The sequence below is a fragment of the Ziziphus jujuba genome, chromosome 4 (genome assembly GCF_031755915.1).
Source record: "Ziziphus jujuba cultivar Dongzao chromosome 4, ASM3175591v1".
NCBI lineage: Eukaryota > Viridiplantae > Streptophyta > Magnoliopsida > Rosales > Rhamnaceae > Ziziphus > Ziziphus jujuba.
Window position 1 is genome coordinate 1966516 of NC_083382.1, and position 72089 is coordinate 2038604.

Sequence of the window (72089 nt, forward strand, 5' to 3'; positions counted from 1 at the left end):
ATCCGTAAATTCCTTCCTTTCGTAATCGTGCTTAAGTGTCCCTGTTTCCCTGTTTCTAAACTCTTGTTTGTTTCCTCAGAATCTACTACGATGAGTCGGCGGGACACACGTAGGACTCGGGAACGCTCTGCTGAGAGTTCCGGAAGTCGTTCTAGCCTTAGAAATCTGGTCTCTCAACTAACTAGAGCCTTAGGGGGTTCAAGCTCTAGTAATCGATCTGTGGATCAAGCTCGACGTTTAGGAGCCGTGGAGTTCGATGGGAGCCAAGGCCCAGCAGCAACCTTGAAGTGGCTATCCAGCATGGAGAAAATCTTGGAAGAGGGGATGCAGTGCCCCGATGAAGATATGGTGAGGATTTCTGGGTTCATGTTAGAGGGAGACGCCCGGAAGTGGTGGCAGATGGAGAAGACCCGCAGAAGGCATACGTGGGATCAGTTCAAGATTGCCTTCTCTACTGAGTTTTGTCCTCCTGCCTATCGTGAGGCAAGAAGGAGAGAGTTCGAGGAACTGCGACAGGGGAACATGACAGTGACCGAGTACGAGAGGAGATTCCGGGAACTATCAGAATTCTGCATGCACCTGATTCCTGACGATCACACGAAGAAGATGAGGTTCATAGATGGATTGAAAGAGAGCATCGGCTACACCCTTTCTGGATCAGTACATCCCACCTATCAGTCCGCCAGGGATGCAGCGCTCGAGCTAGAGAGACAGGAGGAGATACGCAGACCCTCAAGGCGCAGATCTTTCGAAGGTTCGTATAGCGGAGTACCTCAACAGGGGGCAACTAAAAGAAGCCATAGTTCAGGCTCAGACAATGATGGGTTAAGCCCACGAGGCAGATTCCAGAGGAGAGATAGTTATCGTATGCCCCAGCCAGCTCGCCATTCGATCAGTGTGGATACAAGCTCGTACCAGCAGTCACGCATTGGTTCTCCGCGGATTTGTCCACTTTGTAGGGGGAATCATTCTGGGCAGTGTCAGATGGATGGTTTATGCTTTCGGTGTGGGCAGCCAGGCCACATAAGGAGGGATTGCCCTTATGGTAGCCGCAGTGTGCTAGGAGCAGGTCGACGGACACAGCATACGGGAGTATTTCCAGGACAGAGTTCCCAGGGGAGTCAGCCAGTAGGAGTTTCTTCGGGATCAGTCCAGCCGTCTGCAGGATCGAGTCGAGGTAGAGGAAGGAGACCCCAGCAAACAAGTCAAGGCCGGGTCTTTGCTATGACGCAGCAGGGAGCCAGGACTACGCCCGACGATTTCACAGGTACTTTGACGATTTTTGGTAATGACACGTGTGTACTTATAGACCCGGGAGCAACACATTCGTTCATCTCAAAAGAGTCTGTCGTTCGGGTCGGTATGACCCCTACTCCTTTAGAATGTCTGCTAGAAATAGCCACTCCTGTAGGAGAATCCTTGTGGCCTAGCCAGTTAATCAAGGAATGTTTCTTTTGCATCGAAGATCAAGTGATGGAAGCGGATCTGATCCTGTTGGATCTATTCGGACTTGAAGTAAGTTTGGGCATGGATTGGTTGGTAAGGAACCACTTAGTCGAGGAAGCGACGTAGGAGCCCGAAGCGCAAGTGCGTGATCAGAACCCTTATCTGTTCTAGTGACGCGCGGAAATTTCGAGGACGAAATTTTTGTAAGGGGGGAAGGCTGTAACACCCCGTCCCAAATCGCACCGGAATCCGTGCACGTTGACCGAGGTTGACCGTTGACCGTTGACCGAAGGGGTCAAAAGTTGACTTTTTGACTCGGTGGGAATTGCGAGATGACTAGGATACCGTGGCGAAGTGCACGATGCCACGAGTTCGTAGACTGGTAGCACGTCGAAAACGGAGCTACGGTTTGAAAGTTATGGACGAAACAAGTTGCGGTCCAAACTGTCCAAGGGGTGCCGGAGTTGACTTTTTGTTTATGGGGAATTGAGCTTTGACTCATGCATGGTTGTGAAGTGCTCGTCGATACGAATTCACAGACTAGCGGCACGCTCAAAACGGACATCCGGTTAAAAAGTTATGGACGTTTGAAGTTTACCGGATACCGTATTATTTTAATATTTTTTTTTTTTTTGGGTCAGTGAACAGTGAAATGTCACGTGTCAGCTTCTGATTGGTCCACGTGGCATGAACAGTGTCATGCAGGGTTTTAATTTTGAAAAACTCTCGGGGAAGAGAGAGAAAGAGAGAGAAGAGAGAGAAAGAGAGAGAGGAGAGAGAAAGAGAGAGAGAGAGCCACCGCCGGCCACCGGAGTTTTCCACTGTTCCGGCCGAGTTACTGTACATGCACCGGACAGAAAGCTTGCCCACCTCATTTCCGGCAAAACCTCCAAGTTTCACGGCGAACGGCCGCCGGACGCGCCCGGATCGGACGTCCGAAGTTTGGCGGCGATTTTTCCCCTCCACCGCCGGCCACCGCGAATCGGCACTGTTCCGGCCACTTTCCGGCCACACGTGCCTGACAGCCTTGATCCTCTCCTCAAGTCCGGCCTACCCACCAAAAATCACGGCCATCGGACCACCGACGCGCCGGGATCGGAGCGTTTTCCGGCGAGGGGTCGAAAATCTTCAAACGGTGATTTCTCCGCCGTCCGACCTCCGTTTTGCTCACCGTCGGTCCCGTTGGATTTCTCTCCTCACGATCTACAAATCTGCAAAATTTCACAGCAAACGGCCACCGTCGGAAAATACTGTTCCGGTGACGGTTGCCGGTGACGTGGCGGCCCGCCGGAAAATACTGTTCCGGCGAGTACCCGAAAATTCCGGCCAGCTCCAGTCCGCAGTGTTCGACCTCCTGAACCCAAATCCGACTTCCGTTTCCGCCAATTCGCGACGGTTTGGGAGAATTGCGGAGCCGAAACTCGAAAAGCTTTCCGGCGAGATTCCGACCCCGTCGGGTTCGATCACCGGAAAGTAAGACCGAATCCGTGATCCTCATCACGCGAGCTTCGATTCGGTATATAACTCGTAACCCTTAGATTTCGCTTGGTGTTCGCTCCCCGGGTATCCATTTGGGAATTACCCGAATAAAATATTAATATTTTTGGTTTGTGCACTGTGGTTGTTTAGGTGCACGCGCGAGTAGTGGAGTGGATCCCGAGGAGGATCTTAGTTGATTTGCGCTCTCCAGGTGAGTGACCCACCTTCAAAAATTATTTTGGGCAATTAATTAAATTTAAATGGTATTTAATTACGCTCATGTGGTGTGGTTTAATTATGGTTTTAATGCGGTTTAATTTAATTTATTTGTTATGCATGAGCAAGGTATGTTTCGGTATTAATTTTACGTGGTTTCAAATGTGATTTCTCGGGCATAATTGGGTTAAATATTTTGTGAAAATATTTGGTTAAATTTTATAAATTATGCCCGCGGTATTTTTATGGTTGCATTTCGTATTTCGAGAAATTGTGGTTTGTTGTTATCGCTGTTTCGTACCGGGTGATTGGATAAAATATGTGGGATGGTGTTTTGTGAAATTTTGGTATACTTCCCACGGTGGTTTTTGGAAAAATGGTACGGTTGGTTGTTTATGTTTATTTTTAGACGCACTCATACAGTATTGGTGTTCTGGTGTATGGTGTATGGACACGTGGTTTAGCACGCGGTTATTATATGGTTTAGCGTGCGGTTATTACTTCACCCGTGAGTTGCCATTGGACCGTGGGCAGGCAAGGTTATTGTTGCGCACAGCCGCCCCCCTCCTTGGCCGGGTGATGGTTTTTAGCAGTCGGTACTGTCGGGACGCCGAAGTGACCACTGCAGGTTTCTCTCTTTAACCTCCCGCCAGTCGGTGCTCGGGACGCTGGGTATCGGAGGGCATCACCGGTATATGGTGTGGTGCGTCAGGTGTAATTGTCGGTGTAATTGCAAATAATGGTTTAAACCCCAAAGGTGTTCAAAATTTATTTATTATAATTTATTATATTTTTATTATATATTTGGGGTATGTATTTATTTAATTGTTGTTGTTAAATTATTTAATCCCTTGGTTTTTGGGAGGTATGCACATTGGGTTTTGCGAAAAGGTTTTAAAAAGGGAACATTTCAAACGGAGCGATTGGTGAGAGTTTTGAGGGAAATCATTATTTTCCAAAGGTTATTATTATTTATTATTAATTGTTGGTATTTGTTCCACTCCTTAATTGTTATTATTTTATTATTATTATTAAAAGGTGTTCAGTAGTTCGGGTTACTCACGGAGATGATTAGCATCTCACACTCTTAAATTCCGTTCCCTTAGGTGCAAGTGGTGGTAGACGTTCTTCCGGAGCGAACCAAGTTTTCCGCTGCTGTTGTGTTTCGAGAAGTTTCTTTGTACTCTTTCATTTCAGTGTATTATTTCTTTCCAGCCTTGTTGTATTTCTGTTGTTTAGCACTTCTTAAAGCTCTGTATACTATTGGAATACTTCTGTTTTATTTATGCACTGGACTGTTGTTGCTTTGAGAAGTGCTGGAATTTGTGGAATCAGTTTGTAGTTGTGGGAGGAATAATGGGATGTTTTTAGAAGTGTGTTTTCAGTGCAGGTAATTTGTGGTAAGTAAATCCCTTAGGGGAGGCTCTGCCGGATTTTCCGTTGGAGGGTTCGGTAGGGTTTCCCTGGGATCAGGGCTGTCTAGGGTTCCGGGGAAGGAATTCTGGACGGGTCCTGACAGTTGGTATCAGAGCATAGGTTCTTGTAATCCTAAAGGACTGTGCATTGCTGTACAGCCCATCCGTAAATTCCTTCCTTTCGTAATCGTGCTTAAGTGTCCCTGTTTCCCTGTTTCTAAACTCTTGTTTGTTTCCTCAGAATCTACTACGATGAGTCGGCGGGACACACGTAGGACTCGGGAACGCTCTGCTGAGAGTTCCGGAAGTCGTTCTAGCCTTAGAAATCTGGTCTCTCAACTAACTAGAGCCTTAGGGGGTTCAAGCTCTAGTAATCGATCTGTGGATCAAGCTCGACGTTTAGGAGCCGTGGAGTTCGATGGGAGCCAAGGCCCAGCAGCAACCTTGAAGTGGCTATCCAGCATGGAGAAAATCTTGGAAGAGGGGATGCAGTGCCCCGATGAAGATATGGTGAGGATTTCTGGGTTCATGTTAGAGGGAGACGCCCGGAAGTGGTGGCAGATGGAGAAGACCCGCAGAAGGCATACGTGGGATCAGTTCAAGATTGCCTTCTCTACTGAGTTTTGTCCTCCTGCCTATCGTGAGGCAAGAAGGAGAGAGTTCGAGGAACTGCGACAGGGGAACATGACAGTGACCGAGTACGAGAGGAGATTCCGGGAACTATCAGAATTCTGCATGCACCTGATTCCTGACGATCACACGAAGAAGATGAGGTTCATAGATGGATTGAAAGAGAGCATCGGCTACACCCTTTCTGGATCAGTACATCCCACCTATCAGTCCGCCAGGGATGCAGCGCTCGAGCTAGAGAGACAGGAGGAGATACGCAGACCCTCAAGGCGCAGATCTTTCGAAGGTTCGTATAGCGGAGTACCTCAACAGGGGGCAACTAAAAGAAGCCATAGTTCAGGCTCAGACAATGATGGGTTAAGCCCACGAGGCAGATTCCAGAGGAGAGATAGTTATCGTATGCCCCAGCCAGCTCGCCATTCGATCAGTGTGGATACAAGCTCGTACCAGCAGTCACGCATTGGTTCTCCGCGGATTTGTCCACTTTGTAGGGGGAATCATTCTGGGCAGTGTCAGATGGATGGTTTATGCTTTCGGTGTGGGCAGCCAGGCCACATAAGGAGGGATTGCCCTTATGGTAGCGGCAGTGTGCTAGGAGCAGGTCGACGGACACAGCATACGGGAGTATTTCCAGGACAGAGTTCCCAGGGGAGTCAGCCAGTAGGAGTTTCTTCGGGATCAGTCCAGCCGTCTGCAGGATCGAGTCGAGGTAGAGGAAGGAGACCCCAGCAGACAAGTCAAGGCCGGGTCTTTGCTATGACGCAGCAGGGAGCCAGGACTACGCCCGACGATTTCACAGGTACTTTGACGATTTTTGGTAATGACACGTGTGTACTTATAGACCCGGGAGCAACACATTCGTTCATCTCAAAAGAGTCTGTCGTTCGGGTCGGTATGACCCCTACTCCTTTAGAATGTCTGCTAGAAATAGCCACTCCTGTAGGAGAATCCTTGTGGCCTAGCCAGTTAATCAAGGAATGTTTCTTCTGCATCGAAGATCAAGTGATGGAAGCGGATCTGATCCTGTTGGATCTATTCGGACTTGAAGTAAGTTTGGGCATGGATTGGTTGGTAAGGAACCACTTAGTCGAGGAAGCGACGTAGGAGCCCGAAGCGCAAGTGCGTGATCAGAACCCTTATCTGTTCTAGTGACGCGCGGAAATTTCGAGGACGAAATTTTTGTAAGGGGGGAAGGCTGTAACACCCCGTCCCAAATCGCACCGGAATCCGTGCACGTTGACCGAGGTTGACCGTTGACCGTTGACCGAAGGGGTCAAAAGTTGACTTTTTGACTCGGTGGGAATTGCGAGATGACTAGGATACCGTGGCGAAGTGCACGATGCCACGAGTTCGTAGACTGGTAGCACGTCGAAAACGGAGCTACGGTTTGAAAGTTATGGACGAAACAAGTTGCGGTCCAAACTGTCCAAGGGGTGCCGGAGTTGACTTTTTGTTTATGGGGAATTGAGCTTTGACTCATGCATGGTTGTGAAGTGCTCGTCGATACGAATTCACAGACTAGCGGCACGCTCAAAACGGACATCCGGTTAAAAAGTTATGGACGTTTGAAGTTTACCGGATACCGTATTATTTTAATATTTTTTTTTTTTTGGGTCAGTGAACAGTGAAATGTCACGTGTCAGCTTCTGATTGGTCCACGTGGCATGAACAGTGTCACGCAGGGTTTTAATTTTGAAAAACTCTCGGGGAAGAGAGAGAAAGAGAGAGAAGAGAGAGAAAGAGAGAGAGGAGAGAGAAAGAGAGAGAGAGAGCCACCGCCGGCCACCGGAGTTTTCCACTGTTCCGGCCGAGTTACTGTACATGCGCCGGACAGAAAGCTTGCCCACCTCATTTCCGGCAAAACCTCCAAGTTTCACGGCGAACGGCCGCCGGACGCGCCCGGATCGGACGTCCGAAGTTTGGCGGCGATTTTTCCCCTCCACCGCCGGCCACCGCGAATCGGCACTGTTCCGGCCACTTTCCGGCCACACGTGCCTGACAGCCTTGATCCTCTCCTCAAGTCCGGCCTACCCACCAAAAATCACGGCCATCGGACCACCGACGCGCCGGGATCGGAGCGTTTTCCGGCGAGGGGTCGAAAATCTTCAAACGGTGATTTCTCCGCCGTCCGACCTCCGTTTTGCTCACCGTCGGTCCCGTTGGATTTCTCTCCTCACGATCTACAAATCTGCAAAATTTCACAGCAAACGGCCACCGTCGGAAAATACTGTTCCGGTGACGGTTGCCGGTGACGTGGCGGCCCGCCGGAAAATACTGTTCCGGCGAGTACCCGAAAATTCCGGCCAGCTCCAGTCCGCAGTGTTCGACCTCCTGAACCCAAATCCGACTTCCGTTTCCGCCAATTCGCGACGCTTTGAGAGAATTGCGGAGCCGAAACTCGAAAAGCTTTCCGGCGAGATTCCGACCCCGTCGGGTTCGATCACCGGAAAGTAAGACCGAATCCGTGATCCTCATCACGCGAGCTTCGATTCGGTATATAACTCGTAACCCTTAGATTTCGCTTGGTGTTCGCTCCCCGGGTATCCATTTGGGAATTACCCGAATAAAATATTAATATTTTTGGTTTGTGCACTGTGGTTGTTTAGGTGCACGCGCGAGTAGTGGAGTGGATCCCGAGGAGGATCTTAGTTGATTTGCGCTCTCCAGGTGAGTGACCCACCTTCAAAAATTATTTTGGGCAATTAATTAAATTTAAATGGTATTTAATTACGCTCATGTGGTGTGGTTTAATTATGGTTTTAATGCGGTTTAATTTAATTTATTTGTTATGCATGAGCAAGGTATGTTTCGGTATTAATTTTACGTGGTTTCAAATGTGATTTCTCGGGCATAATTGGGTTAAATATTTTGTGAAAATATTTGGTTAAATTTTATAAATTATGCCCGCGGTATTTTTATGGTTGCATTTCGTATTTCGAGAAATTGTGGTTTGTTGTTATCGCTGTTTCGTACCGGGTGATTGGATAAAATATGTGGGATGGTGTTTTGTGAAATTTTGGTATACTTCCCACGGTGGTTTTTGGAAAAATGGTACGGTTGGTTGTTTATGTTTATTTTTAGACGCACTCATACAGTATTGGTGTTCTGGTGTATGGTGTATGGACACGTGGTTTAGCACGCGGTTATTATATGGTTTAGCGTGCGGTTATTACTTCACCCGTGAGTTGCCATTGGACCGTGGGCAGGCAAGGTTATTGTTGCGCACAGCCGCCCCCCTCCTTGGCCGGGTGATGGTTTTTAGCAGTCGGTACTGTCGGGACGCCGAAGTGACCACTGCAGGTTTCTCTCTTTAACCTCCCGCCAGTCGGTGCTCGGGACGCTGGGTATCGGAGGGCATCACCGGTATATGGTGTGGTGCGTCAGGTGTAATTGTCGGTGTAATTGCAAATAATGGTTTAAACCCCAAAGGTGTTCAAAATTTATTTATTATAATTTATTATATTTTTATTATATATTTGGGGTATGTATTTATTTAATTGTTGTTGTTAAATTATTTAATCCCTTGGTTTTTGGGAGGTATGCACATTGGGTTTTGCGAAAAGGTTTTAAAAAGGGAACATTTCAAACGGAGCGATTGGTGAGAGTTTTGAGGGAAATCATTATTTTCCAAAGGTTATTATTATTTATTATTAATTGTTGGTATTTGTTCCACTCCTTAATTGTTATTATTTTATTATTATTATTAAAAGGTGTTCAGTAGTTCGGGTTACTCACGGAGATGATTAGCATCTCACACTCTTAAATTCCGTTCCCTTAGGTGCAAGTGGTGGTAGACGTTCTTCCGGAGCGAACCAAGTTTTCCGCTGCTGTTGTGTTTCGAGAAGTTTCTTTGTACTCTTTCATTTCAGTGTATTATTTCTTTCCAGCCTTGTTGTATTTCTGTTGTTTAGCACTTCTTAAAGCTCTGTATACTATTGGAATACTTCTGTTTTATTTATGCACTGGACTGTTGTTGCTTTGAGAAGTGCTGGAATTTGTGGAATCAGTTTGTAGTTGTGGGAGGAATAATGGGATGTTTTTAGAAGTGTGTTTTCAGTGCAGGTAATTTGTGGTAAGTAAATCCCTTAGGGGAGGCTCTGCCGGATTTTCCGTTGGAGGGTTCGGTAGGGTTTCCCTGGGATCAGGGCTGTCTAGGGTTCCGGGGAAGGAATTCTGGACGGGTCCTGACAGTTGGTATCAGAGCATAGGTTCTTGTAATCCTAAAGGACTGTGCATTGCTGTACAGCCCATCCGTAAATTCCTTCCTTTCGTAATCGTGCTTAAGTGTCCCTGTTTCCCTGTTTCTAAACTCTTGTTTGTTTCCTCAGAATCTACTACGATGAGTCGGCGGGACACACGTAGGACTCGGGAACGCTCTGCTGAGAGTTCCGGAAGTCGTTCTAGCCTTAGAAATCTGGTCTCTCAACTAACTAGAGCCTTAGGGGGTTCAAGCTCTAGTAATCGATCTGTGGATCAAGCTCGACGTTTAGGAGCCGTGGAGTTCGATGGGAGCCAAGGCCCAGCAGCAACCTTGAAGTGGCTATCCAGCATGGAGAAAATCTTGGAAGAGGGGATGCAGTGCCCCGATGAAGATATGGTGAGGATTTCTGGGTTCATGTTAGAGGGAGACGCCCGGAAGTGGTGGCAGATGGAGAAGACCCGCAGAAGGCATACGTGGGATCAGTTCAAGATTGCCTTCTCTACTGAGTTTTGTCCTCCTGCCTATCGTGAGGCAAGAAGGAGAGAGTTCGAGGAACTGCGACAGGGGAACATGACAGTGACCGAGTACGAGAGGAGATTCCGGGAACTATCAGAATTCTGCATGCACCTGATTCCTGACGATCACACGAAGAAGATGAGGTTCATAGATGGATTGAAAGAGAGCATCGGCTACACCCTTTCTGGATCAGTACATCCCACCTATCAGTCCGCCAGGGATGCAGCGCTCGAGCTAGAGAGACAGGAGGAGATACGCAGACCCTCAAGGCGCAGATCTTTCGAAGGTTCGTATAGCGGAGTACCTCAACAGGGGGCAACTAAAAGAAGCCATAGTTCAGGCTCAGACAATGATGGGTTAAGCCCACGAGGCAGATTCCAGAGGAGAGATAGTTATCGTATGCCCCAGCCAGCTCGCCATTCGATCAGTGTGGATACAAGCTCGTACCAGCAGTCACGCATTGGTTCTCCGCGGATTTGTCCACTTTGTAGGGGGAATCATTCTGGGCAGTGTCAGATGGATGGTTTATGCTTTCGGTGTGGGCAGCCAGGCCACATAAGGAGGGATTGCCCTTATGGTAGCAGCAGTGTGCTAGGAGCAGGTCGACGGACACAGCATACGGGAGTATTTCCAGGACAGAGTTCCCAGGGGAGTCAGCCAGTAGGAGTTTCTTCGGGATCAGTCCAGCCGTCTGCAGGATCGAGTCGAGGTAGAGGAAGGAGACCCCAGCAGACAAGTCAAGGCCGGGTCTTTGCTATGACGCAGCAGGGAGCCAGGACTACGCCCGACGATTTCACAGGTACTTTGACGATTTTTGGTAATGACACGTGTGTACTTATAGACCCGGGAGCAACACATTCGTTCATCTCAAAAGAGTCTGTCGTTCGGGTCGGTATGACCCCTACTCCTTTAGAATGTCTGCTAGAAATAGCCACTCCTGTAGGAGAATCCTTGTGGCCTAGCCAGTTAATCAAGGAATGTTTCTTCTGCATCGAAGATCAAGTGATGGAAGCGGATCTGATCCTGTTGGATCTATTCGGACTTGAAGTAAGTTTGGGCATGGATTGGTTGGTAAGGAACCACTTAGTCGAGGAAGCGACGTAGGAGCCCGAAGCGCAAGTGCGTGATCAGAACCCTTATCTGTTCTAGTGACGCGCGGAAATTTCGAGGACGAAATTTTTGTAAGGGGGGAAGGCTGTAACACCCCGTCCCAAATCGCACCGGAATCCGTGCACGTTGACCGAGGTTGACCGTTGACCGTTGACCGAAGGGGTCAAAAGTTGACTTTTTGACTCGGTGGGAATTGCGAGATGACTAGGATACCGTGGCGAAGTGCACGATGCCACGAGTTCGTAGACTGGTAGCACGTCGAAAACGGAGCTACGGTTTGAAAGTTATGGACGAAACAAGTTGCGGTCCAAACTGTCCAAGGGGTGCCGGAGTTGACTTTTTGTTTATGGGGAATTGAGCTTTGACTCATGCATGGTTGTGAAGTGCTCGTCGATACGAATTCACAGACTAGCGGCACGCTCAAAACGGACATCCGGTTAAAAAGTTATGGACGTTTGAAGTTTACCGGATACCGTATTATTTTAATATTTTTTTTTTTTTTGGGTCAGTGAACAGTGAAATGTCACGTGTCAGCTTCTGATTGGTCCACGTGGCATGAACAGTGTCACGCAGGGTTTTAATTTTGAAAAACTCTCGGGGAAGAGAGAGAAAGAGAGAGAAGAGAGAGAAAGAGAGAGAGGAGAGAGAAAGAGAGAGAGAGAGCCACCGCCGGCCACCGGAGTTTTCCACTGTTCCGGCCGAGTTACTGTACATGCGCCGGACAGAAAGCTTGCCCACCTCATTTCCGGCAAAACCTCCAAGTTTCACGGCGAACGGCCGCCGGACGCGCCCGGATCGGACGTCCGAAGTTTGGCGGCGATTTTTCCCCTCCACCGCCGGCCACCGCGAATCGGCACTGTTCCGGCCACTTTCCGGCCACACGTGCCTGACAGCCTTGATCCTCTCCTCAAGTCCGGCCTACCCACCAAAAATCACGGCCATCGGACCACCGACGCGCCGGGATCGGAGCGTTTTCCGGCGAGGGGTCGAAAATCTTCAAACGGTGATTTCTCCGCCGTCCGACCTCCGTTTTGCTCACCGTCGGTCCCGTTGGATTTCTCTCCTCACGATCTACAAATCTGCAAAATTTCACAGCAAACGGCCACCGTCGGAAAATACTGTTCCGGTGACGGTTGCCGGTGACGTGGCGGCCCGCCGGAAAATACTGTTCCGGCGAGTACCCGAAAATTCCGGCCAGCTCCAGTCCGCAGTGTTCGACCTCCTGAACCCAAATCCGACTTCCGTTTCCGCCAATTCGCGACGGTTTGGGAGAATTGCGGAGCCGAAACTCGAAAAGCTTTCCGGCGAGATTCCGACCCCGTCGGGTTCGATCACCGGAAAGTAAGACCGAATCCGTGATCCTCATCACGCGAGCTTCGATTCGGTATATAACTCGTAACCCTTAGATTTCGCTTGGTGTTCGCTCCCCGGGTATCCATTTGGGAATTACCCGAATAAAATATTAATATTTTTGGTTTGTGCACTGTGGTTGTTTAGGTGCACGCGCGAGTAGTGGAGTGGATCCCGAGGAGGATCTTAGTTGATTTGCGCTCTCCAGGTGAGTGACCCACCTTCAAAAATTATTTTGGGCAATTAATTAAATTTAAATGGTATTTAATTACGCTCATGTGGTGTGGTTTAATTATGGTTTTAATGCGGTTTAATTTAATTTATTTGTTATGCATGAGCAAGGTATGTTTCGGTATTAATTTTACGTGGTTTCAAATGTGATTTCTCGGGCATAATTGGGTTAAATATTTTGTGAAAATATTTGGTTAAATTTTATAAATTATGCCCGCGGTATTTTTATGGTTGCATTTCGTATTTCGAGAAATTGTGGTTTGTTGTTATCGCTGTTTCGTACCGGGTGATTGGATAAAATATGTGGGATGGTGTTTTGTGAAATTTTGGTATACTTCCCACGGTGGTTTTTGGAAAAATGGTACGGTTGGTTGTTTATGTTTATTTTTAGACGCACTCATACAGTATTGGTGTTCTGGTGTATGGTGTATGGACACGTGGTTTAGCACGCGGTTATTATATGGTTTAGCGTGCGGTTATTACTTCACCCGTGAGTTGCCATTGGACCGTGGGCAGGCAAGGTTATTGTTGCGCACAGCCGCCCCCCTCCTTGGCCGGGTGATGGTTTTTAGCAGTCGGTACTGTCGGGACGCCGAAGTGACCACTGCAGGTTTCTCTCTTTAACCTCCCGCCAGTCGGTGCTCGGGACGCTGGGTATCGGAGGGCATCACCGGTATATGGTGTGGTGCGTCAGGTGTAATTGTCGGTGTAATTGCAAATAATGGTTTAAACCCCAAAGGTGTTCAAAATTTATTTATTATAATTTATTATATTTTTATTATATATTTGGGGTATGTATTTATTTAATTGTTGTTGTTAAATTATTTAATCCCTTGGTTTTTGGGAGGTATGCACATTGGGTTTTGCGAAAAGGTTTTAAAAAGGGAACATTTCAAACGGAGCGATTGGTGAGAGTTTTGAGGGAAATCATTATTTTCCAAAGGTTATTATTATTTATTATTAATTGTTGGTATTTGTTCCACTCCTTAATTGTTATTATTTTATTATTATTATTAAAAGGTGTTCAGTAGTTCGGGTTACTCACGGAGATGATTAGCATCTCACACTCTTAAATTCCGTTCCCTTAGGTGCAAGTGGTGGTAGACGTTCTTCCGGAGCGAACCAAGTTTTCCGCTGCTGTTGTGTTTCGAGAAGTTTCTTTGTACTCTTTCATTTCAGTGTATTATTTCTTTCCAGCCTTGTTGTATTTCTGTTGTTTAGCACTTCTTAAAGCTCTGTATACTATTGGAATACTTCTGTTTTATTTATGCACTGGACTGTTGTTGCTTTGAGAAGTGCTGGAATTTGTGGAATCAGTTTGTAGTTGTGGGAGGAATAATGGGATGTTTTTAGAAGTGTGTTTTCAGTGCAGGTAATTTGTGGTAAGTAAATCCCTTAGGGGAGGCTCTGCCGGATTTTCCGTTGGAGGGTTCGGTAGGGTTTCCCTGGGATCAGGGCTGTCTAGGGTTCCGGGGAAGGAATTCTGGACGGGTCCTGACAGTTGGTATCAGAGCATAGGTTCTTGTAATCCTAAAGGACTGTGCATTGCTGTACAGCCCATCCGTAAATTCCTTCCTTTCGTAATCGTGCTTAAGTGTCCCTGTTTCCCTGTTTCTAAACTCTTGTTTGTTTCCTCAGAATCTACTACGATGAGTCGGCGGGACACACGTAGGACTCGGGAACGCTCTGCTGAGAGTTCCGGAAGTCGTTCTAGCCTTAGAAATCTGGTCTCTCAACTAACTAGAGCCTTAGGGGGTTCAAGCTCTAGTAATCGATCTGTGGATCAAGCTCGACGTTTAGGAGCCGTGGAGTTCGATGGGAGCCAAGGCCCAGCAGCAACCTTGAAGTGGCTATCCAGCATGGAGAAAATCTTGGAAGAGGGGATGCAGTGCCCCGATGAAGATATGGTGAGGATTTCTGGGTTCATGTTAGAGGGAGACGCCCGGAAGTGGTGGCAGATGGAGAAGACCCGCAGAAGGCATACGTGGGATCAGTTCAAGATTGCCTTCTCTACTGAGTTTTGTCCTCCTGCCTATCGTGAGGCAAGAAGGAGAGAGTTCGAGGAACTGCGACAGGGGAACATGACAGTGACCGAGTACGAGAGGAGATTCCGGGAACTATCAGAATTCTGCATGCACCTGATTCCTGACGATCACACGAAGAAGATGAGGTTCATAGATGGATTGAAAGAGAGCATCGGCTACACCCTTTCTGGATCAGTACATCCCACCTATCAGTCCGCCAGGGATGCAGCGCTCGAGCTAGAGAGACAGGAGGAGATACGCAGACCCTCAAGGCGCAGATCTTTCGAAGGTTCGTATAGCGGAGTACCTCAACAGGGGGCAACTAAAAGAAGCCATAGTTCAGGCTCAGACAATGATGGGTTAAGCCCACGAGGCAGATTCCAGAGGAGAGATAGTTATCGTATGCCCCAGCCAGCTCGCCATTCGATCAGTGTGGATACAAGCTCGTACCAGCAGTCACGCATTGGTTCTCCGCGGATTTGTCCACTTTGTAGGGGGAATCATTCTGGGCAGTGTCAGATGGATGGTTTATGCTTTCGGTGTGGGCAGCCAGGCCACATAAGGAGGGATTGCCCTTATGGTAGCAGCAGTGTGCTAGGAGCAGGTCGACGGACACAGCATACGGGAGTATTTCCAGGACAGAGTTCCCAGGGGAGTCAGCCAGTAGGAGTTTCTTCGGGATCAGTCCAGCCGTCTGCAGGATCGAGTCGAGGTAGAGGAAGGAGACCCCAGCAGACAAGTCAAGGCCGGGTCTTTGCTATGACGCAGCAGGGAGCCAGGACTACGCCCGACGATTTCACAGGTACTTTGACGATTTTTGGTAATGACACGTGTGTACTTATAGACCCGGGAGCAACACATTCGTTCATCTCAAAAGAGTCTGTCGTTCGGGTCGGTATGACCCCTACTCCTTTAGAATGTCTGCTAGAAATAGCCACTCCTGTAGGAGAATCCTTGTGGCCTAGCCAGTTAATCAAGGAATGTTTCTTCTGCATCGAAGATCAAGTGATGGAAGCGGATCTGATCCTGTTGGATCTATTCGGACTTGAAGTAAGTTTGGGCATGGATTGGTTGGTAAGGAACCACTTAGTCGAGGAAGCGACGTAGGAGCCCGAAGCGCAAGTGCGTGATCAGAACCCTTATCTGTTCTAGTGACGCGCGGAAATTTCGAGGACGAAATTTTTGTAAGGGGGGAAGGCTGTAACACCCCGTCCCAAATCGCACCGGAATCCGTGCACGTTGACCGAGGTTGACCGTTGACCGTTGACCGAAGGGGTCAAAAGTTGACTTTTTGACTCGGTGGGAATTGCGAGATGACTAGGATACCGTGGCGAAGTGCACGATGCCACGAGTTCGTAGACTGGTAGCACGTCGAAAACGGAGCTACGGTTTGAAAGTTATGGACGAAACAAGTTGCGGTCCAAACTGTCCAAGGGGTGCCGGAGTTGACTTTTTGTTTATGGGGAATTGAGCTTTGACTCATGCATGGTTGTGAAGTGCTCGTCGATACGAATTCACAGACTAGCGGCACGCTCAAAACGGACATCCGGTTAAAAAGTTATGGACGTTTGAAGTTTACCGGATACCGTATTATTTTAATATTTTTTTTTTTTTTGGGTCAGTGAACAGTGAAATGTCACGTGTCAGCTTCTGATTGGTCCACGTGGCATGAACAGTGTCACGCAGGGTTTTAATTTTGAAAAACTCTCGGGGAAGAGAGAGAAAGAGAGAGAAGAGAGAGAAAGAGAGAGAGGAGAGAGAAAGAGAGAGAGAGAGCCACCGCCGGCCACCGGAGTTTTCCACTGTTCCGGCCGAGTTACTGTACATGCGCCGGACAGAAAGCTTGCCCACCTCATTTCCGGCAAAACCTCCAAGTTTCACGGCGAACGGCCGCCGGACGCGCCCGGATCGGACGTCCGAAGTTTGGCGGCGATTTTTCCCCTCCACCGCCGGCCACCGCGAATCGGCACTGTTCCGGCCACTTTCCGGCCACACGTGCCTGACAGCCTTGATCCTCTCCTCAAGTCCGGCCTACCCACCAAAAATCACGGCCATCGGACCACCGACGCGCCGGGATCGGAGCGTTTTCTGGCGAGGGGTCGAAAATCTTCAAACGGTGATTTCTCCGCCGTCCGACCTCCGTTTTGCTCACCGTCGGTCCCGTTGGATTTCTCTCCTCACGATCTACAAATCTGCAAAATTTCACAGCAAACGGCCACCGTCGGAAAATACTGTTCCGGTGACGGTTGCCGGTGACGTGGCGGCCCGCCGGAAAATACTGTTCCGGCGAGTACCCGAAAATTTCGGCCAGCTCCAGTCCGCAGTGTTCGACCTCCTGAACCCAAATCCGACTTCCGTTTCCGCCAATTCGCGACGGTTTGGGAGAATTGCGGAGCCGAAACTCGAAAAGCTTTCCGGCGAGATTCCGACCCCGTCGGGTTCGATCACCGGAAAGTAAGACCGAATCCGTGATCCTCATCACGCGAGCTTCGATTCGGTATATAACTCGTAACCCTTAGATTTCGCTTGGTGTTCGCTCCCCGGGTATCCATTTGGGAATTACCCGAATAAAATATTAATATTTTTGGTTTGTGCACTGTGGTTGTTTAGGTGCACGCGCGAGTAGTGGAGTGGATCCCGAGGAGGATCTTAGTTGATTTGCGCTCTCCAGGTGAGTGACCCACCTTCAAAAATTATTTTGGGCAATTAATTAAATTTAAATGGTATTTAATTACGCTCATGTGGTGTGGTTTAATTATGGTTTTAATGCGGTTTAATTTAATTTATTTGTTATGCATGAGCAAGGTATGTTTCGGTATTAATTTTACGTGGTTTCAAATGTGATTTCTCGGGCATAATTGGGTTAAATATTTTGTGAAAATATTTGGTTAAATTTTATAAATTATGCCCGCGGTATTTTTATGGTTGCATTTCGTATTTCGAGAAATTGTGGTTTGTTGTTATCGCTGTTTCGTACCGGGTGATTGGATAAAATATGTGGGATGGTGTTTTGTGAAATTTTGGTATACTTCCCACGGTGGTTTTTGGAAAAATGGTACGGTTGGTTGTTTATGTTTATTTTTAGACGCACTCATACAGTATTGGTGTTCTGGTGTATGGTGTATGGACACGTGGTTTAGCACGCGGTTATTATATGGTTTAGCGTGCGGTTATTACTTCACCCGTGAGTTGCCATTGGACCGTGGGCAGGCAAGGTTATTGTTGCGCACAGCCGCCCCCCTCCTTGGCCGGGTGATGGTTTTTAGCAGTCGGTACTGTCGGGACGCCGAAGTGACCACTGCAGGTTTCTCTCTTTAACCTCCCGCCAGTCGGTGCTCGGGACGCTGGGTATCGGAGGGCATCACCGGTATATGGTGTGGTGCGTCAGGTGTAATTGTCGGTGTAATTGCAAATAATGGTTTAAACCCCAAAGGTGTTCAAAATTTATTTATTATAATTTATTATATTTTTATTATATATTTGGGGTATGTATTTATTTAATTGTTGTTGTTAAATTATTTAATCCCTTGGTTTTTGGGAGGTATGCACATTGGGTTTTGCGAAAAGGTTTTAAAAAGGGAACATTTCAAACGGAGCGATTGGTGAGAGTTTTGAGGGAAATCATTATTTTCCAAAGGTTATTATTATTTATTATTAATTGTTGGTATTTGTTCCACTCCTTAATTGTTATTATTTTATTATTATTATTAAAAGGTGTTCAGTAGTTCGGGTTACTCACGGAGATGATTAGCATCTCACACTCTTAAATTCCGTTCCCTTAGGTGCAAGTGGTGGTAGACGTTCTTCCGGAGCGAACCAAGTTTTCCGCTGCTGTTGTGTTTCGAGAAGTTTCTTTGTACTCTTTCATTTCAGTGTATTATTTCTTTCCAGCCTTGTTGTATTTCTGTTGTTTAGCACTTCTTAAAGCTCTGTATACTATTGGAATACTTCTGTTTTATTTATGCACTGGACTGTTGTTGCTTTGAGAAGTGCTGGAATTTGTGGAATCAGTTTGTAGTTGTGGGAGGAATAATGGGATGTTTTTAGAAGTGTGTTTTCAGTGCAGGTAATTTGTGGTAAGTAAATCCCTTAGGGGAGGCTCTGCCGGATTTTCCGTTGGAGGGTTCGGTAGGGTTTCCCTGGGATCAGGGCTGTCTAGGGTTCCGGGGAAGGAATTCTGGACGGGTCCTGACAGTTGGTATCAGAGCATAGGTTCTTGTAATCCTAAAGGACTGTGCATTGCTGTACAGCCCATCCGTAAATTCCTTCCTTTCGTAATCGTGCTTAAGTGTCCCTGTTTCCCTGTTTCTAAACTCTTGTTTGTTTCCTCAGAATCTACTACGATGAGTCGGCGGGACACACGTAGGACTCGGGAACGCTCTGCTGAGAGTTCCGGAAGTCGTTCTAGCCTTAGAAATCTGGTCTCTCAACTAACTAGAGCCTTAGGGGGTTCAAGCTCTAGTAATCGATCTGTGGATCAAGCTCGACGTTTAGGAGCCGTGGAGTTCGATGGGAGCCAAGGCCCAGCAGCAACCTTGAAGTGGCTATCCAGCATGGAGAAAATCTTGGAAGAGGGGATGCAGTGCCCCGATGAAGATATGGTGAGGATTTCTGGGTTCATGTTAGAGGGAGACGCCCGGAAGTGGTGGCAGATGGAGAAGACCCGCAGAAGGCATACGTGGGATCAGTTCAAGATTGCCTTCTCTACTGAGTTTTGTCCTCCTGCCTATCGTGAGGCAAGAAGGAGAGAGTTCGAGGAACTGCGACAGGGGAACATGACAGTGACCGAGTACGAGAGGAGATTCCGGGAACTATCAGAATTCTGCATGCACCTGATTCCTGACGATCACACGAAGAAGATGAGGTTCATAGATGGATTGAAAGAGAGCATCGGCTACACCCTTTCTGGATCAGTACATCCCACCTATCAGTCCGCCAGGGATGCAGCGCTCGAGCTAGAGAGACAGGAGGAGATACGCAGACCCTCAAGGCGCAGATCTTTCGAAGGTTCGTATAGCGGAGTACCTCAACAGGGGGCAACTAAAAGAAGCCATAGTTCAGGCTCAGACAATGATGGGTTAAGCCCACGAGGCAGATTCCAGAGGAGAGATAGTTATCGTATGCCCCAGCCAGCTCGCCATTCGATCAGTGTGGATACAAGCTCGTACCAGCAGTCACGCATTGGTTCTCCGCGGATTTGTCCACTTTGTAGGGGGAATCATTCTGGGCAGTGTCAGATGGATGGTTTATGCTTTCGGTGTGGGCAGCCAGGCCACATAAGGAGGGATTGCCCTTATGGTAGCAGCAGTGTGCTAGGAGCAGGTCGACGGACACAGCATACGGGAGTATTTCCAGGACAGAGTTCCCAGGGGAGTCAGCCAGTAGGAGTTTCTTCGGGATCAGTCCAGCCGTCTGCAGGATCGAGTCGAGGTAGAGGAAGGAGACCCCAGCAGACAAGTCAAGGCCGGGTCTTTGCTATGACGCAGCAGGGAGCCAGGACTACGCCCGACGATTTCACAGGTACTTTGACGATTTTTGGTAATGACACGTGTGTACTTATAGACCCGGGAGCAACACATTCGTTCATCTCAAAAGAGTCTGTCGTTCGGGTCGGTATGACCCCTACTCCTTTAGAATGTCTGCTAGAAATAGCCACTCCTGTAGGAGAATCCTTGTGGCCTAGCCAGTTAATCAAGGAATGTTTCTTCTGCATCGAAGATCAAGTGATGGAAGCGGATCTGATCCTGTTGGATCTATTCGGACTTGAAGTAAGTTTGGGCATGGATTGGTTGGTAAGGAACCACTTAGTCGAGGAAGCGACGTAGGAGCCCGAAGCGCAAGTGCGTGATCAGAACCCTTATCTGTTCTAGTGACGCGCGGAAATTTCGAGGACGAAATTTTTGTAAGGGGGGAAGGCTGTAACACCCCGTCCCAAATCGCACCGGAATCCGTGCACGTTGACCGAGGTTGACCGTTGACCGTTGACCGAAGGGGTCAAAAGTTGACTTTTTGACTCGGTGGGAATTGCGAGATGACTAGGATACCGTGGCGAAGTGCACGATGCCACGAGTTCGTAGACTGGTAGCACGTCGAAAACGGAGCTACGGTTTGAAAGTTATGGACGAAACAAGTTGCGGTCCAAACTGTCCAAGGGGTGCCGGAGTTGACTTTTTGTTTATGGGGAATTGAGCTTTGACTCATGCATGGTTGTGAAGTGCTCGTCGATACGAATTCACAGACTAGCGGCACGCTCAAAACGGACATCCGGTTAAAAAGTTATGGACGTTTGAAGTTTACCGGATACCGTATTATTTTAATATTTTTTTTTTTTTTGGGTCAGTGAACAGTGAAATGTCACGTGTCAGCTTCTGATTGGTCCACGTGGCATGAACAGTGTCACGCAGGGTTTTAATTTTGAAAAACTCTCGGGGAAGAGAGAGAAAGAGAGAGAAGAGAGAGAAAGAGAGAGAGGAGAGAGAAAGAGAGAGAGAGAGCCACCGCCGGCCACCGGAGTTTTCCACTGTTCCGGCCGAGTTACTGTACATGCGCCGGACAGAAAGCTTGCCCACCTCATTTCCGGCAAAACCTCCAAGTTTCACGGCGAACGGCCGCCGGACGCGCCCGGATCGGACGTCCGAAGTTTGGCGGCGATTTTTCCCCTCCACCGCCGGCCACCGCGAATCGGCACTGTTCCGGCCACTTTCCGGCCACACGTGCCTGACAGCCTTGATCCTCTCCTCAAGTCCGGCCTACCCACCAAAAATCACGGCCATCGGACCACCGACGCGCCGGGATCGGAGCGTTTTCCGGCGAGGGGTCGAAAATCTTCAAACGGTGATTTCTCCGCCGTCCGACCTCCGTTTTGCTCACCGTCGGTCCCGTTGGATTTCTCTCCTCACGATCTACAAATCTGCAAAATTTCACAGCAAACGGCCACCGTCGGAAAATACTGTTCCGGTGACGGTTGCCGGTGACGTGGCGGCCCGCCGGAAAATACTGTTCCGGCGAGTACCCGAAAATTCCGGCCAGCTCCAGTCCGCAGTGTTCGACCTCCTGAACCCAAATCCGACTTCCGTTTCCGCCAATTCGCGACGGTTTGGGAGAATTGCGGAGCCGAAACTCGAAAAGCTTTCCGGCGAGATTCCGACCCCGTCGGGTTCGATCACCGGAAAGTAAGACCGAATCCGTGATCCTCATCACGCGAGCTTCGATTCGGTATATAACTCGTAACCCTTAGATTTCGCTTGGTGTTCGCTCCCCGGGTATCCATTTGGGAATTACCCGAATAAAATATTAATATTTTTGGTTTGTGCACTGTGGTTGTTTAGGTGCACGCGCGAGTAGTGGAGTGGATCCCGAGGAGGATCTTAGTTGATTTGCGCTCTCCAGGTGAGTGACCCACCTTCAAAAATTATTTTGGGCAATTAATTAAATTTAAATGGTATTTAATTACGCTCATGTGGTGTGGTTTAATTATGGTTTTAATGCGGTTTAATTTAATTTATTTGTTATGCATGAGCAAGGTATGTTTCGGTATTAATTTTACGTGGTTTCAAATGTGATTTCTCGGGCATAATTGGGTTAAATATTTTGTGAAAATATTTGGTTAAATTTTATAAATTATGCCCGCGGTATTTTTATGGTTGCATTTCGTATTTCGAGAAATTGTGGTTTGTTGTTATCGCTGTTTCGTACCGGGTGATTGGATAAAATATGTGGGATGGTGTTTTGTGAAATTTTGGTATACTTCCCACGGTGGTTTTTGGAAAAATGGTACGGTTGGTTGTTTATGTTTATTTTTAGACGCACTCATACAGTATTGGTGTTCTGGTGTATGGTGTATGGACACGTGGTTTAGCACGCGGTTATTATATGGTTTAGCGTGCGGTTATTACTTCACCCGTGAGTTGCCATTGGACCGTGGGCAGGCAAGGTTATTGTTGCGCACAGCCGCCCCCCTCCTTGGCCGGGTGATGGTTTTTAGCAGTCGGTACTGTCGGGACGCCGAAGTGACCACTGCAGGTTTCTCTCTTTAACCTCCCGCCAGTCGGTGCTCGGGACGCTGGGTATCGGAGGGCATCACCGGTATATGGTGTGGTGCGTCAGGTGTAATTGTCGGTGTAATTGCAAATAATGGTTTAAACCCCAAAGGTGTTCAAAATTTATTTATTATAATTTATTATATTTTTATTATATATTTGGGGTATGTATTTATTTAATTGTTGTTGTTAAATTATTTAATCCCTTGGTTTTTGGGAGGTATGCACATTGGGTTTTGCGAAAAGGTTTTAAAAAGGGAACATTTCAAACGGAGCGATTGGTGAGAGTTTTGAGGGAAATCATTATTTTCCAAAGGTTATTATTATTTATTATTAATTGTTGGTATTTGTTCCACTCCTTAATTGTTATTATTTTATTATTATTATTAAAAGGTGTTCAGTAGTTCGGGTTACTCACGGAGATGATTAGCATCTCACACTCTTAAATTCCGTTCCCTTAGGTGCAAGTGGTGGTAGACGTTCTTCCGGAGCGAACCAAGTTTTCCGCTGCTGTTGTGTTTCGAGAAGTTTCTTTGTACTCTTTCATTTCAGTGTATTATTTCTTTCCAGCCTTGTTGTATTTCTGTTGTTTAGCACTTCTTAAAGCTCTGTATACTATTGGAATACTTCTGTTTTATTTATGCACTGGACTGTTGTTGCTTTGAGAAGTGCTGGAATTTGTGGAATCAGTTTGTAGTTGTGGGAGGAATAATGGGATGTTTTTAGAAGTGTGTTTTCAGTGCAGGTAATTTGTGGTAAGTAAATCCCTTAGGGGAGGCTCTGCCGGATTTTCCGTTGGAGGGTTCGGTAGGGTTTCCCTGGGATCAGGGCTGTCTAGGGTTCCGGGGAAGGAATTCTGGACGGGTCCTGACATTTTTCATGCAATCATGAACATATATAAGTGAAATAGAGACAATTACTCAAATCATATATTCATATAAAAACAGGTGTGTGTGTGTTTTTTTATTTTATTTTATTTTATTTTATTTTTTCTATCCTCTTCTTTTTAGCAATGGAAAGAGAAATGAAAGGAAGATGTTACAACAGAGATTGTAAAAAAATGCCATTCAAAGCCTAGTATTCAATTGAGCTATGTACATTGTATAGGACACAACAAACATAGAAATAACAGCAAAGCAAATGATGCCTATTGACTATTTTTATTTTTAAATTGTTATAAAAATCACAAGAAGTAACCTACATAAACATGAAAAATAAGCACTAGTTAAAGAAATAAGAAGAAAAAGAACAAATAAATTAAAAAAGAATGTAGCTTTCCCTGAATTTAATGAGACTAACAATTTAGGATAGTCAACTTACTAAGCCACAACCTTAAAACAGCTAAAGTGGATTCTTAAGGCCCTGTTTGGTTTGTGACATATTAATTTGAAAAGTTAAGATGAAAGTGGTTTCATCAAAATATATAGATGTTTATTCACATTTTATTAGGAATTGTTAGAGAAAAATATAAATAAAATGAAATACTACCTTCTATAAGCTTAAGCTTTTGAAATCAATGGTATTTCAACATAATAGTGGAGCCAGAGATCCAAGAGGTTCTGGATTCAAAACTCACCAACTCTACCCACAAAAAAAAAAAAAATAAAATAAAAAAAAAATGTAAGGACCGAAAGAGGGGGGAGCGTTAGAGAAAAATATAAATCAAATGAAAATCCATCTCCCATAAGTTTATCCTTTTGAGATCATTGGTAATTCAACATGATATCTGTCAGGACCCGTCCAGAATTCCTTCCCCGGAACCCTAGACAGCCCTGATCCCAGGGAAACCCTACCGGACCCTCCAAAGGAAAATCCGACAGAGCCTCCCCTAAGGGATTTACTTACCACAAATTACCTGCACTGAAAACACACTTCTAAAAACATCCCCTTATTCCTCCCACAAACTACAAGTTGTTCCACAAATTGCAGCACTTCAAAAATAAAACAACAGCAGCAACCCAGTGCATAAAGAACAACCACACGTCCAATACAGTATACAGAGCATTATACAGATACATGAGGAATTTATAAAACGACAGATAAAGAAGCAATACAAGGTCGAGAGGAAAAAGGGAAGAAAAACTGCTTGAACCTTCGGCAACGAACTGAGACGTTGGGCTCGCCCCGGACAATCAACGTCTCCAACCTGGACCTAGGGGAACAGAATTTAAGAGTGTGAGATGCTAATCATCTCAGTGAGTGACCCTATCTACTATACACCTTTAATAATAATAATATAAAAATAAAGGAATTTAATTAAGCAATACCGAACAATTAAATAAATAAATAAATAAATATTTGAAGTAATAATTTCTCTCAAAACCCTCACTATTCACTCTGTTTGAAATGTTCCCCTTTTAAAACATTTTCACAAAACCCTTGTACGTACTTCCCAAAAACCAAGGAACCAAACAAATTAATAAACAACAAATAAACAAATAAATACATAAATACCCCAAATATAAATAACTGCAATAAATTATAATAAATAATTTTTTGAACACCTTTGGGGTTTTAAACTTTAATTGCAATTTACACCGACAATTACACCTGACGCACCACACCATATACCGGTGATGCCCTCCGATACCCAGCGTCCCGAGCACCGACTGGCGGGAGGTTAAAGAGAGAAACCTGCAGTGGTCACTTCGGCGTCCCGACAGTACCGACTGCTAAAACCATCAACCCGGCCAAGGAGGGGGGCGGCTGTGCACAACAATAACCTTGCCTGCCCACGGTCCAATGGCAACTCACGGGTGAAGTAATAACCGTGCGCTAAACCAGATAATAACCGCGCACTACCACGTGTCCATACACCATACACCAGAACACCAATACTGTGTGAGTGCGTCTAAAAATAAACAATAATAACCAACCGTACCGTTTTTCCAAAAACCACCGTGGGAAGTATACCATATTTTCACAAAACACCATCCCACATATTTTTATTTAAACAACCCGGTACGAAACAGCGATAACCAACAAACCACAATTTTCCTCGAAATACGAGATGCAACCATAAAAATACCGCGGGCATAATTTATAAAATATAACCAAATATTTTCGTAAAATATTTAACCCAATTATGCCCGGAAAATCAAATTTAAAACCACGTACAAATACCACCAAAATTCACTTTGCTCATGCATAATAAATTAAACAACAATATAATTCATAATTAAATCACCATAAAATAATAATCGGGAATTTCTTAATGATCCCAAAATTTCCATTTATTACCAATGGTAAATATATATATAAAATAATATTTTTCCCGATTGTATTTAAAATACACCACATGAGCACAATTTTACAGATACCAAATTAATACCACATAAATACAATTAATTACCCCGAAAATATTTTTAAAGGTGGGTCACTCACCTGGAGCACGTAATTAACCCATGATCCACCACGGGATCAATTCTACGACTCACCGGTGCTCCTAGAACAAAATTCACAGACAGTCAAATAAATTAATATTTTATTCGGGTAAATAATACCCGGTACCCGGGGGCTCAAACACAAACGTTAACCAAAATGGTCGAATGATATACCGAATCGAAGCTCGTGGAACGAGGATCACCAATCCGGTCTCCGTCGACCCCAATTCCGCCGGAGGTGGCCGGAATTTGGTCGGAAAGGTTCGGCCGGTGTTCACTTCCCCATATCTCGCAAACCGCTTCGAATTTCTGGGATTGGAGGCCATTTTTGGATTCAGAGGACCCAAAATAGGGGGATAGGAGGCTCAATTGGGAGTGGGCTGGCCGGAAAACACAAGAAAAGAGGAGAGAGAAACTTGGCCGGCCGGCGGCTTCTCCGGCCCGATCGGCGCGCGTCCGGCGGCGGCTAGCCGTGAAACTTGGCGGCCAAGCTCGCGAGGTGGCGGGCTTCCTTGGTGGCTGGCGCGTAAGGGCTATGGGTGGCCGGAATTCAAAAACACGGGAGAGAGAGAGGGACGGCCGGAGGGAAGAAAAATAACTGTGTGTGTCGTGTGTGTTTCGGGGAAGAAGAAGGGAAAAAAGAAAAAAAAGAAAAAGAAAAAGAAAAAGAAATGGTGGTGTTTTCCCACGTGGGGAAAAGAAAAGAAAAAGAAAAAGAAAAAGAAAACGAAAAAGAGAAAGAAAAAGGAAAAGAAAAAGAAATAATTAAATAATATTAATAATAATATTATTATTCAAAAATAATAATATAATTTGATTTTTTTTTTTTCACATGGTTGACATGTGGCATTTCACCATGGTGACACATGGCCACCTTCATTGAGTCACACGTGGCACCTCGTTATGCGTGTAAAAATAATATTAAAATAATACAGTATTTGAAAAACTTTACAGGTCCATAACTTTCAAACCACATGTCCAAATCGGACGTGCCGCTAGTCTACGGACTCGTATCGACGAGCACTTCACAACCATGCATGAGTCAAAGCTCAACCTTGCATGAATAAAAAGTCAACTCCGGCATCCCTTGGACAATTTGGACCTCAACTTGTTTTGCTCAAAACTTTCAAACCGTAGCTCCGTTTTCGACGTGCTACCAGTCTACAAACTCGTGCCAACGTGTACTTTGTAACGGTACCTCAGTCAACCTAGAATTCCAACCGGATCAAAAAGTCAACTTTTGACCCCTTGGTCAACGGTCAACCTCGGTCAACGTGCAAAAATTTCCGACATGGTTCGGGACGGGGTGTTACAACCTTCCCCCCTTACAAAAATTTCGTCCTCGAAATTTCTTACGTCGCTGAAGTCGGTCTTGAAAAAAAAAAAAACCATAACATAAAACAAATATGCACGCTTGTAATGGAGGTACATACGATACCTTCTACATGCTACGTAATCCATGATTCCAACTGTCGCCGACACTCTGCTACCAATACAAACCAGGGTGGTTGCCTATATTGGCCGTCCGATCCCCTGGACTCGTAGGCAACATGATCATGGGGCTAGCTCTACATGGACCACAATGGTTCGCCGTCTCCATATGGTGCAGTATAATATCAAACAATATAACATACAAATACATATACGAACATAAACAAAAAATACTTGAATAAAACACCTTTAATTTCAAATACCACGTTGAAAAGTATTTAATTTTCATAATCGATCGGAAAAATATTTTGACACCCCCGAAGATTAGAGTTATTCAAACTCGGGCAACGAATTTGCTTCGAGACAAACGGAAAGAACGCTTTAAGACGGATAAAACGAGAGATTAGACACGGATGGGATGCACAACAATGCACAGTCCCTTAGGAATACTAGAACCTAGAGCTCTGATACCAACTGTCAGGACCCGTCCAGAATTCCTTCCCCGGAACCCTAGACAGCCCTGATCCCAGGGAAACCCTACCGGACCCTCCAAAGGAAAATCCGACAGAGCCTCCCCTAAGGGATTTACTTACCACAAATTACCTGCACTGAAAACACACTTCTAAAAACATCCCCTTATTCCTCCCACAAACTACAAGTTGTTCCACAAATTGCAGCACTTCAAAAATAAAACAACAGCAGCAACCCAGTGCATAAAGAACAACCACACGTCCAATACAGTATACAGAGCATTATACAGATACATGAGGAATTTATAAAACGACAGATAAAGAAGCAATACAAGGTCAAGAGGAAAAAGGGAAGAAAAACTGCTTGAACCTTCGGCAACGAACTGAGACGTTGGGCTCGCCCCGGACAATCAACGTCTCCAACCTGGACCTAGGGGAACGGAATTTAAGAGTGTGAGATGCTAATCATCTCAGTGAGTGACCCTATCTACTATACACCTTTAATAATAATAATATAAAAATAAAGGAATTTAATTAAGCAATACCGAACAATTAAATAAATAAATAAATAAATATTTGAAGTAATAATTTCTCTCAAAACCCTCACTATTCACTCTGTTTGAAATGTTCCCCTTTTAAAACATTTTCACAAAACCCTTGTACGTACTTCCCAAAAACCAAGGAACCAAACAAATTAATAAACAACAAATAAACAAATAAATACATAAATACCCCAAATATAAATAACTGCAATAAATTATAATAAATAATTTTTTGAACACCTTTGGGGTTTTAAACTTTAATTGCAATTTACACCGACAATTACACCTGACGCACCACACCATATACCGGTGATGCCCTCCGATACCCAGCGTCCCGAGCACCGACTGGCGGGAGGTTAAAGAGAGAAACCTGCAGTGGTCACTTCGGCGTCCCGACAGTACCGACTGCTAAAACCATCAACCCGGCCAAGGAGGGGGGCGGCTGTGCACAACAATAACCTTGCCTGCCCACGGTCCAATGGCAACTCACGGGTGAAGTAATAACCGTGCGCTAAACCAGATAATAACCGCGCACTACCACGTGTCCATACACCATACACCAGAACACCAATACTGTGTGAGTGCGTCTAAAAATAAACAATAATAACCAACCGTACCGTTTTTCCAAAAACCACCGTGGGAAGTATACCATATTTTCACAAAACACCATCCCACATATTTTTATTTAAACAACCCGGTACGAAACAACGATAACCAACAAACCACAATTTTCCTCGAAATACGAGATGCAACCATAAAAATACCGCGGGCATAATTTATAAAATATAACCAAATATTTTCGTAAAATATTTAACCCAATTATGCCCGGAAAATCAAATTTAAAACCACGTACAAATACCACCAAAATTCACTTTGCTCATGCATAATAAATTAAACAACAATATAATTCATAATTAAATCACCATAAAATAATAATCGGGAATTTCTTAATGATCCCAAAATTTCCATTTATTACCAATGGTAAATATATATATAAAATAATATTTTTCCCGATTGTATTTAAAATACACCACATGAGCACAATTTTACAGATACCAAATTAATACCACATAAATACAATTAATTACCCCGAAAATATTTTTAAAGGTGGGTCACTCACCTGGAGCACGTAATTAACCCATGATCCACCACGGGATCAATTCTACGACTCACCGGTGCTCCTAGAACAAAATTCACAGACAGTCAAATAAATTAATATTTTATTCGGGTAAATAATACCCGGTACCCGGGGGCTCAAACACAAACGTTAACCAAAATGGTCGAATGATATACCGAATCGAAGCTCGTGGAACGAGGATCACCAATCCGGTCTCCGTCGACCCCAATTCCGCCGGAGGTGGCCGGAATTTGGTCGGAAAGGTTCGACCGGTGTTCACTTCCCCATATCTCGCAAACCGCTTCGAATTTCTGGGATTGGAGGCCATTTTTGGATTCAGAGGACCCAAAATAGGGGGATAGGAGGCTCAATTGGGAGTGGGCTGGCCGGAAAACACAAGAAAAGAGGAGAGAGAAACTTGGCCGGCCGGCGGCTTCTCCGGCCCGATCGGCGCGCGTCCGGCGGCGGCTGGCCGTGAAACTTGGCGGCCAAGCTCGCGAGGTGGCGGGCTTCCTTGGTGGCTGGCGCGTGAGGGCTATGGGTGGCCGGAATTCAAAAACACGGGAGAGAGAGAGGGACGGCCGGAGGGAAGAAAAATAACTGTGTGTGTCGTGTGTGTTTCGGGGAAGAAGAAGGGAAAAAAAGAAAAAAAAGAAAAAGAAAAAGAAAAAGAAATGGTGGTGTTTTCCCACGTGGGGAAAAGAAAAGAAAAAGAAAAAGAAATAATTAAATAATATTAATAATAATATTATTATTCAAAAATAATAATATAATTTGATTTTTTTTTTTTTTTTCACATGGTTGACATGTGGCATTTCACCATGGTGACACATGGCCACCTTCATTGAGTCACACGTGGCACCTCGTTATGCGTGTAAAAATAATATTAAAATAATACAGTATTTGAAAAACTTTACAGGTCCATAACTTTCAAACCACATGTCCAAATCGGACGTGCCGCTAGTCTACGGACTCGTATCGACGAGCACTTCACAACCATGCATGAGTCAAAGCTCAACCTTGCATGAATAAAAAGTCAACTCCGGCATCCCTTGGACAGTTTGGACCTCAACTTGTTTTGCTCAAAACTTTCAAACCGTAGCTCCGTTTTCGACGTGCTACCAGTCTACAAACTCGTGCCAACGTGTACTTTGTAACGGTACCTCAGTCAACCTAGAATTCCAACCGGATCAAAAAGTCAACTTTTGACCCCTTGGTCAACGGTCAACCTCGGTCAACGTGCAAAAATTTCCGACATGGTTCGGGACGGGGTGTTACAATATCAGAACCAGAAATGTAAGAGACTTTGAACTCAAAACACATATAAGGATTAAAAAAAGAAGCCCAAGTGCTAGAGAAAAATATAAATCGAATAAAAGTCCACCTTCCATAAACTTAAACTTTTGCGATCAATGGTAATTCAACTGAAATTAGTTTGACATATTTATTTAAATGGCAGTCTTACCCTCTTTTTGAACATTTCCAACTACTAATATAGACTAGAAAGAAATAATAATTCTGTGGAAACTATTTCTTAGTAAATAGATTTCTTAAAACTTTATCATGGTTAAAGTACTTGAGTTAACTATAAGATAATGACATATAGTTAAAAGAATTGGGTTTTGGGTGTCAAAATGGAATCATAATAATAAAGAAAAAATGCAAATAAGTTAGAATCCATATTAAATACCATAATTTTAACATAAGAAGAAAGAAACATGGAGATAAAGAAGATCATCACCATGATGGGCATAGGTTCTGTAGGAGTTGCGCCTCCATGTGTAGATGTGATCTCCAGGCTTTAGCTGCCTTTTATGTATCTTGTTCGAAATCAGTCTCTGGATATTGAACGGGTAATGTTTTAGTAAGTAATTTTATTACATAAATAAACAAAAGAGAGTAAATTTTATCATCTATAGTTCTTCAATTTTGTGTTTTATTTTGAAGAAATGTATATTTGTTCCCTTTGTTAGTAGTCCACTTACATATTTTACTATAAACAGTACTTATAAAATTAAAAAAAAGAAGAAAAAAACACTTATAGTAAGGTTTCATTTGGCATAGTTTTTACTTTTCCAAAAGTGCTTGCAAAAAATCTATTTTTTATTGGCTTTGGTTAAAAGCTCTTAGAAGCTTTGAAGGTATAAAATATTTTTAAAAAATTATCTAAATATTTTTAAAAGCAATTTTTAAACTTTAAAAATTAGAAGTAACTTTTCACAAGCATTATCAAACAGGATTTAAATATCACTTAATTTAAACACTTAAGTATTACTAAATTTATTCACCGAATATTTATTTTGTTTCTACATAAATAATAATAATAATAATAGTCATGCGGAAAATATTATAACGCTGAAAATATTACTTTTTGTAATATTGCTAGGTAGGAAAGTATGATACATGCTAGAATCCAGACCACTCGAGGAGTCTCGGACAGCAGTTGACGCGGCTCAGACCACGTTCGTACTGTTAATAGCAACTCAATACCGAAATAAGTCATCAGCAATACTATGAACAGGTCAATTAAGGATTGAATAGGTCTGACACCCGACGCAGCAGAAGACAATTCCTTAGCAACATGAGGCAATGTCTCTACTCGATCCACTTTAATAACATTAGGACGGGCTCCGATATCAGAGCCAAATCTATAAATACAGTATAAGCCAAAACATGTTGCTATCACACCAGTAAAAGTTGCAGCTGTGATTTGCTGCAGAAAAAGAAAGAAAGTGACCGTAACAGCCAAGAAAAATGCTGCAGCTTGCCAACTTCTGCTGAAATTTATGTTATCTATCACTAGCAAGCCCGTTTTGCAATACATTGCAAAGTCTGACAGAGGACAATACGGGGTTTGGACTGTGATGGAGAAAGGATTGGCTGACAGAGGAGTAAGCCCCTGTTACTAAACAAATAGTTATGCCATGACATCAAACAATAAGGGAAAAGATGCTACCCTAGTACCTACTCTTTTACGTCAGTCAGTCAGTTAGTGTCCCTTATGTCCATGAAATAAGGCAACAGGGGCAGCGTGTCACTGATAGGAATTTTTCTACTCCTCAAACTTATGAGTGTACATATTTATTTTACTGTGTATAACCAAATAACAGAACAGACAGAGAAAGAGATGGCCTAATGTTCATCCAAAAACTGGGCTATAAAAATAACAATGCTCCCAAAACATCTGTCAGAAAGATATTTTGTCTAATTGTGTTGCCTGTTGTCGTTTCCTGCAAAGTTGGCCAGGAACAAGCAGATAACAAATATGTAAGAATCTAAGACAGCAAAGCACCTAGAGTAATCGGCAGAGCAAAAAAAAAAAACACGAAAGAAGAACAGACAAAAGCTGTCTTTATTTTATGCGATAATTACAAAGACTTACCTTATAGTTATTAAAGTTTTTATTATTATCCTTGTGTTTTGATATTTTTTAGATACTTCTCTTTAGTTTTCTTTTTCTTTCAAATTATTATTTTATGATATATAATATATAATTTAATAAAAAAATTAATAAGTGAAAAGACAAGAATGCCTTTATAATTAAAAGACAAAGTTTTCTATATGAAATACAAATAAAATAGTGGAATCTCATTGCCAAACAATCACCATTGCCCAAAGAGCATAACCTATTTATAAAACATTTTATATCTATGGCAAACCAACCTTTTCGACTTCTTCATTCTTCTTTGGATTAAAAAGGTTGGGGAAGACAACCCATTGATGCAGACTTTTTAAGCTTTGATTGTTGGTTTTTGCTTTTTTTAAACCCAGTCACATGTGTATATATATATATATATATATATGTACACGTTTAGCAAAGGGGACAAGAACAATATAGGAAACAGTTTAAAAGAAAGAAAGCCATATATAAGAACATTAATAGAAAACAATAAAATTCATATTCATTACATCAACACACCTGATTTTTTTATTTACCGGATAAAAGATTTACAAATATTCAAAGTGCTAAAAACAAGAGTAACTATTGGATTCCTTGAGTGAGTCATATGGAACCTTCAATTAATTGAGAGAAAGAAAGTGGCAGAAAAATATTTGGGATGGATTTCTCATCAGATTACATCCAGTTCAAGCCATTGTTTATTGCACGAGTGTTGCCTTCCCATCAGATTCTCGTCTGTAGGTTTGACTGTTCGGTAACAACGTTTTAAAAACCTAAAGAAGTTTGTCTTTTACTTATTGATTTTAAAAGAAATTGTTTATTCTATGCTAAAAAATTATAGTTTGGAGGGAAAATAAATTTAGAAGAGAAGAATCTGAAAAAAAAAAAAAAAAAAATCAAAACACGAATATAATATTAAAAAACTTTCAAACTATAAAATGAGTTAATGTAATTATCTCTTTTTTTATTCAACAAAAGCATATAAAAAGTCAAATTTTGAACTCTTCACCCATTTTATCTTGACGGTATCCACTTGTTTTCATTCCAAACATAAACAAAATTAAAGTGTAAACTGTGGTAACTTTTTAATAAACCATAATATTGTCATTTCGTCTTGTTAAAAAAGAAGAAAATATCTAACAAATTTATGTTAACAAACTGTTTGAGAAATCATAAAAGCGACCTGACATAAAAATGAATAATAAGAGCTAGACCAATGGAGGTTTAAAAAAAGTATATATATCCAAATGAAGAATATAATAATACTTACATGAGCTAGACTAATGACCCTAAGAATTGTCATTGTCAAGAAGAACATGATAATATATGATGTTATAGAGAAGATGCATGGCTCTAGATTAAGCAGGATTTGGATAATTGCTTCATGTACTAACTTTTGTATTTGACAGCATTGTATAATACGTTATGTATTTCTTGATACCATGCACAGTGTAGCTGGATTATTTTCCACACCGCTTACCCATGCCTTCTTTCTTGAATTTGATCTAACTTGACAGTACCTATATATGCTCCACCCCATTTCACATACTTACAGATTTAGTCACATCTTTGAGATTAATAATATGCCAGCAAATACCATGGAACTCAACCCATCTGTGTATCTAATGATGAAACACGGATGTTTACCCATACGTTATGGATCTTTTTATTTTAAAAAGCAAAAAGTGCACTCCAGTAGTGAAGCGGGTGATTGCATATACAGCAGTATATCCATTTTTTTGATAAGTTGAGCAGGATAGATTTCATTATTGGACTGTCCCATTAGTTCAAATAAATAAAAATTACAATTTCCATCAATCGAACGCGCCCCACATACAACCAGCGGTTATAATCCAGTCGAGTAGACAATTTTTAATCCTCATAGCCAAGGTATGTTTAGGAAATCAAAATTTGCCTATCAAAATAAGGTAACAAATAAACTTGGATACTAATGTCAAATAAAGCTGTAGGGATCAACGTAAAAGCAATAAATCTCCCAAAAGCAGCTAATTCCTAAACTCCAACTCTACGAGCATCCTTACGATATCCTATATCAGACAATAGTCTGCAGATTGAGTAAAGGACATAACACAAAGCTAGCCCACCAACAAAATTACTAATACTAGTTAGCACCAATGAATATGGAAATGAAATGATAGCACAAATGGCAGCAAAAACGGATGCTATCTGTCCACTACGGCTGAGGGCAATGATCCTTGGCGATAGCAACCCTGTTTTGCAGTATATTGCAAAGTCTTCACAGTTGTTGTTGAAGAGGTTGTAGGCACCAAAGCCATCATTCTTCAGGAGGAAATAGGCACGGTGTAGGACAAGTCTTGGTGGATCCAAATAGGCAATACGAACTGTACCTCCTCGACTTTTAGCTATAAAGAAATCTAGATCAACATCATAGTCATAACGGTAGAGTTTGCCACCCTTGAGCAAATTATGCATGTTGCAAATCCTCATACGATCACCGGTTATTTGATAACCATTGCCCCACCATCGGTGGAATATAGACCAGCTGGATGTTATAGGAGCATCTTCTCGAGTTAGATGGATCACCTTTCTTTTACCCTCCTTTTACCAATATATATATTCCTGCACATACATATATATATATATTGTGAAGTTTTAATCCTCAAATTCTACTTGTAATGCTGTTGTGCTGCTGTGATATGCTACTGAGGTCTGGTGCAGAATCTGGTTTGAAGCTTCGAATGGTCAAAACGGTGCACTTCATTAATCTGGAAATAAAGAGTGAAAAAGTAGTCACTTTACTCTCATTTTAACAACTAACAAAACGGCTACGTGTTCTAATGTCATTGGTGCAGTAGTTAAGTTGAACTACATCATTTTGAAGAAACATTCTTTATAAATAGCTTTCTTCTTCACCAATAAGGCGAAGTGTGGGAAAACCAATTTCTGGAAGTTGCAGAGAGCGGGAAAATTCCTGAAAATTGAGCTTTTCTTCTGAGTGTTCTTTATTGTTGGGTTTTGTGGTTCTTGGTGAGAGTTCTAAGTGAACAAAAGTGAAGAACAAGAAGAAAAAAGGTGTAACTGGGAATTGGGTTCAAGAATGTGTATCTGTGTGGATTTACCATTGTAGTTTCAATCTGTAAACAACAGTTTATCAATAAGATAGCAGAAGCTCTCACTGGAGCAATGAGGACGTAGGCAATCTTAGCCAAACCTCGCTAAATCTTGTTATTGTTTGTGTTACTTAGTTTTATTTTTTTATTTTTTATTTTTTGGCTCTCTGATTTTCCAACAGTGGTATCAGAGCTATTGGGTATTTCCAATTCTCGATGAGTTGGATATTCTGCCTTTTTTAATTCTTGGTGATTTGGTTTTCTTCAATTCTTGGTGAGTTGGGCATTTTCAATCCTTGGTGAGTTGGGTAATTTCGGTTCTTGGAGAATTTGAAAATTTTCAATTCTGGGTGAGTTTTTGATTAACAATCTTGGAAGAGAGATTTGGTGCTGGCCAATTCAAAGGATGTCTACAAAATTGGAGATTGAAGTCTTCAATGGAAAGGAAGACTTCTTGCTCTGGCGCAAGAAGATGAGGGCTGTGCTGATCCAGATGAAGGTGGCAAGGGCAATCGATGGATCATATGCAACAGATGTCACCGAAGAAAAGAAGCTTGAAATTGATGAAATTGCAATGAGTACTATCATCCTTCATTTTTCTGACAATGTGTTGAGGTAGGTAGATGATGTGAGTACTACTTCATAGATATGGCAGAAACTTGAACAGCTTTACTTGGTGAGATCTTTACCTGACAGAATTCTTTTATTAGAACAATTTTTTGGTTTCAAAATGGATACCACTAAGGACTTAGATGCTAACCTTGATTCTTTTAATCGCTTAACACTGAGTTTTGCAAACTGTAGTGTTGTTTTTGATGATGAACATCATGCTGTGGTATTATTAAACTCCTTGCCTGAGACTTATAGAGAAGTGAAGAATGCCATTAAGTATGGCAGAGACTCTTTGTCCTTATAAACAGTAGTGAGTGCCCTCAGGTCCCAAGACTTGGAATTGAAATCTGAGTCTAAAAGGGAAGGACTTACAGTAAGAGGTAGGAGCACCACTCGAAGCTGGGGTCACAATGACCATAGGAGTAAATCTAGAGAACATCCTAGATCTAAATCTAGGACAAGAGGTAGGAGGTGTTATTACTATAAAAGAGAGGGACATTTTATTAAAAATTGTTTTAAGAAAAGGAAAGATGAAAAAGAAAAAGGCCAAGAAACAGGTGACTTGGCAGTGGCTTATACTAGTTTGGAGCCTACAGAGGTTTTGGTTGTATCTTCCAATCAAGACAAATCTGAATGGGTGTTAGATTCAGGTTGTTCCTTTTCATATGTGTCTTGATTTAAGTTGTTTCCACTCTTATTCTAAGTGTGAAGGTGGGCAAGTCTTTCTAGGAAACAACTGGTCATGTTAAGTAGTTGGCATTGGAAATGTGCTACTACAACTATTAAATGGTACCATTGAGACTCTTACTTCAGTTAGACATGTCCCTGATTTGAAGAGGAATTTAATTTCTCTTGGCATGTTAGATGAATCTGGTTTTTCTTGTAAAACTGAAAATGGTATTTTGAAAGTGACTAAGGGTTCTCTTGTTGTTATGAAAGGTGTGAAAAAGAATGGTTTGTATGTTTTGCTCGGTAAAACAGTGACTAATTTTAGTAATGCTTCTGTTAGTTCATCAACTGATAAAACTATTTTGTGGCATAATAGATTGGGTCACATTAGTGAAAAAGGTTTGTACTACTTGAATAAACAGAATGTGTTTGGTAAGAACATAGTCAGCAAGCTAGAATTTTAGGAAAATTGTATTTTGGGAAAACAACATAGGCTTAGCTTTAACTTAAGTACAAGTAGAGCTAAATCTATGTTAGAATATGTGCATGCTGATTTGTGGGGCCCTGCCAAGGCACAAACACAAAGTGGTAATAGGTATTTTTTTATCAATAATTGATGATTTTTCTCAAAAAGTTTGGATTTACTTGCTGAAAACCAAAGACGAAGCATTTACTAGGTTTAAAGAATGGAAATTGCTTGTTGAAAATCAAACCAATAAACCTGTAAAAGCCTTGAGAACCGATAATGGTCTAGAATTTTGTAATAGAAAATTTGATAATTTCTGTAAGTCTCATAGTATATTAAGACATAGAACTGTTAAGCACACACCACAACAAAATGGTATGGCTGGAAGGATAAATAGGACTTTGCTTGATAAGGTTAGATGTATGCTTGTTTCATCTGGTTTACTTAAATTGTTTTGGGATGAGGCTGTTATGACAGCTATGCAATTGGTAAATTTATCACCATCTACTGTTTTAAATTTTAAATCCCCTGAACATGTGTGGCTTGATAAGAGGCCTGATTATAGCAAGCTTAGAATTTTTGGCTGGGCTATATATGTACATCAAGCTGAGGGAAAACTTGAACCTAAGAGTATAAAATGTGTTTTCTTAGGTTGTCCTCTAGGTGTTAAAGGCTATAGACTTTGGGATAAAGAAAGTCAGGGTTATAAAGTCATTATAAGTAGAGATGTGATATTTGATGAAACTTTTATACCTTGTAAAGTTACTAATAGTGTAGGAAATGAGATGAGTAACAAGCTGGAAACAAGGAGTCTTGATTTACTTCCTGAGATGGAAAGTCAAGAGGATGAAAATCTAAGTGATAAGCCATATGATGAAGCTGTCCTTGAACCTGCAAGTGTTGATGAACCAGAAAAGCATACACCTGCCCAATTAGATGAAAAGTCAGAAGATGAACAACCAAAGCAGAAATCCTCGAGTCCAAGATAGAACAATATAGCTTCACCAGGATACTTGCTGACCCGAGATAAACCAAAAAGGCAAATGAAGCCTAATAGAAAGTACAGATATACAGATTTCATAGCTTTTGCCTAGGTGGTATTCTAAGATCTTACAGATAATGAGCCAAGAAGTTATTTGAAAGCTGTAAAATCAAAGAAAGTTGTAAATTGGAAAGAAGCTATGGTTGAAGAAATGGAATCTTTACATAAAAATGAGACTTGGAAGTTGGTACCAGCACCTGCAAACCAGAAAATTGTAGATTGCAAATGGATCTATAAAGTCAAGGAAGGAATGACAGAGTCTGAACCAGTGAGATTTAAAGCCAGATTAGTGGCTAAGGGGTTTACTCAAGTTAAAGGCATAGACTACAATGAAATTTTCTCACCGGTTGTTAAGTATACAGCCATAAGGGTCATGTTGGCTTTGGTAACTCAGTTTGATTGGGAGTTAGAATAGATGGATGTTAAGACTACGTTTCTTCATGGAGACCAAGACAGTGGTATAAAAGGTTTGATTCATTTGTGGTAAAAGTTGGTTTTGTGAGAAGTAATTTTGACAATTGTTTATATTTTAAGGACGCTATGATAGACAAAGCAGTATATCTTTTATTATATGTGGATGATATGCTACTGGCAGGTCCAAATGGTAAACTTGTACGTTTTGTGAAGAATTTACACAAGTCTAAGTTTGAAATGAAGGACCTTGGACAAGCCAAGAAAATTTTGGAAATAGAAATTGTGAGAAACAGATCGAGATATGAGATGAAGCTGCTGCAATCTTCCTACATTCAGAAAGTGGTGTCCAAATTTTCTATGGAAGGTGCAAAACCAGCAAGGGTTCCACTTGGTGGACATTTCAAGCTGTCTAGTGAGCAATGTCTAGCTGCTGAGCAAGAGAAGAAGGATATGGTGGCTGTACCATATTCAATGCAGTGGGATTTGTGATGTATGTGATGATCTGCACTAGGCCAGATTTAGCTCATGCCATTAGTGTCTTGAATAGATAAATGGCTAATCCTGGCCGAGATCATTGGGAGGCAATGAAATGGCTTCTATGATATTTGAAGCACACAATGAGTGAAGGTTTGATTTATAAAGGAAATTCAAGTGAAGTTGAGTTAATTGGGTATTTGGATTCGGACTATACTGGTGACAGGGACAGAAGGAGATCTATATCTTCTTATATGTTCACTTTGGGTGGAAATTGTATAAGTTGGAAGTTCCAGCTGCAACCTGTGGTGGCTTTATCGACAACTGAATCTGAGTATATGGCAGCAACAAAGGCTGCAAAAGAAGCTATCTGGCTTAAGGGCTTGTTAAGAGAACTTAAAGCTCTAAATCAAGAGGTTTTTTTATACTCAGATAGTCAAAGTGCTATTCACTGTGTCAAAATCCAGTTTTAATGAGAGGTCTAAACATATTCAAGTCAGGTATCAGTTTGTCCGAGATATGACAGCTCAACAGGTGATTAAGTTGAAGAAAATTCCTACTGAGCTCAATCCTTCTGATATGGGTACAAAGGTGCTTACTAGGCTGATTTGGTGATGGTTGTTTTTGCTGGGATGGTGATGAGTTTCTGCTAATTTTGAATTTGAGGATTAGGTGGAGATATGTGAAGTTTTAATCCTCAAATTCTACTTGTAATGCTGTTGTGCTGCTGTGATATGCTACTGAGGTCTGGTGCAGAATCTGGTTTAAAGCTTCGAATGGTCAAAATGGTGCACTTCATTAATCTGGAAATAAAGAGTGAAAAAGAAGTCACTTTACTCTTATTTTAACAACTAACAGAACGACAATGTGTTCTAATGTCCTTGGTGCTATCGTTAAGTTGAACTACATCATTTTGAAGAAACATTCTTTATAAGTAGCTTTCTTCTTCACCAAAAAGGCGAAGTGTGGGAAAACCAATTTCTGGAAGTTGTAGAGAGTGAGAAAATTCTTGAAAATTGAGCTTTTGTTCTGAGTGTTCTTTATTGTTGGGTTTTGTGGTTCTTGGTGAGAGTTCTAAGTGAACAAAAGTGAAGAACAAGAAGAAAAGAGGTGTAACTGGGAATTGGGTTCAAGTATGTGTATTTGTGTGGATTCATCATTGTAGTTTCAATCTGTAAACAATAGTTTATCAATAAGATAGCAGAAGCTCTCATTGAAGCAATGAGGACGTAGGCAATCTTGGCCGAACCTTGCTAAATCTTGTTGTTGTTTGTGTTACTTAGTTTTTTTTTTTTTTTTTTTTTTTGCTCTCTGATTTTCCAACATATATATATATATATATATAGAGTAAGCTCAAATTTGGACTTTATCGTAAGAATTAACATCAAAATTTTATTTTTTAGCTTTTAAATCATATGGTTGAGATTTAAAATTATATTTATTAATTATTAGATCAAAATGTTATTTTTCAGCTTCAAAATCATATGGTTGAAATTTATAATTATATTTATTAATTATTAGATTCCAATAGACAGGATAATATTATATTGTCTTGATGGGTTCTTAACTCATTGTATATCAATTTGTCATCAAGCCACTTAGACAAATTTTCTATCAAAATCTCTCTTATCAGTTTTTGAATTTTTTTAAAAGTGATTTAAATATATATTTAAGATTTATATAAATTTAGTAAAATAGGGACAAAATAAACTATGTTAGAATTTATATAGGTTCTAATATATTTTTAAATCTCAATCTTTAAAAAAATTTAAAAGCTAATAAAAAAAAGTTCTGAAAAACCCTCTGATGAAAAATCCATAAAAAACTGACCGGCTATATATATATATATATATATATGTAATGTATGCAGTGAATCCACCTCCTATAATTTTAACATATATTTAACAAATAATATTATGTAGAAATAAAAAGAAGAAGAAGATCACCATGATGGGCGTACAAGTAGCCCCTCCATGTGTAGATGTGATCACCATGCTGCAGTTGCCTCCTTTCTGTCTTGTTGGCAAGCACTCTCCGGATTTGGAACGTCCAAAATTTTAATAGTTAGATTAAAACAAAACTTAAACGATAGAATTGATTAGAAAAAAGAAAAAAAAAAAAAAAGAAAAGAAAAGTTCAATCATATGTATTATGGAGACCAGGCACAGAGAAAGTTACTCTATTGTATACAGCCCAGTATGAAAATCTGAAGCCTGCTAGGGCCCAGACCAGTGGACGAGAATTAGACCACCACATACGCAATTCCAAACAAATATAAGCACATGTCAGAGCTATCAAAATCACTTTCAAGAAAAAGCGTATGACACGTGGGAAGTCCAAATAATGAGAAGCCAATGTATCAACTTTAGCAAATCTATCAACTTCAACTTGAATAAAATTAGGATGAGCTCCGCCATCAAGAGCCAATCTACAAGCACTGGATATACCAAGACCTGCAGCTGTGAGATCAGTAAAACTAGGAGGCATGTTTTCGAGAACAGAAAAAAACACAAAAGCAACAATGCAGAAGGATGCTGCTGACTCATTCCTGCTCACGTCCATGCTAGTGAACAGTATCGGCCCTGTTTTGCAATAGATTGCAAAGTCATAACTGTTTTTTATGCAAAGGTGGTAGTTAACAAATCTATTTCTGAGAAGGAAAAAAGCACGGTGTATGACATTTTCATAATTTGGATCGGCACGGGTAATCGTACAGGTATTCCATCCAGGTTTGAGGAGGAAGAGAACTGGACTAACACCATATTCAAAGAGATAGAGATCACGATCTCCACCTGAAAGAAAACAATCTAGACAGGAAGAGACCACACCATGACTACGCGGTTGATTACCGCAGTTTTGACATGCACGACGATTTGAGCTTAATCCCCCTTGAGTGAAGTGGATCACGTTTCCATCATCGAAATATATCCCTATCAATATAATTTATTTATATATACTATTAAAAAAAAAAAAAAGAAAAGGAAAAAAAAGGAAGTTTGTGAAACCACAAAAAGACTGCCAAGCATTAAGAGGATTAATGAAGAAGAAAGAAGAAAGAAGAAGAAGATCACCGTGATGGGCTTCTTCTCTCCATCTCCATGTGCATATGTGAGACCCAGGCTCCATTTCATTCCTAGGGAATTTGTTCCAAAGCACCCGTCGCATGTTGCTCCAGTCCCCTCGCATTCTGTTCCACATCCAAACCACTTCTCTCATGTTGCAATTGGGGGGTTTCTCTTATCCTCTTCAAAATTTGTAGTGTTTTGGGAAATGGGAATTATTTGAATTCAAGTTCATCCCCCAGAAATTGAATTGGAGAAGAGAGTCAAATGAATTGGGAAAGTTTAGGTTTGTGGGAGTGATGTAACTGTATATATTAAATTAGGTGCATAGGGTCAATACTGGGTTTTGTCCGTGCCGCAGACATGATTTGTTGAGAAATTAAATAATTTATTGTAAATCCATTTCTTAACTCTTAAACAGATCAGAATAATTAAAACAACAAAAAAATACAAGAGAAATGTCTATGTGGGGATAGCCTATCGCAATGTTCACACTTCTTCTCCATGTAGAAGATTTTGGACGTTTTAAATAAGGTCTCTAATGATATATATATATATATATACACATATCTATATATATGTATATAAAAGGAATTTATAAGAGGAATTGTAAGTGATAATATTTCTGGCTATGATTTGCTTAATATAATACTATATATCTTGCATCCCGTCAAGCACGCCAAATATCATTGCTAATATTTTTCTACTAATCCACTATACATTATTATATATTTGATGCAACACCTCACAAACTAATATGTATATGTTTAATTGTTACGTATATAGGAGAGATAAAGAGAGCTAATGCTCATTCAAAGTTAGGGTATAAAAAATAACAATAATATTAAAGTTATTAAAATATTATCAAATGATATAACATATGATATATTAATATTTAATTGATTTATTTTTTTAATTTATCTATCTATTTAAAAATTTACTTTTATATTTATTTATATGAATTTACTATCAATAATTTTTTAATATGTATTATTTAATAAATCAATTTAATAAATATTTTAATAATCGTTGCAGTATTGAAAAAACAATATGCTTAAACATGCCTAATATCACAGTGATATATTTATATTTAATTCGTCTAATTTTTTTAATTAAATTTTTTTTTCTTTTATTGTTAAAGAAATCCTGCAAGCAATCTTGCACAATCATGAATGATAAGCACTAGACTAATGGGGTAAAAATGAAAGCAAGAAAAGTCCAAATTAAGCAAGAATATGATAAAGCGCTATGATGAGGCTAAAATCAACATGTTGATGTGGCTCTAGATTGAGCTAAATTAATTTGGAAAATTGCTTGATCATGAGCTAACTTAAAAACATTTTTTTTTTCAATTTCTTTTTATATTTTACTTTACAATCCTCTTTTTAAGTGGTAATACAATTTTTGTGCATTTATGTTGAGAATGCAACGTACCCTAATATATTTCAAGTCTTTCCAAATTTGTAGGGAGGGGGAATGACTTATCAATTCTCATCAATTTAGTTTGTTTTTCAAACTGTATCTTCTTTTCTCATTTCTTCTTATTTCATGGGATTTCAATGTCCTTTGTTTTCACAAATCTGAGAAAATATTTTATCTTAGACAACTACTGCAAAAATTCTAGAACTTGTCTTTAACATGTAACTAATGTATCAATGATCTTTCATTAATTAAGAACTCAACCAATAACCGTTGTCAATTTTATAAATCATAAATTTAGCTACTCATTTACTTATCTTAATCCTCACTCAAAACCTGAAATCTCTGTCCTTCCAAAATGAATCAATACAACTATCACAAAAGTTACCAACTCTCCAAAGTGCAGCCAATTTCTCAACAGAAACTTTACAAGCATTCCCACAATATTTGGTATCAGAAATAAATCTCAAGATGGAGCCAGCACGCCTTGCAATATATTGCAAAGTCCTCACAGTTGTTGAAAAGGTTGTAGGCACCAAAACCATCATGCTTTCGGAGGAAACGAGCACGGTGCAGGACATCTTCTGTTGGACTGGTAGAGGCAAGGGTACAGGTACCCCCTTGAGTTTTGGCCATAGAGAAAGCAAGATTAACACCATATTTATACAGATACAATTCCCCTCCATCAAGAAAGCTATTTATGCTGCAAGACTCCACACGACATTCCGTTGATTGACCACCACTAATAGGGTCTTCTCCTCCATCGAGGTGAATCACCTCTCCATCACCCACATATATCCCTGAATATCAAAGTTACTTGATAAGAAAAACTTATTATATACACATAAACAGAAGGCCAAATAAGCTACTCACATGAATTTTTAAACTCAATAAGGATTAACCTTTAACACAGATGAAATGAATTCTCTAGGTGTGTTATGATTGATAAAAAAAGAAAAAGAAAAATGAACACTTTGTTTGAAACACATGTTTGACACACTCTTTGGAGGAAAGAAACGGGGAAGAAGAATATCACCATGATGGGCAAATGTATACCATCGGTTCCGCCTCCATGTGAAGATGTGATCCTCAGGCTTCGGTTGCTCCTTATGTATCTTATTAGAAAGCAGCCTTGGATATTAAATTATAATATGTAAACCATTAGATCAATATTTATTAATAGTTTAATTAATTTATAAATAAATAACAATGCGAAAAACTACATTAATTAAAATTTAACTATATATATATATATATATATATTAACTCAATCATATGGAGAGCAAAGCCAGAAAATTACTATTCCAAATACTGCCCAATAGAAAAGTATGATACATGCTAGAGTCCAGATCACAGGAAGAGTTTGAGACCACAGACTTAATAGCAAACAAAAAAAGACAAAAGCAAACATTAGTATTCTTAAAAACAGGTCAATTAAGAATTCAATACGGCCCAAACCACCAGAAGCCAATATCTCATCAACCACTGGCAAACTCTCTGCTTCAATGTTGATAACATTAGGACGAGCTCCGATGTCAGAAGCCAATCTACAAACATAGTAAACGCCAAGACATCTGGCTGCCAGACCAGTAAAAGTAGCAGGGGCGAGTTGCAGTAGGGAAAGAAAGACAGCAGTAGTAACAGCCAAGAAAAATGCTGTTTGCCAACTTCTGCTGAAAAAAATGCTGTCTACTACAAGCAATCCTGTTTTGCAGTACATTGGAAAGTCTTCATCGTTGTTTCTGAAGCGGTAGTAGTCATTGTAGGCGCCATTGTTGAGAAGGAAGGCCGCACAGTCCTGAACAACTTGAGGTGGATCAGCAGAGGCAAGGGTGGAAGTATGTTCCAGGAATTTGGTGAGGAAGAGAGCTGGATTGACACCATATTCAAAGAGATAGACATCTCCACCAGAAAGAAAATCTTCTATGGATGAAGTGACCACAACATGACAATCAAAGTGGATCACGGTCTCATCACTGATATATATCCCTGGGATCTAATATAAGCAGGCAAATAATATCCCATGAATAGTGTTTATATGCTATACATACAGATTCCAATCATATGAAGAAAATAAAATAAAATAAAAAAGTCGCTTTCTTCAAAGCCGGTTTAAGGGTTAGGTGTAACTAGGTGAATGGGATCATATAGTTCCTAGGATTACGTGAAGAAAAAGGGGCAGCGCATGTGGTCATGTCTCAAAAGTGTTTCTTCCTACCTTTATTAAATTTCTAAATTACTTAATGATACCAAGCAGATGGATGTTTTTCTTATTTTTAATTTTTATTATTCTTATTTCTATTGGGGTAAAGAAAGATGGGTATTGAGCTAGTTATTGATACCATTCCTAAGTTCCTATATTCGTGATTTGTGACCTAAAGACAATTTCCATTGCAAGTCCTGTTTAGTGGTAAAAATCATTGTTTAAGAAAGCAATGATTCTAATTCAAATTTCTATCAAGATAATTTATAAAGAAATCATATTAGCGCCAATTTTTTCCGAGACAAAAACAATCAAAGAGTTCTTTTTGGTATATTTTTTTATATCTTGTTAATTGTACAGATAAGTTGAATTTTAATACAGCTGCGCGAAACCTTTTATCTTGAGCCAGAGAGAGAAAAGCTCCTCTATAGCTCTCTGTAAATTTTTTTTTTTTTTAAATAATCATGTGGAAAATGGTTGGACTAGTAGGGGAATAACAATTAAAAATAGATTATAACAAATTTTTGACTAATCAATAAACTTTTGCAATTGTGGTTTTTGACTGCATGTATAGGTTGACTATTTTTAATTTGATAGTAACTTCTGACTTCGCCTCTCTTTCTAGTTCTCTCTTTGGATTTGAATTGATCAGTATCCATACAAAGGTGAACAGTATGTTGCAACATTTAGGTATGGTATGGTAACTCGTAGATTATAAAAAAATCAATGGTAGTTATATTGAATAAAGCATCAGCTTTTACTGTTTTAAAAGAAAAATTAATAAAGTGTTTAATAACTTATATTAATAAAAATGCTATAAAATGTAAAAAGTTACAGATAAATGTTTAGTATTTTATAAAATTTAATTGCTGTGAATTTTATAATTATTAAAATGAATATAATATATATAAGTTTTTTTTTAATACAAAAATACAATAATATGTGTATAATTATGTTATGATACTTATATACTTAAAAATAATATATAATATATGATTTTTGATTTTTTTTTCCAAGTCTTAATTTTAACATAAAATACTTAACAAGCAAAATTATTTGTTTACCAAGCACCTGAGTGGTAAAAAAAATCTTTTATAATTAATTTTAGAATTATCATAATTCTTACCAAATAAACCTTGGATATATTAATAAATGTATAATTGAACAAGATGTTAAAATTTCATGACATGTGATTTTATCATTAGATTCATTACGGTTTGGAAACAAAAATTTGAAATTCCACTAAAAATATAATACTAATTTAAGGTGACCGTAAGAAAAGGCACGGCTATTTCATAATAAATACTTGCATACACTATCACTACGAAAATTTTAAGTTTATATGGTTAACATCCAAAATAGCAAATATCATTCATTAAAAATTAAAACTCAACCAATAACACCATACAAATCCTACATATAACATAAATTAATCCACAAATTTTACTTGCTTTGATTCTCTTTCAGAATAGAAAAATCTTGTCTCCAAGATACATGAATTGAGGCATTATAGGAAAACGATCACGACGTCTCCAAGATGGCAATGTCTTAAGTCGAACTTGATAAGCTTTCCCACAATGTGTAGGATCAGCAACAAATCTAAACATAGAGTAGATGAAATAAACCGTAGCTGCCACACCAATAGGATTGCTAGGTAGGAATGTAAACTTAAAAATGGTGATAGCATAAAACATGCCAAAGTAAGATTCTATCTGCCCATTCCAGCCAAGGTTAATAATTCTATTTCTTGAATGCAACCCTGTTTTGCAATATATTGCAAAGTCTTCGCAACTGTTGTTGAAAATGTTGTAGGCACCAATTCCAGAACCTGTGTTCAACTCCCGGCGGGAACGGTACATGATAGTCTCGGGCCGATCAGTAGAGCAAAGGGTACAAGTACCACCAAAAATTTTGGCTATAAAGAAAGCAAGACTAACACCATATTTATAGAGATAGACTTCATCACCATTAAGAAAACTATCTAGGCTGCAATATTCTACACGACTACTGGCGGCGGAGGTAGTGCTTATGGGAATGTCTGATGAATGGGATGAAGCTGAGATGGGTAAAATAGGGTCTACTCCACGAATGAGGTTGATCACTTCTCCGTCACTGTCACCGACATATATACCTGACCATGTCACATGAATAGCAGGCAGAATAAGTTAACACCATGGTGGCCAATTCACCATGACATATATAATTTCATAAAGTTAGTATATGTTGATATGATCACAATTGTGTAATTTTGTTACTATAAGAGAAGGAATTAGGACTATTATCATATCATAAACACGATTTGCCACGAAGTGCAAGAGATTAAACTAACCTATAAGTGAAAACCTTCCTAAAATGCTGTTAAATTGATTATCACCCTTCTAAAAGCTTAAGTTGTTTGAATATACATATATGTCAGGACCATCCAATATTCCTCACAGAAACCTAGACAAGTCCTGATCCCATGGAAATCCTACTGGACCCTCCAATGGAAAATCTGGTAGCATCTCCTCAAAAGGTTGGACTTACCACAAAATTTCTTACACAGAAAACACACTTCTAATAATATTTTTTTATTCCTCCCACCTTACTACAGTTCATTCCAAAAGTTTGCAGCATTCCAAATAAACAAGGAATCAATGCAATATTAAATAAATAAATGTCCAGTGTAGTACACAGAGCATAATACAAGATGAATGGAAAAGAAAGGAGAACTCCTCTGGAATTCAGTAACAAACCAAAACATAGAGTGCATCCCTGACAATCATCCACTAACTTGGGTCTTGAGCATGCAATTCAATCAAGATCCTCCATGGGATTGATTCCATAATTCATATGTGCTCCTCCCAGAAATTGGACCTGTGGTAGTCGGAATCTTGCCCAAAAGGTTTCGAATTTAATGTCCACAAATCTCATGATCCGTTGAAAATTAAAGGAAAAGTACCTTGGATTCGAATTCAAGAGATCAAATTTGTAACACCCCGTCCCAAATCACATTGGAATTCATGCACGTTGACCGAGGTTGACTGTTGACTGAGTGGGTCAAAAGTTGACTTTTTGTTCCAGTTGAAATTTCTAGTTGACCATGGTACCGTGGTAAAGTGCATGATGCCCCGAGTTCGTAGACTAGTAGCACGTCGAAAACAGAGCTACGGTTTGAAAGTTATGGGCAAAACAAGTCGAGGTGCAAACAGTCCAAAAGGTGCCGGGAGTTGACTTTTTGTTGTTGTGTAATTTTGTTTTGACTCTTGTATGGTTGTAAAGTACTTGTCGATACGAGTTCATAGACTAGCGGCACGCTTAAATTGGACATCTGGTTAAAAAGTTATGGACGTTTGAAGTTTGCTGGATGCCGTAATATTTTATTATATCTGGCTTAAGTGCACAGTAAAGCCACGTGTCGCCACCTGATTGGTCCACATGGATTAACAGTGTCACCCACGGTGGCTTTTATTTGGCAAAAATGCCAGGGAGGAGAGAGAGAGAGACGACCGGCTGCCGGAATCGTCCAATTTTCCAACCGACCCTTACTACATGCGCCGACCAGACGGAAGCGCCTTCCCATTTCCGGCCAAACCCCAAAATCTCACGACCGCTGGTCGCCGGACGTGCCCAGATCGAGCCGGCGAAGCTCGACGGTGATTTTTTCCCTCCACCGCCGGCCACCGCCGTTTGACCCCTTTTCGGCCACAAGCGCCAGCCACCTCTCACCACCTCCTCATTTCCGGCCAGCCCACCAAATTTCACGGCCACCGGACCTCCGACGCGCCATGATCGGAGCGTTTTCCAGTAAGGCGCCAAAAATCTTCAAACCCCAATCTCTCCGCCGTCCAGCCTCCATTTGCCTCACCGCTGGTCCCGTTGGAATCCTCTCCCCTCGATCTACAAAACCGCCAAAAATCTCAGCCAACGGCCACCGTACGCGCCACCGCCGGTGATGGTTGCCGGTGACCGCGGCGGTTCGCCGGATATCACTGTTCCAGCGAGTACCTAGTTGCACCGCCGGTCCCTGTCCACTAATTCCGAGCTCCTGAATCCAAATCCGGCATCCTTTTCCTCCAATTTGCGACAGTTTAGGAGAATTGAGGAGTCGAATCTCGAAAGCTTTCCGACGAGATTCCGGCCAACTCGGGTTCGATCTCCGGGAAGTAAGATTGAATCCGTGATCCTCATCATTCAACCTTCGATTCGGTATATCACTCGTAATTTTTAGTTGTCGTTTGTGTTCGCTCCCCGAGTACCCATTTGGGAGTTACCCGATTAAAATATTAATATATTTGGTTGGTGTACTGTGGATGTTTTAGGTGCGCGTGCGAGTAGTGGAGTTGATCCTGCGGAGGATCTTAGCTGATATACGCGCTTAAGGTGAGTGACCCACCTTTAAAAATATTTTGGGGTAATTAATTATATTTAATTGGTGTTTATTTGATATTTGAATTATGCTCATGTGGTGCAATTTAATTATTATTTTATTGTGATTTAATTTTAATTATTATGCATGAGCAAGGTATTTTCAGTAATAAATCATATGTGGTTTTAAATATTATTTTTGGGCATAATTGGTTTAAATACTTTATGAAAATATTTGTTTAAATTGGTGGTTTAATTTTATAATTATGTCCACGGTATTTTATTTGTTCAACTTCGTGTTACGAGAAAAATTATTGTTTTATTGGTTATCGATGTTTTCGTACCGGGTTTGTTAAATGGAAATATGTGGGATGGTAAATGTGAAAATTGGTATATTTCCCACGGTAATTTTGGAAAGAACAGTACGGTTGAGTTAATAATTATTTTAGACGCATTCATACAGTATTGGTGTTCTGGTGTATGTATATGTGGTTTAGCGCGCAAGTATTATGTCTCCCGTGAGTTGCCATTGGACCGTGGGTAGGCAAGTTTGATATTGGCCACAGCAGCCCCCCTCCTTGGCCGGGATGACGGTTTCAGCAGCGGTACTGTCGGGACGTCGAAGTGCCGTTTGCAAGTTTCTCTCTTTAATCTCCCCGCCAGTCGGTGCTCAGGACGCTGGGTATCGGAGGACATCACGAGTATATGGTGTGGTGCGTCAAGTGTAAATTTTCAGACAAAATTTCAAACCCCAAAAGTGTTCAAAAATTATTTATTATAATTTAGTACGTTTTAATTATATTTGGGGCATTTATTTATTTATTGTTTATTAAATTGTTTGATCCCTTGGTTTTTGGGAAATACGAATATCAGGTTTTGTGAAAATGTTTTAAAACGGGAACATTTCCAAAGGAGTGATTAGTGAGAGTTTTGAGGGAAATTATTATTTCCAACTGCTATTATTTATTTACCTATTTAATTGCCGGTATTACTTAAATTCCCTTATTTGTTATATTATTATTGTTAATATTAAAGGTATTCAGTAGCTAGGGTCGCTCACTGAGATGATTAGCATCTCAAGTTTTTAAATTCTGTTCCCTTAGGTGCAAGGGGTGGTAGACGTTCTTCCGGGACGAACCAATTCTCCGCCGCTATCGTATTTCAAGAAGTACTTTTGTACTCGTTCATTTTAGTTGTATTATTTCTTTCTTCTTTGTTTTATTTTCTATTGAATAGCACTTCATGAAGCTCTGTATACTATTCTGGACACTTATGTTTTAATTATGCACTGGATTGCTGTTATTGTTGTGAAGTGCTGTAAATTTGTGGTATCAATTTGTAGTTTTGTGGGAGATATAAGGGGATGAATATAGAAGTGTGTTTTCAGTGCAGGTAATTTTTGGTAAGTCCTACCCTTAGGGGAGGTGCTGCCGGATTTTCCGTTGGAAGGTTCGGTAGTATTTCCCTGGGATCAAGGCTTGTCTAGGGTTCCGGGGAGGAATTCTGGTCGGGTCTTGACAAAATTAGTGGGAAAAGGTAGGTGAGATCACCGAGAACTCACCATCGGTGGCGTGTCCGGTGGCAACTAACCTTGGTTTTTGGTAGAAAGATAGATCGGAGAATGGGTAAGCCAATGAGACTGACGGTGTCGAAAATCGATGGCTAATTTAGGAGAAATTGCTGGTGAAAAGAAACAGGTCACTTGCTAAAAAACGGCGGATCTGGGCCCGTTGTCAATGAGTTTGCCATGAAACTGGGGTGGTCGGCCAAAAATGAAGGGGTGATGGTGGTGGTCAGGTGCATGTACAAGGTGGGTGGCTTGAAATAGGTCGATCGGGGGTGGCCGATGGTGTCTCTCTCACCTCTTTCTCTCTCTTCTCCCTCCTCTCACATACTTATATATATTTAAATTAATTACCTAATCCTAATTGATTTTCTCAAATCAATTCTATGCTCCAAATGATATGTAGATTTCTTATTCAATAAAGTTCAAAATTACATAATATTCCTACACTAACTATAGAGGTTTCTCATGCAATCGTGAACACAAATGAAATAGAGACAGTCAATTACTCAAATTATATGTATAGATAAAAACAGGTATTTTTTTTTTATTTATTTTTGACCCACTTCTTTTTAGTAATGGAAAGAGAAATGAAAGGAAGATGTTACAATAGAGATTGTAAAAAAATGCCGTTTAGAGCCTAGTATTCAACCGAGCTATATATATTGTATAGGACACAACAAACATAGAAAATATCAGCAAAGCAAATTTTCCTATTGACAAATTTTTTTTTTTCAATTGCTATATAAATCACAAGAAGCAACCTTGCATAAACATGAAAAATAAGCACTAGTTAAAGAAATAAAAAGAAAAAGAATGAGCAAATTAACAAAGAATGTAGTTCTTTGCCAAAGTATGTAATGCTAATCTTAGTTGTCCTCTGAATTTAATGACTAACAATTTAGGATGGTCAACTTACTAAGCCATAATATTTAAACAACTAAAGTGGATTCTTAAGGCCCTATTTGGTTTGAGACAAATTAATTGGAAAAAGTTGAGACGAAAGTGGTTTCATCAAAATATATAGATGTTTCTTTATACATGTTATCGGGAATTAGTTTGACATATTTATTTAAATGGCAGTCTTACCCTCCTTTTAAACATTTCCAACTATTAACAAAGACTAGAGGAAATAATAATTCTGTGGAAACTATTTCTTAATAAATGGATTTCTTAAAACTTTATCATGTTCAAGTACTTGAGTTAGATAAAAGATAATGATATACAACTAAACGAATTGGGTTTTTAGTGTCAAAATAAAATCAAAATAATAATAAAAAAATACCATAATTATAACATAAAAAGAAAGAAATATGGAGATAAAGAAGATCACCACATGGAGCTAAAGAAGATCATTACCGTGATGGGCATTGGTACTGCAGGAGTTGTGCCTCCATGTATAGATGTGATCTCCAGGCTTCAGCTGCTTTTTATGTATCTTGTTTGAAAACAATCTCTGAATATTGAACGTTTAATGCTTTAATAAGTAAATATATTTCATAAATAAAAAAGAGAGTAAATTCATCATATATTGTTCTTCTATTATGTGTTTTATTTTGAAGAAATGTATATTTGTTCCCTTTTGTTGGTAGTCCACTTCCATATTTTACCATAAACAATACTTATATGAAAAAAAAAAAAAAAAACCTTATAGTAAGGCCTTATTTGACATTGTTTTTGCTTTTTCCAAAAGTGCTTGCTACAAATTTATTTTCTATTGGCTTTTGTTAAAAGCTCATGGAAGCTTTGGAAGCCTCAAATATTTTTGAAAAATTGTTTAAACATTTTTATAAGTAATTTTTGAGCTTTAAAAAGCCAGAAGTAGCTTCTCAAAAGTTATAACAAACAAGACTTAAGTATCACTAAATTTATTTACCAAATATTTATTTTATTTTTATAATAATAATAATAATAATGCTGAAAATATTACTCCTTGTAATATTGCTGAGTAGAAAAATATGATCCATGCTAGAATCCAGACTGCTCGAGGAGTCTCAGACCGCAGTTGAAGAGGCTGAGACCACATTAGTACACTTGATAGCAACTGAGTATTGAAATGAGCCATCAGTAGTACTATGAACAGGTCAACTAAGGATTGAAAGGGTCTGAAGCCAAAAGCAGCAGAAGACAATTTCTCATCAACATCAGGCAAGTTCTTTACTCTATCCACTTTAATAACATTAGGACGGGCTCCGATATCAGAGCCAAATCTATAAATACAGTATAAGCCAAAACATGTAGCTGCCACACCAGTGAACGTAGCAGCTGTGAGTTGCTGCAGAGAAAGAAAGAATGTGACAGTAACAGCCAAGAAAAATACTGCAGTTTGCCAGCTTCTGCTAAAATTTATGTTATCTATAACTACCAAGCCTGTTTTGCAATACATTGCAAAGTCTTTACCATTGTTTATGAAACGATAGTGGCTACTGGAGTCATTGCTAGTAAGGAAACTAAGTGCACGGTCCAGCACAACGTCAGGCTGGTCAGCAAGGGCAAGAGTTGTACCTCCTCCGAGTTTGGTGAGGATGAGAGCTGGATTAACATCATATTCAAAGAGATAGAGATGATCTGCACCAGAACGGAAACAATCTATGCAGCAACAGACCACACCATGAACACTTGATTGATCACGGTCTCTGCATTTTGGACATGTACAATGATGACCGTCTGACCTTGCTCCTGGTCGACCTTGAGTGAAGTGGATCACGTTTTCAGCATCCAAATATATTCCTGAAGTCATATATATCAGGAAAATTATTAAGTAAATTTCATGGTGGCGAAAAACTCAGATTCTTATTTGTAAGTGTTGAAATACCAGTTATCCCAAAAGCTTAAGCTTATGGACTCCCTCAAATGTAAGCCTGTCTTTTTTGGGCTTTTCTCTGGATCTTTATATTTATGTTTTTTTATTTTGGATAGAGTTGTTGATTTTTGGACTCAGTACTTCTTGGATCTTTAGCTCTGATACTATGTTGAAATATCACTGATTCCATATGCTTAAGTTTATGGAAGATGGGCTTTCATTTGATTTATATTTTTCTCTAACAGTAAGGAAGAAAAAAAAAAATAAAAAAGTCTGTGAAGCACAAAAGTACTGTCAGGCATGAATTCAAAAGAAATGGAGAAGAAGAGGAAGGTTACCATGTTCTTTTGTATTGGCTCGTGTCCATGTGTAGATGTGATCTCCAGGCTGCAGGTTTTCCTTCCTGGTTTCCTTGAGAAGCACCTTACAGATCATGTTCTGCAGTTCACTCATCTTACAACTGGGATATGTTACTCTCTGTTCTTCAAACTTGTGTTTTAGGAAATGGGAAATTGAATTCGACCACACCATGCCAGCGATGCAATGCCAATATTGAATACCCTGACAACGCAGGGATTGGACTGTAATGCAGAAAGGATTGGATTGGCTGACAGAAGGGTAAGTCCATATTTCTATATTCTTAAACAAATAATTATGACAGCAAATAATAAGGGAAAAGATGCTACCTAATATTCTATGTCAGCAAGTCAGTGTCACTTATCTCCATAAAGTTAGTCAACAAGGACAGCATATGTATATCAATGCTATTGCTACGAGTTTTCTAGTCCTCAAAATTATGAGTGTACATGTTTATTTAATTTTCTTTGAATAACCAACAATCATCTTACAGTGGGATATGTTACTCTCTCTCTCTCTCGCTCTCTCTCTGTTCTTCAAAATTTTGTTTTAGGAAATGGGAAATTGAATTCAACACCCCTAGAGATGCGGTTTGGATTGTAATGGAGAAAGGATTTTTTTTTTTTTTTTTCTTTTTGGTAAATGTAATGGAGAAAGGATTGGCTGACAGAGGGGCAAGTCCCTATTATTAAACAAATAGTTATGGCATGGCATCAAACAATAAGGGAAAAGATGCTATCCTAGTACCTATTATTTTACGTTTGTCAGTCTGTTAGCGTCCCTTATCTCCATGAAATTAGTCAACAACAGCAGCGCATCACTGATAGGAATTTTTCTACTCCTCAAACTTAATGAGTGTCTGCATATTTATTTTACTGTGTATAACCAAATAACAGAACCGACAGAGAAAGAGCAGGCCTAATGTTCATCCAAAAACTGGGCTATAAAAATAACAATGCTTCCAAAACATCTGTCATATACTAATTATACTATTATACTGAGTATACCTAAATGAGTATATACACTAATTAATATTAATAAAGGATATATAATGTATAGTTACTAAGATATAATAAAAGAAGTATAATATGAGTCTATAATATAAAAGTCTATAGACTAATATATATATATATTTTAATATATTTAATAAATATTAAAAAAAGAAAAAGAAAACCTATCTTGTTTCATTGTGTTGCCTGTTGTCGTTTCCTGCAAAATTGGAATCCAAGACAGCAAAGCACTTATAGTAATCGGCAGAGCAAAAAACACACAAAGAAAAACTGACAAAAGCTACCATGTAGTTTTAATTTTTTTATTTATTTTTTAATATTTATCCTTGTGTTTTGATATTTTTCAGATACTTCTCTTTAAGTTTTCCTTTCCTTTCAAATTATTATTTTATAATATATAATATATAATTTAATAAAAAATTAACAAGTGGAAAGACAAGAATGCCTTTTTAATTCAAAGACACCATTTCCTACATGAAACACAAATAAAATAGTGGAAACTCATTGCCAAAATATCACCATTGCCCAAAGAGCATAGCGTATTTAGTATTTATCAAAACATTTTATATCCATGGCAAACCAATCTCTTCGACTTCTTCGTTCTTCTTTAGATTAAAAAGGTTGTGGAAGACAACCCATTGATGCAGACTTTAAGCTTTGATTGTTGGTTTTTATCTTTTTTAAACCCACGGTCACATGTATATATATATATATATATATACACGTTTAGCAAGGAGGCAAGAACAAAAAGTTTAAAACAAAGAAAGCCATATATAAGAACATTAATAGAAAACAATAAAATTTATATTTGTTACATCAACACACCTGATTTTTCTTATTTACCGGATAAAAGATTTACAAATTTTCAAAGTGCTAAAAACAAGAGTAACTATTGGATTCGTTGAGTGAGTTATATGGAACCTTCAATTAATTGAGAGAAAGAAAGTGGCAGAAAAATGTTTGGGTTGGAGTTCTTATAATTGCGTTCAGTTCAAGTCTTTGTTTATTGCATGAGGGTTGCCTTTGTTGAATTAAATTAATATTTGTGGACTTGGCATAATCAATTACTCACTTACAGGGCCTATTTATGCCATTAATGGGACTGGCTTATTTTATTATTTTGTAGTAGGGCCCTTGGTCACACACTCTCTATAAGACTCTAGTTGGCCCATTGGACTGGAGGACCAACTCTCTTTATAAGCCCAATGACTTATCCATATTTTTTCTAGTATAATTATATTATCAAATTATTATTATTTTATGTGTGTCAAAATTAATGGATAAGTCTGACTTGCAGAGACTATTTAAAGGTCTAGGGCAAGCAAACAAACATATGCCATACGGTATTTTGATATTAGGGTTTTCAGAGATCTGAGAGTGGTTTGAGAGTAGTGTGTCCATAGGCACTACTTTACGTTGTTTCTATTTTGCAGGATTAAAGATCTAATTTATCAATGACTGCGTTTGGAGGTTAGTAATTTATGATCTATGAAATTTATTATGTATATTTAGATCCATAAAAAATTCTAACAATTGGTATCAGAGCACATGGTTAATATGCATAGTAAATTTCTTTGTAGTTTATTGCAGCTAGCATGTGAATATTGATCTGTGTTTTTTTTGCCATTATTATCAGTGTTCTAATATATATATATATACTCATGGTCGTTTTTGTTTGTTCTTAAAATAAAATAAAATAAAATAAAATTTTTTTTTTTTTTTTGTAAATATCGGGCTTGTTCAAAAAAAAAAAAAAAAAAAAAAAACTGGGTTTTCGGCCATGAATTTCACATACTGATTTTTTGGGTTTTGGACCAAATTAATTTGGGGAAAGAGTTTCCCAAGAATACACGAAACAAACAGCACCGATTTTGCCTAAACTTTGCTCGAATTTCTTGTGTTTCCATGGGTTTTTTGTTTGTGTTTTGGCTGAAAATAAACCTAGATTGGATGTTTATTTTGAGTTGATTTTGAATCAAATTTGTTTGTGGGAAACGTTGCCCGAGGGAAGACGAAACTAACGCCGCCAGAATCGTCGGAAAAGGTGGCCGGAACGGTGCGTTTTGGCCGGGTAAGCATCGCGGGTCGCGTGACCCGTTTGGACTGGAACCGGGTCACCCGTGACCCGGTTGGCTGAAGAAGAAGAGATAAACGACGTGTCGTTCTGGGTGGTTGCTGACGTCATCTGCTGACGTCAGCACGACACGTCGTTTGCTGACGTCAGCAGATGACGTCAGCAGGCCAAAAAAAAAAAAAAAAAAAACTTATTTATTTTTTATTGATTTATTTTTGTTTATTTATTAATTAATTTAGTGATTCAATTGTTCAATTTATTTATTTATTGTTTGTTTATTTGTTTAATTATCACATTCCAATTTTATTAAATTAAATTAAATATTTGTGATTGGAAAATTGGATTGTGTGAGCTTACCCAAAGAGGCTTTGTGCCTAGTTGGTATAGTAGTGTGGGATTTTAGGTACTCACCTGTCGTGAGACTTATTTTATCTGCATTATGTGTACCAATGTAATGTATATTGGCATAGTGGATGGGATGTTTTATATTTGCTTATTTCATGAAATTGCCAATATATTATTTTCTCCCATTTATTAACCAGGGTCTATGCGGGTAATTAAGCTACCCTGTCGGTAGTTTTAGTTGCTTTGTATGACGCCTGGAATGGCAGTGGAAGTTAATTAAATGCCATGTATTGCAGGTTCTGAGTTGCCCTGTCGGTGATTCAGTTCAATGCATTTGATTGTGGTTATTTGGTTGACTGTCCCTGGCCCGCGTAAGGGTATCTTTAGTGCTACAAAGACCCTAAGCGATATTTGTGTTTGTTTTGTGTTGAGGGGCTGGAAAATAGTAATTGAATTGTCTTAAATTTTTAAATGTCTTGTTGTTTACTATTTTTACAGCTAGTAGCACCACAAATCTTATGCCTATGACTGCCATGATGAAATTGGATGGGACAAATTATCAGAAATGGAAGAAAACCTTAGTTATGAATTTGACCTTCATGAAATTGGATTTGGCTTTGGAGATAGATCCACCAGAGATTCCGACTGATGAAAGTACTGTAGCAGCTAAGAAACTTTATGAGGATTGGAAGCACTCTAATAAGTGCTGTATGATGATGATGGAGAATTACATGGATGAGGCCATATATGCTAGTATTCCTAAAGTGGATACTGCAAAGGGACTTCTTGAGGAGATAGGAAAGAAGTTTATCAAGTTTGATATGAATGAGAAGCATCATTATTTGGACCTATTGAACAATACCAAGTATGATGGTATTAAAGGAGTAAGGGACCATATTATGCTACTTTCCTCCTATTATAATAAGCTGAAGGATCTTAAGATGGATATTGGAGACGAGTTCTTGACCTATTCTATAATGAGGAGTCTTCCATCACAGTTTGATAATATAAGGTCGAGTTTGAATACTAAGAAAGAAGGTTGTAGTTTGGAGGAATTGACTACTATCCTTGTCAAGGAAGAGGATGATATTAAATTAAGTAAGTCTAGGTCTGTTGCTATGGTTTCACATCAGGTAGATAAGTCCAAGAAGTTTTTCCAAAAGAAGGGACATGGATTCAAGCCAGGACAAGGTTTCAAGCCTGGGCAGGGTTTTAACCCCAATAGGAAGAAGTTTTCTGGTATGAAGCCTAAAGGACCTAGGGATGGTGGTTTTCAGATTAGAGAAAGGAAAGAGTACTTCAATGGAAGGTGTGGATACTGCAATAAAGTTGGGCACAAGAAGATAGACTGTTGGACCTTAAAGGGAAAGCAAGAGAAGAAAGGTAATATTTTAATGATTGAGACCAATATTATTGATGTGCCTATGAATTCTTGGTGGTTAGATACTGGAGCTACAATTCATGTTACTAATTCATTGCAGGGGATGATAAGCCGAAGGGGCCCAACCAATCTTGAGCAGCATGTTTATATGGGAGATAGCTCAAGAGTGAAGGTGGACATTGTGGGAACAATCAAGTTGAAGCTTTCCACTGGATATGCTTTGGAGTTGCAAGAAGTTTCTTATGTACCTTCAATAAGAAGAAACTTGTTATCTATTTCTGTTTTGGATAGTCAAGGTTATAGTTTTTTGTTTGGAAATAACAAAGTTGAATTATTTAAGGATGGTAAAGTTGTTGGTTTTGGAACTTTATGTGGCAATTTATATAAGCTTGATTTATTTAATAATGGTCTCAATTTCTCTGTTAATTCTATTGTTGCTTCCAAACGCCCAAGAGTTAATGACAATTCCTCAATGTTATGGCATAAACGTTTGGGACATATTTCTAGGCACAGAATGGAAAGGTTAGTGAAGGATGAGATACTTCCTAATCTTGATTTCTCTGATCTGTTGACTTGTGTTGAATGTGTGAAAGGGAAGTTAACTGCCAAGGTAAGAAAGGATAAGTTAGCTAGGTGTGGAGATGTTTTGGAGTTAATCCACACTGACATATGTGGACCTTTTACACCAATTGCTTTGGGTGGTTATAGATATTTTATTACCTTCATTGACGATTACTCTCGTTATGGACATGTTGAGCTTATTCGTGAGAAGTCAGATTCTTTAGTTGCCTTTAAAGAGTTTAAGGTAAAGATGGAGCTTCAAAAGAATAAGAAAATAAAAGCTGTAAGGTCTGATAGAGGTGGTGAGTTTTATGGTAGGTATGATGAAACTGGAAGGAACCCAGGGCCTTTCGCTATTTATTTGCGTGAGTGTGGCATAGATGCGCAATATACGATGCCTGGTACACCTCAGCAAAATGGCATAGCTGAGAGAAGGAATAGAACTTTGTTGGATATGGTGCGGTCTATGTTGGCAAATTCTAGGTTGCCAGATTATTTGTGGGGAGAGGCTTTAAGGACGGCAGCTTATATTTTGAATCAAGTTCCAAGTAAGTCCGTTCCTAAGACACCTTTTGAGTTGTGGTCAGGAAGAAAGCCTAATTTGCATCATTTTCGAATATGGGGTTGCAAAGCTGAAGTAAGGATTTATAATCCCCAAATTAAGAAGTTGGATCCTAAAACCATTAGTGGATATTTTGTTGGCTATTGTATAGGATCTAGGGGTTCAAGATTCTTTTGTCCTTCTCACACCACCAGGATCGTGGAATCAGACAGGGCCATTTATTTTGAAGATGATTTTGTGTTTGATGATAGTAATGGTCCAAGGGAATCTCAATTTAGAGAAGAAAGTGTTTTCATTCCCAGTATAGTTGTTCCTGATAGAGATATTGTTGATCCAGTAGTTGATGAACCAGTAGTTGGTCAGAATGAAATCATTGTTGAAGAGCAAGATATTCCAGCTATTGCAGATGCTAATGTACCCTTGAGGAGGTCACAAAGGACTAGGAGATCAGCTATTCCTGATGACTATGAGGTTTACTTGCAGGAGCATGAGTTTGACATAAGTGATGATTCAGATCCAGTCACTTATGAGGAAGCCATAAGCAGTTCAAATTCAAATTTTTGGTTGGATGCAATGGAAGATGAAATGAAATCCATGGCATCAAATGGAGTATGGGATTTGGTTGAGTTACCAGAGGGTAGCAAGCCTATTGGGTGCAAATGGGTCTTTAAGACTAAAAAGGACTCCAATGGTCAAGTGGAGAGGTATAAGGCTAGACTTGTAGCTAAAGGGTTTAGCCAGAAGGAAGGAATTGATTATACAGAGACTTTTTCTCCTGTATCCACAAAGGATTCTTTTAGAATCATTATGGCGATTGTGGCGCATTATGACCTGGAGTTGCATCAGATGGATGTCAGAACTGCTTTTCTGAATGGTGATTTATATGAGGATGTATATATGGTTCAACCAGTTGGTTTCCAACAAACGGGAAATGGTAATTTGGTTTGTAAGCTTAAGAAATCTATTTATGGTCTTAAGCAAGCTTCAAGACAATGGTATCTTAAGTTTGATGAGGTTGTCATCCAAAATGGCTTTAAGGAGAATGTTGTTGATAGATGCATATATATGAAGGTCAGTGGGAGCAGTTTTATATTTCTGGTGTTGTATGTTGATGACATACTTTTGGCTACTAATGACACTGACCTATTAGCTGAGACAAAGCAGATGTTGTGCAACCATTTTGATATGAAAGATCTTGGTGAGGCTTCTTTTGTTTTGGGCATCAAGATTGTTCGAGATAGGACTAATTATGTAGTGCAATTGTCTCAGAGAGCTTATATTGATAGAATTCTTAAGAGATTTGATATGCATAATTGTTATCCTGGAAGTGTACCGGTTACGAAAGGTGAAAAGTTTTCTAAGGATCAGTGCCCCAAGAATGATAGAGAAAGGATGGCAATGAAGAATGTTCGCTATTCTTCAGCAGTAGGTAGTTTGATGTATGCTCAAGTTTGTACACGGCCTGATATAGCCTTTGCTGTGGGTGTGCTTGGTAGATTTATGAGCAATCCTGGTCCTATTCATTATCAAACAGTTAAGAAGGTCTTTAGGTATCTTCAGGGTACTAAAGATCATATGTTGACATATCGTCGCACCAACTCTCTTGAAGTAGTGGGTTATAGTGATGCAGACTATAAAGGTTGTGTGGATGATAAGAAATCTACCACTGGTTATATATTTATCATGGCAGGAGGTGCTGTGTCTTGGCGGAGTGCCAAGCAGTCAGTGACAGCATCCTCGACTATGGAGGCAGAATATGTGGCGTGTTATGAGGCTACCCGTCATGCAGTTTGGCTACGGAATTTTATCCGTGATTTAGGAGTAGTTGACTCCATTGAGAGGCCTATTATGATGTATTGTGATAATACTGCAGCGGTGTCTTTCTCCAATAATTTAAAAGGTACTCCTGGTGCGAAGTACATTGATGTGAAATATTTTGTGGTAAAGGAGAAAGTTGAAGAGGGCCTCATTACTGTTGTTCACACGCCGACTTATAGCATGGTGGCAGATCCACTGACCAAGGCTTTACCGGTAGGCATATTTGAGGAGCATGTGTCCCGTATGGGATTGTTAGGCAGTTGAGACTGCTGTGGGTCAGTGGGAGTTTGTTATGTTTTCTGTAGTAATATCCATGTTGAGAATTATTTATTTCTTTGAATATTTTAATACATTGATGTATGTGGATCATTATTTATTTATGAGATGATTTATTACACATATTATTGCTCCTTATATTTACAGGCCTGTTGAGACTATTAGTCTATGTATATGTGTATGCTGATCCACAGGTGCCATGGTGAATCCCTACTACCTAGTTTGGGTATATTGTTGTATCCTGTCGATACGCAATGTGCTTGAATGAAATGGTTTTGTGTGTTGGGGGATTGCACATGGTTAGGTAAATCTCTACTACCTAGACTGAGTTTATGGCATGCAAAGTGCTCAGTTGAAATGGTAACATGTTTTGGGAGATTTACTGAGAGAATCTCTACTGCCTAGTCTAGTATATTGTTGTGCCCTGTCGGTATACTATATATTTGGATGAAATGGCATTATGGTTCGGGAGATTCTATAGTAAGTGAGTTTGGATTATATGATGATGATTATGCAGTCCAAGTGGGAGAATGTTGAATTAAATTAATATTTGTGGACTTGGCATAATCAATTACTCACTTACAGGGCCTATTTATGCCATTAATGGGACTGGCTTATTTTATTATTTTGTAGTAGGGCCCTTGGTCACACACTCTCTATAAGACTCTAGTTGGCCCATTGGACTGGAGGACCAACTCTCTTTATAAGCCCAATGACTTATCCATATTTTTTCTAGTATAATTATATTATCAAATTATTATTATTTTATGTGTGTCAAAATTAATGGATAAGTCTGACTTGCAGAGACTATTTAAAGGTCTAGGGCAAGCAAACAAACATATGCCATACGGTATTTTGATATTAGGGTTTTCAGAGATCTGAGAGTGGTTTGAGAGTAGTGTGTCCATAGGCACTACTTTACGTTGTTTCTATTTTGCAGGATTAAAGATCTAATTTATCAATGACTGCGTTTGGAGGTTAGTAATTTATGATCTATGAAATTTATTATGTATATTTAGATCCATAAAAAATTCTAACAGCCTTCCCATCAGATTCTCGTCTATAGTTTTGATCGTTTGGTGACAATGTCTTAAAAACATAAGGAAATTTGTTTTGGTAAACTTTTAATTACGTGGATGTTTTTGTCTTTTACTTATTAATTTTAAATGAAATTATTTATTCTATGTTAAAAAATTATCAGCCAGAAGCAAGAGTCGTACCGCCTCCAAGGTTGGCTAGGAAGAGAGATGGATTAACACCATATTCAAAGAGATACAGATGACCTCCAACAGAAAGGAAACAATCTATGCAGGAAGAGACCACACCATGAAAACTTGATTGATCACGGTCACCACATTTTGGACATGTACTATGATCATCTGACCTTGATCTCTCGTCGACCTTGAGGAAAGTGGATCACGTTTTCGTCATCCAAATATATCGCTGGAGTCATACATATCAGGCACAGTAAGTAAATCCCATGGTGGTGAAGCAAAAGTTCGTGAAGCACAAAGTTAAAATATGTCAGCCATGCATTCGAAAGTAATCGAGAAAGAAGAAGAAGATCAACATGGTATTTTGTATCGGCTCGTGTCAATTTGTAGATGTTGATCCCCAGGCTGCAGTTTCTCCTTCTTGATTTCGTTCAAAAGCACCCTCCAGGTCTTGTTCAAGAGTCCACCCATCTTAAAAATTATTATTTAAATCTCATTGATCAATTCGTTAATATTTAATTTTAATTGCTAAAGATTATAATTATATTTTTAATAGTATTATTTAATTATAAAATATTAATTTTTAACTTTTATATAGTTTTAAACCATAAAAATTAATTGAAAAATACTAATAAATAAAATTATTTTAATAAATCTTAAAAATTTTAAAAATGATTAATGTAATTTTTCAAATCTAAAAAGTTTAAATATAATTATCTAAGCTATTAAAAAATGCAAACAAAAACTTATATATATACATATTTACAAATCATTTAATTTATAAGTTATCCATATTTTCATGGACATAAATATGAATACTCAATGACTAAAACCATCCACTTTATCACATAAACTTATAATGGATGAAAAAACCAAATCAATGGGCTGCAAGCCCAAAAGTCAATTTTTTATTCTTTGTTGTTATGTATATATTTTTCATTACATGCCCGCAAGATATAAACTATATTATTTATTTTCTCCTTTGGTCTTGCCATTGCCGTCTGCTGATTTATTCTCTCTCGTTACCATTCGGTTTATTGTCTCACCGCCAATTTTATGACGCCATTGGAAAACAGAAATAATGTGGTTGCTTCCAAAGGCTGCCTAAAATTTTATCCATTTATTAACCTTTTTCATGGAAAAAAAACTTAAAAATATATTTAAAGAGTTAAGAGTAATATTTGCCTATTTTAATTTAAAATTATTAAAAAATTTATTGTCATGTTTCAAAAGTGTATCTTCCTACCTTATTTTATTTTTGTATTTTTTAATGATACCAAAAAGACGAGAGTACATATATATATATATATATATTTGTTTTGGTAAATAAAGGAGATGGGTCTGGTGCTAACTAACATTTGCACTTGTTATTAGTACCATTCCTATGTCCCTTTATTTATAATTTTTAACCTGAAAGATAATTTCCATACATTGCAAACTCCTGTTTAACCTAGTTGTAAAAAATCCTGGTAAAAGAATAAATTTTAAGTGAGTTTTTAGAAGTGTTAAAAGTATTATAGCATGTAATTTTAAATCATTTTTGTTTAATAAAACTGATTGTTTTTGTCCTTTATATTTATTAATTATTTATTTAAAATATTAATAGAAAAGAATTAACCTATTTTTTAGGTTCAGGGTGCCCAAAATCGCAGGACGGGCCATGTTTAGAATAAATACTTGCAAACCATGTCACTACAAAATTTTAAGTTTATATTGTTTAATATCCAAAACATCAATATCATTCATTAAAAATAAAATTCAGCCAATGACCCATATAAGTCCTACATAAATCGTAAATTAATCCATGATTTTACATGCTTTGATTCTCTTTCAGAATATCAAAATCTTGATCCAAGATTCTTGAATTGAGGCACTACCGGAAAAAGACCAAGACGTCTCCAAGTTGGTAATATCTAAAGTCCAACTTGATAAGCTTTCCGATAATGTGCAGCATCAGCAACAAATCTAAAGTTAGATCGTAGATGAAACAAACCCTAGCTGCCACTCCAATAGGATTTCTGGTCAGGAATGTAATTATGAAAATGATGATAGCACAAAACACACCAAAGAAAGATGCTATCTTGCCCATTCCTGCGAAGGTTAATAATTCTATTTCTCGAACACAACCCTGTTTCGCAATATATTGTAAGGTCTTTGCAATTGTTGTTGAAAAGGCTGGAGGCACCAGTTCTAGAACCATTGTTCAGCTCCCGGCAGGAATGGTACATGACAGTTTCGGACCGATTAGTAGAGCCAAGGGTACACGTACCACCTCGAAATTTGGCGATAAAGAAAGCAAGACTAACACCATGGTTATTAATACACTTTCATAATTATTTTGTGAAATTGTGTTTATAATATTTTATGCTCAATATTTATATCTTGATTAAGACATTTTATAATATTATACTGATCATTCACTTTATACTTTTTTGTGCATCGGTTTTATAATATTGAATTGAGGCATAAGTTTGGATTTTATGAAATTATTTTAAAAAGGAGAACATTTTAAAAAAGTGAAATGAGAGGTCTTGAAAGAAAATTTTACGGAAATAAATTTTTACTTTCCTATTTATATTATGCCACTCACTGTAATTTCTTTATCTCACGTTTTATTTGTTTTAAATTCGTTCCCCTAGGTTGAGGCAGTTAGTGGCAATCTACCTCGCGCACCGTTTGTCACTTCGTTCTTTCCACAGCAGCAGCATTATCTATCTTTCTTTATTTATACTTATCTTTATGGACTTATTTATTATTTATTTATTCTTCTAAACTTTGCAAATACTCTTAGATGCTCTGATCTAAATATTGGACACAGTAGAGTCCATATTATATATATATATATGTGTGTGTGTGTAGTTATGGCTTGTAATACGATAGGTTGGTTGTAGACCATAGTTGTGAACTTTTATGTTGTTTTAGTTTTATATTTATATGTTGAGATATTGTTGATAATGCATGTATTTATTTATCCACGTTTTAAGTGAGATTCCATTGTATATCCTCTAGGGATTGTCCAGTGGGACTTCACTAGGTGGGACCACCGGAAAATCTTGGTAGGGTTTCCGAGGCGGGTTCTGTCAATATAAGTTTATATTTTTTAGAAAAAAAAATTATTTAAATGCAATTATGTTGTTTATTTTTTGTATTAAAATTGAATTCAAACATATAATTAATAATATATAAATATTATCAACAACTATATCAAATTCATAATTAAATTTATATATTAAAAAAATATAAGGAAATGTATAATTATATATATATATATATATATATATTAAAATATAGGATAAACATAAATATAAATATAAATGTAATTTTGATGACAAATCAAAGATGTTTTATAAATTTAAAATTGTTTATCTTGATTATGAAATAATCATATTTATTAAAGCAGCTCTCAATTTGATTTTCAAATCAGCTTCATAATTGCCAAAATTATTAATAATTAGGTTGGAAATAGTTTTATCAAATATAAATGTCTCCTAAAATTATGGGAGCATTGATTTTATAGCTCTGAAATCAATCCCAACTAGCTCTAAGCAATTTCTCCTCCAAAGGGCAGAACCAAGATTTGAGGATGGTGGGGGCTAAAAAGAAAAAATAATAATAATAATATAAATTTTTAAAAATTATAAAAACAGTATAAACTATCAATCAATTCTAATCAAACACCAATACTTACATAATAATTTTAAAAAATAAAAAAATAAAACTACAGAGTACCTATACAAATTAGTTTATAGCGGGAAAAAAAAAATTCTTTATAACTTAATTTGCATAAGCAAATTCTTGAAGCAAAATGAAAATTTTAGCCATTTGTTTTAAGTTTGGGCACCTAGTAATAAAAATATGGTTTGGATTCAAAATAATTGAATATAAATCTAATAAAATTCTATAAAAGTTTGTTATGAGTAAAAAATTATATAAATTAAATAATAAAGAGAACTTGTTTAAGTAAAGAAGGTTATATATAATCATAAACAATTAAAAAGATCTTTTGTTTAACAGTAAACATAAAGAGAATGAAAGAGATTAAATAATATATTACGTTTCGTTAACAGTTATTGCCTAACATTTATGATGAATATAGATTTTGCTTAAAAAAGAAAGGAGGATATTTATTATATAGTGTCAGTAATACTATAAGGATTAAAATGTTCATCAAAATTTAACAAAAAACACATATTAATTTATTATTGATTATTATGTTTATACCATTTAAATATTAAATGAATAAGCAAATAAAAAATTAATTAATTAAATATTATTATATTATTTTTTCATATCATTTGATAAATAAATTATGTAAATATTTTAATATATACAGCATTTTTAATGTACTATTTAAAGAGAATTTAAGTTTTGCTATAAAAAAGTAGGTATATTATAAGTAATTCAAAATTTTAAAGCGTATTTGACATTTTCAACCTTCACTATTAACTTATTAAACACGTAGCGTGAGAGCAAAGTGGATAAAACAAATTAAATTTTGAAACTAGACTATAGAATCTGCCCCTGCCTCCAAAGCAACTGAAAAACGTATATTTTGATCAGATTTTCAATCAAGTATATTTTGCTTTCGGCACTTCTACAGGCGTTTGTGTAATGGCTACTTGTTTATTTCCAGCGTTCAATGTGGAGCTTTCTGTACTTATTGCTTGTGAAATTTGGAGGCAAAGGAATTGACTGGGGCATGGTCAAAGGATTGGTACAGTTTCACAATTGCTTGATCCCCCTGTGGATATAATAATTTAATGTGGATGGGGTTTTTGAAAGGAAAAAGGATAAGTCGGGAATTGGAGTTATCATCCGAAGTAGCTGTGGTGAATTGCTAGGACGCCTAGAAGCCTTATCAAGGCCAATTACAAAACAATTCTCCCCTAGCCACTGAATTGATGGCAATGAAAGAAAGGTTGCAACTTTGACGTATTGTGGATTCTATGAGGGTGTATTAATTAAATATATAAAATAATTTACAAAAATTCTATAAAGTTATCTCATGAAATAAATATATATATATATATATATATATATATAAATAAACAAACTCATAATATTTAGAAGAAAAAATTCTCAAAAGAGCAAAAAACGACTGCAGCTGCCCACCTTCTTTTTTTTCCCTTTTTTTTTTAATTTTTTTTAATTTTTTTTATTTTTTACAGGTCCGCCTTCTTCTTTCTCACCTTTCACTTGAATTTGATTGGCCCCACTCTCTTCTAACCTCATGACGACTGGCCCCACTCTCTTCTCATCCCATGGCGAAAAACTTGTATCAGACAGTGGTACCAAATCAGCTGTTACCGCTTTAAATGGCTTAATGCAATATATTAGAAACTTGCCATGTCATTGCCAGCTCATAATTTCAATTGATTTTTCATTTTTCCTTTTGAAAAAGTAAAACTTTTGCAAATCCTTCTCTTATTCCAAGGAATACTTTGACCTTTCCTTCCATGGCAACCCTTTCTTCGTCTGCAACTCTACAATATGGATCACAAAGCTCCAACCTTTGAAATAGCTACTCATTCGTGGACTCACCCTTCATCAGTTTTAATCATTCCCAATTTGTGTTTGGGGTTAGTTGGACAGAGTACACGAACAATGCCTGAGATCTGGATGCATACATACCTAGATCTTGTATAAGTGTGTCCACTACGATAAAAGTATTCTATCTGCATTCTTCCATGCTCATATGATTTGGATTTGAAATCTATCATGGTGGTTCACTTTCTATCTCTAATGCTTCTAGATTGGAGTTTTAAGAGAGAGTTTGAAATCTCCCATGGTGATTCACATTCTTTTGTGACAATATTATTTTGTCTTAATTATTATGGTTCTTTTTTTTCTTTTTTTCTTTTTTTAATAATAACCTTCAAACTCTTGTTCACAATGGCCATAAAGAAAGAAGAAACCATGCCATGGAGGAAGAAAAGCTATGCAAAAACGTTTGGGATGGTGAACTGCCTATGACATATGGCAAGTATTTTAACATATAGCATTTAACCAAGTGGTACCACCGTCTCATGCAGGATTTTTTTCAGGTCCGTGCCAAACATACTTAGGATCTATACATTTTTTCCCTTCTCTTTTTTTGCCCTCCATATTTTCCTTTACTTTTGTCTCCTCATCTGTTCCCAAATACCAAACATAGCCTTAATGAATAAAATCAAAACACAATAGTAAAGAATGAATATAATCCATGTTAAATCCCATAATTTTAATGTAAGAGGAAAGAAATATGGAGATGAAGAAATCACTGTGATGGGCGTAGATACCCCAGGGGCTGTGTCTCCATGTGTAAATGTGGTCTCCAGGCTTCAGTTGCCTCGTATGTATCTTGTTCGAAAGCAGTCTCTGGATATTGAACGTCAAAAACTTTAGTCAGTAATTTAATTCATTTCATAAACAAAAAGGTAAATTTCACTATACTTCTCTCCATTTGAAGAAATGTACATTTGTTTCCTTTTCTTATAGTAGTGCACTGATATATTTTACTCAAAAATGACACTTTTAATCTTTTAGCTTTATCCATATATTACAAACAAACTCATTTATAACCGAGAGTCACAGTTTTATTCATTTATCGACTAACACATCCTTTTCACAAAATCTATCTAGGAGAATTATAATTGTTGTTTGAAAACAAGTACTGAAATATTACTCTTTGTAATACTGCCCAGTAGAAAAATATGATGCATGCTAGAGTCAAGACCTCTGGTGGAGTTTCAGACTGCAGTTGAAGAGTGTCAGAACACATTAGTCTTATTAGCAACTGAAAACTGAAATGAGCCATCAGCAATGCTATAAAGAGGTCAATTAAGGATTGAATAGGTCGAAGCCCGAAGCAGTAGAAGATAATTTCTCATCAACATCAGGCAATGTCTGTACTTGATCTACTTTAATAACATTACGACGTACTGCGATGTCAGAACCAAATCTATAAAAACAGTATGAGCCAAAACACCTGGCTACCAAACCTGTAGAAGTAGCAGTTGTGAGTTGCTGCAGAAAGAGAAAGACAGTATGAAAGTAACAGTAAAGAAAAATGCTGTTTGCCAACTTCTGCTGAAATTTATGTTATCTATCACTACAAAGCCTGTTTTGCAATACATCGCAAAGTCTGCACCATTGTTTATGAAACGATAGTGGTCACCAGAGTCATTGTTATTAATTAGGAGGAAATTAGATGCACGGTTCTGCACAACTTCAGCTTTTATTTCTACATAAATACTAAGAATAATAATAATAATAATGCTGAAAATATTACTCTTTGTAACGTTGCTGAGTAGAAAAAAATGATCCATGATAGAATCCAGACCCC

General features: G+C 39.0%; 2 protein-coding genes and 2 long non-coding RNA genes across 4 annotated transcripts; all 4 read right to left on the reverse strand.

Annotated features, from left to right (window-relative positions):
* Positions 1-24614: 24614 nt before the first annotated feature.
* LOC132803453 (uncharacterized) lies at positions 24615-26719 on the reverse strand. Its single transcript, XR_009638721.1, has 3 exons — positions 26215-26719; positions 26042-26102; positions 24615-24809 (listed from the first exon to the last, which is right to left on the reverse strand). It is a non-coding gene; the product is annotated as an uncharacterized LOC132803453 (long non-coding RNA).
* Positions 26720-28284: 1565 nt separating this feature from the next.
* Positions 28285-30262, reverse strand: LOC132803398 (uncharacterized). Its single transcript, XR_009638608.1, has 3 exons — positions 29777-30262; positions 29604-29664; positions 28285-28371 (listed from the first exon to the last, which is right to left on the reverse strand). It is a non-coding gene; the product is annotated as an uncharacterized LOC132803398 (long non-coding RNA).
* Positions 30263-35013: 4751 nt separating this feature from the next.
* Positions 35014-35454, reverse strand: LOC125422144 (protein LEAD-SENSITIVE 1-like). Its single transcript, XM_048472614.1, has one exon. The coding sequence runs from the start codon at positions 35452-35454 to the stop codon at positions 35014-35016; it is 441 nt and encodes a 146-aa protein (XP_048328571.1).
* Positions 35455-47909: 12455 nt separating this feature from the next.
* Positions 47910-55699, reverse strand: LOC132803502 (uncharacterized). Its single transcript, XM_060816688.1, has 4 exons — positions 55506-55699; positions 54295-55094; positions 53724-53820; positions 47910-48584 (listed from the first exon to the last, which is right to left on the reverse strand). Exons 1-4 carry the CDS (start codon positions 55696-55698, stop codon positions 47917-47919), a joined length of 1758 nt encoding a protein of 585 aa, XP_060672671.1. The 5' UTR covers position 55699; the 3' UTR covers positions 47910-47916.
* Positions 55700-72089: the final 16390 nt, after the last annotated feature.

Coding starts and splice junctions, on each gene's coding strand:
- LOC125422144 (XM_048472614.1), bottom strand. CDS start 35,454: ATGCATAATTTGCTCAAGGGTGGCAAACTCTACCGTTATGACTATGAT.
- LOC132803502 (XM_060816688.1), bottom strand. CDS start 55,698: ATGGTGTGGTCGAATTCAATTTCCCATTTCCTAAAACACAAGTTTGAA. Junction 53,821..54,294: donor ACTCAGCAATATTACAAGGA/GTAATATTTTCA, acceptor TTCAATATTCAG/AGATTGTTTTCAAACAAGAT. Junction 48,585..53,723: donor CAGTACCAATGCCCATCACG/GTAATGATCTTC, acceptor TGACATGGTCAG/GTATATATGTCGGTGACAGT.